The 57,981-nt window shown below is 41.0% G+C and overlaps 1 protein-coding gene across 2 annotated transcripts; it reads right to left on the bottom strand.

Annotated features, from left to right (window-relative positions):
• Positions 1-17,971: 17,971 nt before the first annotated feature.
• On the bottom strand, positions 17,972-53,765 carry LOC122471975 (cytochrome P450 3A12). Of its 2 annotated transcripts, XM_043561242.1 has the most exons (13): positions 53,588-53,762; positions 48,870-48,963; positions 46,776-46,828; positions 44,427-44,526; positions 40,545-40,658; positions 40,199-40,287; positions 38,729-38,877; positions 30,953-31,080; positions 29,826-29,892; positions 26,498-26,658; positions 24,875-25,101; positions 22,498-22,660; positions 17,972-18,502 (listed from the first exon to the last, which is right to left on the bottom strand). In XM_043561242.1, exons 1-13 carry the CDS (start codon positions 53,656-53,658, stop codon positions 18,407-18,409), a joined length of 1,512 nt encoding a protein of 503 aa, XP_043417177.1. In that variant the 5' UTR covers positions 53,659-53,762; the 3' UTR covers positions 17,972-18,406. The 2 variants fall into 2 exon arrangements, with proteins under 2 accessions (XP_043417177.1, XP_043417178.1); XM_043561243.1 differs by lacking the exon at positions 22,498-22,660 and having other exon boundaries at positions 53,588-53,765.
• Between the last annotated feature and the right edge of the window lie 4,216 nt (positions 53,766-57,981).

Below are 57,981 nucleotides of genomic sequence, written 5' to 3'. Positions count from 1 at the left end.
TGGCTGTCAGAACACACTCCGTCCAGCCCCTCTGCTTTTGCAAGCCAGACTCGGGGCCTCTGCCTTGCCAGGTGGGCTGGCTGCCCCTCCACCGCCCTGACTCCCTCCCGCCAGTCCATGTAGCGCACACTGCCTCTCCACCCTTCCTACCCTCTTCCGTGGGCCTCTCGTCTACACTTGGCTCCTCAGAGTCCGTTCTGCTAGTCTTCTGGTGGTCATCTGGGTAAATTAGGCAGATGTGGGTGGAATCTAAGCAATCAGTAGGACGCGGTGAGCCCAGCGCCCTCCTACGCCACCATATTCCTACCTATTATATTTAAATGGCTCTTTTTATCACTTGGTCTGTGAGGAGTCTGAGAACATAAATGTTTAGAGACTTCATTTCCTGGATTCTAATTGGAGCCTGTAGTATCTTTCAGCTGTGTAAATACAGAGCAGGGAACAAGACTACCACACCTCACTTTTCCCTACCCTTGCAGGATGTAAAGCTCCACTAGGATGAGATCCCTCTTGTCTTCTTTCTCCTAGTGGGCATAATTTGTCTCTAAACAGTTCCCTAAGTAGAGTGCATGATAGGTCAATAAAAGCTAAACTCTGGGAGGAGCCAAGACAGTGCAACAGCATGGAAATTTTTTTTGCATCTCTCAGCCCTGAAATGCAGCCAGATCAACACTAAACCATCTTGCACACCTAGAAAACTGACTTGAGGATTAACACAACAATCTGCACAACGTGAACCACAGAACTTGGCAGGTATGTGGTGCAAAGAGGTGAGCTGGGGAAGAGAGAAGCTGTGGAGGGCAGGGAGCTGTTTTTGCTTGCAGAGAGGACAGAGCCAGGGGGGAGAGTACAGGAAAGCATCCACACACACACCACTCCTGAAAGCAAATGGAGAGAAAAGAAAGTATGCAAGGGACTGAACAAAAAAGGGAGAAAGGAGAAAGAAGAGGTTTAAATTCCATTAAGACTATAAACAGGAGAGCACAGAGTCTGAGACTCCACAGCTTGATACCTGGTGGTGCTCTGGTGGAAAGGGTGAATCCTGGGAGCAGAAAGAAGGTTCCAAAGGGTCTTTGGGCCACACGGTGAGAGGTGGTTCCCTGCTGGGAGGACAGCTGGTAGAGTCTGTGTGGCCACTGGCAAAGGTCCCAGTGGACCCTGGAGAACAACCACATTTGCTAGTGCTGGAACAAGGAAGTTAAGGGGGAAGCCTGGTGCCAGATGTGTGTTGTGATTTACCATAATTCCTGAAACAGTCCTGTTACATGATCGCATGCACTTTTTCTGGGGCAGACTGGCACCCAACCATTGCTCAGTGAGACCCCTCCCGCCTAGAGGGTCAGAACAGGTTAAAGCCACAGTCCCTCAGAAGTGAGGAGTTGGGAAACACAGAAACATCTGGGATAAAACTTAGGAGGGAGGTGATGCCTGGCAACCTGATGGCTTGGTCACAGACAGTATAACAGCATGGAGTGGATGGAGGCTGGAGACAAAGGATGGGTGTGTGATTGCTGATTGGGGAGAACAGAGTTCTGATACTAGAGACTGGGTAGCTGGGTGACGCCATTTTCACCCTTCCTGCGCATGCACATACACACCTATGTGTGCCACAACAATCCACCCCAGTAAGCTAAGCAGCTCCATCTGGTGAAGAACAGAGCCGTTACACTAAGCCCCACCCACTGGGCCAACCTCGCTCTTCAGGAAAACTACAAGTCTTTTTGCCTGCTTAGTTTACAGATTATAAAGTGCTTCATAGTTTGACTTCAAGTGGAAAACCATGTAATTTCAATGTATTTCAGTCTGATCGCTGGTCCATCTATTCAATTTTTTTCTTTTCTTTCATTCTTGAATACAGAAAGAGAAAATTTTTTTCACATTTTTATTAAAAATAATTTCCTTTATTTTTTTCTACTATATTTTTTACTTTTTTGTAAATTTTGTAAATTCTATTTTGCTTCCATAATTTCATTTTATTCTATTTTAGTGTATTCATTTTTTCAAATTTTAAAATGTTTTCCTTTTTTTCTTTTCTTAGCTTTCCCCTTTTTCTCTAATCTCTCAACCTCCTGTCAACACCAGACCACCCTCTTCTCTGGGCCTCCAGTCTACGCTTGGCTCCAGAGAGTCTGTTCTTCTAGTCTTCTGGCGGTTTTCTGGGCTATTTAGGCAGATGTGGGTGGAATCTAAGTCATCAGCCGGACGAGGTGAGCTCAGTGTCCTATACTGCCATCTTCCACCTGTCTCTGTGTAAATTTTTTCAAAGTCTATTTTACTCCCATCATTTCATTTTAGTCTACTTCAGTGTATTCATTTTTTCAAATTCTCAAATGATTCCCCCCCCCTTTTTTCTCTAATCTATCAAACACTTTAAACACCCAGACCAAAACACACCTAGGATTTGGCATCATTTATTCAATTTGTGTGTGTGTGTGTGTGTGTGTGTGTGTGTGTGTGTGTGTTTAATTTTTTAATTTTAATTTTTTTTAATTTTTTAATTTTAATTTTTCTGCCTCATTAATTCCTTTTCTCCCTTCAAAATGATGAAATGAAGGAATTCACCCCAAAAGAAAGAGCACGAAGAAATGACAGCCAGGGATTTAACCAACACAGATACAAGCAAAATGTCTGAACCAGAATTTAGAATCATGATAATAGGAATACTAGCTGGAGTTGAAAATAGATTAGAATCCCTTTCTGCAGAGATAAAAGAAGTAAAAACTAGTCAGGATGAAATTAAAAATGCTATAACTGAGCTGCAGTTTTGAATGGATGCCACGGTGGCAAGGATGGATGAGGTAGAACAGAGAATCAGTGATATAGAGGACAAACTTATGGAGAATAATGAAACAGAAAAAAAGAGGGAGATAAAGGCAAAAGAGCATGATTTAAGAATTAGAGAAATCAATGACTCATTAAAAAGTAACAACATCAGAATCATAGGGGTCCCAGAAGAGGAAGAGAGGTAAAAGGGGTAGAAGGGTTATGTGAACAAATCATAGTGGAAAACTTTCCTAACGTGGGGAAAGACACAGACATCAAAATCCAGGAAACACAGAGGACTCCATTAGATTCAACAAAAACTGACCATAAACAAGGCATATCATAGTCAAATTCACACAATACTCAGGCAAGGAGAGAATCATGAAAGCAGGAAGGAAAAAAAAAGTCCTTAACCAGCAAGGGAAGACAGATCAGGTTTGCAGCAGACCTAACCACAGAAACTTGGCAGGCCAGAAAGGAGTGGCAGGATATATTCAATGTGCTAAATTGGAAAAATATGCAGCCAATAATTCTCTCTCCAGCAAGGCTGTCATTCAAAATAGAAGGAGAGATAAAAAGTTTCCCAGACAAACAAAACTTAAAGGACCACTAACCCAGCCCTGCAAAAAATTTTAAGGGGGACTCTCTGAGGGGAGAAGAGATGGAAAAAAAAGACCAAAAGGAAGAAAGACTAGGAAGGACCAGAGCACACCACCAGAAACTCCAATTCTACCGGCAACATAATGGCGATAAACTCATATCTTTTAGTACTCATTATAAATGTCAATGGACTCAATGCTCCAATCAAGGTACCAGGGTACCAGAATGTAAAAGAAAACAATATCCATCTATATGCTATTTACAAGAGACTCACTTTAGACCTAAAAACACCTTCAGAGAGAAAGTAAGGGAATGGGGGGAGGACACTTGTGGGGATGAGCACTGGGTGTTGTATGGAAGCCAATTTGACAATGAATTATATTAGATAAACAAACAAATAAAAGAAAGTAAGGGGATGGAGAACGATCTATTGTGCTAATGCTAGCCAAAAAAAGTTGGAGTAGCCATACTTACATCAGACAATCTAGACTTTAAAATAAAGACTGTAATGAGAGATGAAGAAGGGCATTATATCATAATTAAGGGGTCTATCCACCAAGAACACCTAACAATTGTAAACATGTATGCTCCAAACGTGAAAGCACCCAACTATATAGATCAATTAATCAGAAACACAAAGAAACTAACTGATAATAATACCATAATAGTAGAGGACTTCAACACCCCAGTTACAACAATGGACAGATCATCAAAACAGAAAATCAACAAGGAAACAGTGGCTTTGAATGACACATTGGACCAGATGGACTTAACGGATATATTCAGAACATTTCATCCAAAAGCAGCAGAATACACATTCTTCTCCAGTGCACATGGAACGTTCTCCACAAGAGATCACATACTGGGACACAAATCATCTCTCAACAAGTACAAAAAAATCGAGATCATGCCATGCATATCTTCAGGCCACAATGCTATGAAACTCAAAATCAACCAGAAGAAATTTTGAAAAGGTAAAAATATTTGGAGACTAAAGAACATCCTACTAAAAATGAATGGGCTAACCAAGAAGTTAAAAAGGAAATTAAAAAGTACATGGAAGCCAATGAAAATGATAACACCACAGCCCCAAGCCTCTGGGATGCAGCAAAGGTGGTCATAAGAGGAAAGTATATAGCAATCCAGGCCTTCCTAAAGAAGTAAGAAAGGTCTCAGATACACACCTAACCTTACACCTTAAAGAGCTGGAAAAAGAACAGCAAATAAAACCCAAAACTAGCAGAAGACAGGAAATAATAAAGACTAGAGCAGAAACTAATGTTATCAAAATCCGAACAAACAAGCAAACAAACAAACAAACAGACAAACAAACCAGAACAGATCAATGAAACCAGAAGCTGGTTCTTTGAAAGAATTAACAAAATCGATAAACCACTAGCCAGTTTGATCAAAAAGACAAGGAAAGGACCCAAATAAATAAAATCAAGAATGAAAGAGGGGAGATCACAACCAACACAGCAGAAATAAGACCAATAATAAGAGAATATTATGAGCAATTATATGCCAATAAAATGGGCAATCTGGAAGAAACGGACAAATTCCTAGAAACATATACACTACCAAAACTGAAACAGGAAGAAATAGAAAATTTGAACAGACCCATAACCAGTAAGGAAATCGAATTAGTAGTCAAAATTCTCCCAAAAAACAAGAGTCCAGGGATAGATGGCTCTCCAGGGGAATTCTACCAAACATTTAAGGAAGAGTTAACACCTAGTCTCTTGAAGCTGTTCCAAAAAATAGAAATGGAAGGAAAACTTCCAAACTCTTTCTATGAAGCCAGAATTACCTTGATTCCAAAACCACACAGAGACCCCACTAAAAGGGAGAACTATAGACCAATTTCCTTGATGAATATGGATGCAAAAAAATCCTCAAGATGATACTAGCCAACTGGATCCAACAATACATTAACAGACTTATTCACCATGACAAAGTGGGATTTATACCTGGGATGCAGGGCTGGTTCAAAATCTGCAAAACAATCAATGTGATTCATCACATCAATAGAAAAAAGGACAAGAACCACACGATCCTCTCAAAAGATGCAGAGAAAGCATTTCACAAAATCCAGCATCCTTTCTTGATAAAAACCTGCAAGAAAGTAGGGATAGAAGGATCATACCTGGAGATCATAAAAGCCATAAGTGAAAGATCCACCTCTAATATCATCCTCAATGGGGAAAAACTGAGAGCTCTCCCCCTAAGGTCAGGAACAATACAGGGATGTCCACTCTCGCCACTGTTATTCAACATAGTATTGGACGTCTTAGCCTCAAGCAGTAAGACTACACAAAGAAATAAAGGCACCCAAAGCATCCAGGAGGAAGTCAAACATACACTCTTTGCAGATGACGTGATACTCTAAAACCCAAAAGGCTTCACCAAATCCCTGCTAGAACTGATCCATAAATTCAGCAAAGTTGTACAATATAAGATCAATGCACAGAAATTGGTTGCATTCCTATACACCAACAATGAAGCAACAGAAAATCAAGGAATTGATCTCATTTATAATTGCACCAAAAACCATAAAATACCTAAGAATAAACCTAAGCAAAAAGATGAAAAATCACACACTGAAAACTATAAAAAGCTTATGAAAGAAATTGAAGAAGACACAAAAAAAGTGGAAAAATATTCCATGCTCCTGGATAGGAAGAACAAATATTGTTAAAATGTCAATACTACCCAAAGCAATCTACATATTCAACGCAATCCCTATCAAAATGACACCAGGATTCTTTAAAGAGCTAGAACAAACAATCCTAAAATTTGTATGGAACCAGAAAAGACCCCAAATAGCCAAAGCAATCTTGAAAAAGAAAACCAAAGCAGGAGGCATCACAATCCCAGACTTCAATCTGTAATACAAAGCTATAATCATCAGGACAGTATGGTACTGGCACAAAAACTGACACTCAGATCAATGGAACAGAATAGAAACTCCAGAAATGGACCCATAAACGTATGGCCAACTAATCTTTGACAAAGCAGGAAAGAATATCCAATGGAATAAAGACAGTCTCTTTAGCAAGTGGTGCTGGGAAAACTGGACAGTGACATGCAGAAGAATGAACCTGAACCACTTTCTTACACCATACACAAAAAATAAACTCAAAATGGGTGAAAGACCTCAATGTAAGACAGGAAGCCATCAAAATCCTCCAGGAGAAAGCAAGCAAAAACTTCTTTGACCTTGGCTGCAGCAACTTCTTACTCAACACGTCTCCGGAGGCAAGGGAAACAAAAGCAAAAATGAACTATTGGGACTTCATCAAAATAAAAAGTTTTTATACGGTGAAGGAAACAATCGGCAAAACTAAAAGGCAACCGATGGAACGGGAGTAGATATTTGCAAATGATATATCAGATAAAGGGTTAGTATCCAAAATCTATAAAGAGCTTATCAAAGTCAACACCCAAAAAACAAATAATCCAGTGAAGAAATGGGCAAAAACATGGATAGACACTTCTCCAAAGAAGACATCCAGATGGCCAACCGACACAAGAAAAAATGCTCCACATCACTCATCACCAGGGAAATACAAATCAAGACCACAATGAGATACCACCTCACACCTGTCAGAATGGCTAACATTAACAACTCAGGCAAAAACAGATGTTGATGAGGATGCAGAGCAGAGGATCTCTTTTGCATTGTTGGTGGGAATGCAAGCTGGTGCAGCCACTCTGGATAACAGTATGGAGGTTCCACAAAAAATTATAATAGAACCACCCTACGACCCAGTAATTGCACACTAGGCATTTATCCAAGGGATACAGGTGTGCTGTTTCGAAGGGACACATGCACCCCCATGTTTATAGCAGCACTATCAACAATAGCCAAAGGATGGAAAGAGCCCAAATGTCCATTGATGGATGAATGGATAAAGATGATGTGGTCTATATATACAATGGAGTATTACTCGGCAATAAAAATGAATGAAATCTTGCCATTTGCAACTACGTGGATGGAACCGGAGGGTATTATGCTAAATGAAATTAGTCAGTCAGAGAAAGACAAATGTCATATGACTTCACTCATATGAGAACTTTAAGAGACAAAACAGATGAACATAAGGGCAGGGAAACAAAAATAATATAAAAACAGGGAGGGGGACAAAGCATAAGAGACTCATAAATATGGAGAACAAACATAGGGTTACTGTAGGGTGTGTGTGAGGAGGGATGGGCTAAATGGGTAAGGGGCACTAAGGAATCTACTCCTGAAATCATTGTTGTACTATATGGTAACCAATTTGGATGTAAATTTAAAAATATATAATTTAAAAAAGAAAGAAAAAACAAAAACAAAGAATAGCCAAATTATGGAAAAAGCCCAAGTACCCATCCACTGGTGGATGGATAATCAAGAGGTGGTATATATATACACAATAGAATATTACTTGGTGATCACGAAGAATGAAATCTTGTCATTTGCAAAATGTGGATGTAACTAGAGTGTATTATGCTACGTGAAATAAGTCAGTCAGATAAAGACAAATATATGATTTCACTCATAGGTGGAATTAGGAACCAAAACATGAACATAGAGTAAGGGAAGGAAAAATAAGATAAAAACAGAGAGGGAGGCAAACCAGAAGATACTCTTAAATACAGAGAACAAACTGAGAGTTGCTGGAGGGGAAGTGCAGAGGGGATGGGCTAAAAGGCTGAGTGGCATTAAGGAGGGCATTTGTTGTGATGAGCACCGGGTGTCATAGGTAAGTGATGAATCACTAAATTCTACTCCTGACACCACTACTATACTATATGTTAACTAACTAGAATTTAAATAAATGAAATAAAAACATAAAATCAATATTAATGCAAAGAAATCAATAAAGGATAAAGTAACAATTTAAAATAAAGACATGTTCACTAGGTTAACTTTTTTTAATGTTTATTTATTTTTGAGAGAGAGAGACAGAGTGTGATCAGGGGAGGGGCAGAAAGAGGGAGACACAGAATCCAAAGCAGGTTCCAGGCTCTGAGCTGTCAGAGCCTGATGCAGGACTTGAACCCACAGACTGGGATCATGAACTGAGCTGAAGTTGGACGCTAAACTGACTGAGCCACCCAAGTGCTCCCTCCTTTTTTTTTCACTAGGTTAATTTTGTGTAAGTAACTGACCCCAACAAATGGGAGAGAAAAAAATAAGAAAACCAGAGAATAATGTCAGGAATTCTACCATCTGACCAATAGAGGTTTCAGAACAGAGAATACATACAATGAAATAATTCAAGAAAATTTCCCACAACTGAAGAGCAAAAGTTTCCAGATTGAAAGTCCAATGCACTGCACCACTCACTACAGCCTTTGAACACAATGTAGTGAGTTAGATTTCAGTGCACCCCCATGTGACTGGAGGCAACCATATTGGACAACACGGATACAGAACATTTGCATCATCGCAGAATGGTCTCTTGGACAACTCTGCCTAGAATAATGGATGACAGCAGATCCTCGAAGGCACACCATCATGAAATTTCTGTACACCAAGGACAAAAAGAAAACCCCAAATTCTTGCAGAAAGAATGAGGGGAGCAAGACATAGGTTGCATACAATGAATCAGAAACCAGAAGGGCAGGAATCTTCCCAGCAGCGATAGTACAGACAAGTCTCTATGCCTACAAGTTCATGGAGAAACATCTAGCCCACCTAGAATTCTACGCTCAAATCATCCATCAAGCATGAGGGTAGAGCAGAGATATATTCAGACATGCACATTCTTAAAAAAATTTCCCTCTTCTTCATCATTCTTCTAAAGGCTACAAGGAGATGCTCTCTACAGAAATGAGGGAGAAAACCAAGAAAGATCAGGCTGAGAAAACCAGTTTTGTTAAAACTACCATAGTACTGTTCAACCTTTTAAAGCATGTACATCTATACATTTGAGTTTTGAATAAGATAAATTTTTAGAAGCCTCCATCAAGTATCATCTCTGCCCAACCACCACTGGGGACAAGTGCTCCTTCTCTTAAATTAAAGCACTGAGACTGACCTTCTGCCACATTAAATCCGTCTACTCAAGGGTCTAACTTTTCCCCACCAATAGGGCACATCTTGGACTGATCCAGAGCAGTATCTAGGAAATGTTTGTGTATCTATAGAAAAGCCAGGACCAGTCCTTCCTGCTGACCTTCTAGGCATGTTTGAGGTTCAGACGAACCTCCTGATAGCAGGTGTTGGGAAATCCCCAAATGACAAAAAAAAAAAAAAAAAAAAAAGAGAGGTACTGGTGGAGTCCATGTGCTGTTTCCAATACGTGTTTCCCAAAAAGCCTCAAGATATTTTACTGAAGGCCTACTGTGTGCTCAGCAGTGTGTAGGCCCTGAGAGGAAGGCTTTGGGGCCAACATTATCCTCACAGTCATCTTTGCCTTTTGTGGGCCGGGGGTTTCATCTTATCAGTGGGACTAATGAGCTTGTCTGGATGCAGCACAGCATAAGGAGTGAGGCCACAGGTCATAGGGCTCCACTTTTTCCACCCTCTCATCTTGAGGAAGTCATTAACCTCTCTGTATGTCAGTTTACTCAGAGGGATGTTAAGAAGATTAATGAGAAATCTGTAAAACTAAAGCCTTGGACTCCAACAGTGACAGTCTTTCCATTTCATCTTTGTTAATCAATAGATTGTGTTATGTTTCCAACTGCAGATATGAGAGACACAGTGCTTTTGAAAATACACAATGCTCAAAGAAAATGTAACTTTTTAATTTTTCAGAGATGACAGCATCAACACCATGAGACCCTTCCTGGAGTAAGATTGGGGAGGGAGAATTTCTTGCCACCATAAAACAACTTCTTGGTCACTTGAGTAACAAGTTTTCTGAGTTCAGTCTCTGACCCTGCTCCCCATAGCCCTTTCTCTGCTCCTCCCAGAATGTGCTCAGGATATTTGGGGGTGTGACTTCTGGGCTGGGAAAGTAGGCCTCAAACCCTCTCTCTGCCTGGGACTTACCGGTGACACCTGCTCCCTCCCCTGGTTCTACAGAGGGTCCTTGATGGTCTGCAGCTGTGTCCATGCTTCTATCAGGCCTGGGAGTTGCCCCTGATGACTTGGACCCTTCTCACTGACACCTAGGACCCAGCCCCACCCTCAACCCAGCTTTAATGAGAGTGTACGTTCACTGCTTTCAGCCCCTAGCCCTCCTGTGACAGGCACCTGCAGGCCCACAGGCTCTGTCCACAGATCCTGGTATAGGCTGAATTGTATCCCCTCCAACTCTGTATGTTGAAGTCGTAACTGCCAGCAATTAAAAACATGACCATAGTTGGAAATGTCTTTAAAAAGGAAAAGAATGTTAAATGAGGTCACCAGCATGGGCCTTAATCCAACATGACTGGTGCCCTTATAAGAAGAGGAAATCAGGACACAGACATCCATAGAGGGAAGACAATGTGAAGACACAGGGAGAAGTTGACCATCTGCAATCCATGGAGAGAGGCTGCAGAAGGAACCAAACTTGCTGACCCCTTGATCTTGTATTCCCGGCCTCCTGAATTGTGAAAGAATAAATTTCTGTTGTTGAAGCTCCCCAATCTGTGGTACTTTGGTGCAACAGCCCAGCAAATTAATACTGATCCAATCTCATTGGGCTTGAACAAGGAATCTGGGGCACACTGATTATACAGTAATTATGTTTCTGTCTCTATGTCCAATGCAATTATGAGATCCTCCTAAACGGGAGCCATAACTTCCTTGTTTCTATATTTTTGGAGGCTAAGAGGGCTATAGCTGGAGTGATTTTGAAGCAACACAAGAATGATGGAATAATCTTTTTGAACAAACATCTTCAAATTTCAGTAAGGTGGAGAGTGCAACGTTCATATTACTCTGTAAATAGACCAATTAATTAATCATGAGCATCAGTTGTTGTGGCATAACACAAAGGGTCATGAGGCTTAATGATGTAAACTCCTTGCAAGTCACTGGAAAAGGAAGGGTCAAGCTTTAGCCAATGTGGCCACAGCCATGACAACATTGACACCTGGAGGAGCTGGCTTTTAGTCCAGTGCTTCCTTCTTGCTCTTAATTCAAGATAAGTCAATTTGCCAAAAAGCAAGATATTAGACCTCACATATTCCATCACTCTTATTTCTCTGTCAGAGACAGAGACGTAGTTCCATAAAAATAGAGAGAACACTAGTGTGGGCTTATGGGAAAGCCACCACAGCACGGATGTGCCCGCAGAATCGGGGCAGTGGGGGGAGGGGCAAAGAAAGGACAATGCAGGAGATGGGCAGGTGTCATGGCACAACATAAGTCCTGATATAAATTAATGAAGTGTGTTTATGGGAAAACCCTCTTCTTCATATCATAGGGTTAGGGGTAGAGGAAGAACTGAAACTCAGTATCTTCAGGAATCTAGTGACTGAGTCATTCAGCAAGCTGGCTCTTCAGCAAATAGATTCGTGCTAAACTGGGCGATTTCCATCGCTTCTCCAGCTGACAAGAGCCTGCACACCAAGTATGAATCTCAGTGACCTTGGCCAGCACTGTAGGTGGCTCGCCTCATGTCTGGTATCATGTCAGAGCATCATCTGCATTAACATCTTTGACCATTACAAAAACCCCATGGTAGATGCATCACTGCATCACAGGTAGGGAAACTGAGTCTCCCCAGCATTGAATAACTAGATCCTCCAAACTTTCGGTGGCAGAGATGGCTAATGAATCCAGGAGAGTCTGCGCCTCAATCAGCACAGCCTACTGCCAGCAGTAATCTTCAGCCTCCCAGAGAACAACTGGTGGGACCCTGACTCTTTATATATGTATAGACACACTACACATGTATTCACACAGACACATACACACACAGACACATACCTGTATACATACCTGTACACACACACATACACATATGGACACAGACATACTTCCACCACCAGTACCACCACCACCACCACCACCACCTGCTCCCTGCCCAGCAAACCCAGCTGACAGTCATGCTCCTGGACAGTCTGCAGAGTTTCCTGCTGCAACCATCCAAGATGTTCCAGCTCCTCGATCTCTGTATTAGTTTTGCTCTGTAATAAATTACCCTAAAACACAGTGGCATAAAATGATGATCTCATTATCTTGGAATCTGTGGGTGAGGAATTCAAAAGTGATTTAGCTCAGTGTTTCTGACCTGAGTCTCTCATGAGGCTACAGCCAAGCTGTTGGCTGGGGCTGCCGTCATCTACACATTGGACTGAGCTGGATATCCTACATCAAAGGTAGCTCACTTGTGAGGCTGGGTGATTAGCACTGATTGTGGCAGGTCTCAGGTCCATGCCACATGGCCACTTAACAATCTTCACAACATAGCAGCTGGTGTTCCCTAGAGAGAGGGGCAAGGTGGAAGCATCTTCATCTCTTATGACTCAGCTCCAGAAGCCACACACCCTCAGCCCCACAATATCCTCCTGGTTTCATAGGCCAGCCCTGTTCATGGGGGCAGAGACTACAGACCAGTAGGAGGGAGACACTGGGGAACTCTTCAAAGCTGGCTACCCCCTACAGCTACAATGTTGCCCTACTGAGAGGCATGCTGGAGGAACAAAGCCTTGGTGCCCAGGAGGCCCAGCATGTGACAGGGGCTCAGTAAAGTCAGTATTTTCCTTTCTTCCCTTCCTTCCTTTCCTTCCTTCCCTGGCTCCAAGGGCCAGCCCTGCTTAGACCTCATCACTTCTTTCTCTGAGCTCACCCACAACCCCACAGTTGCCTCCACAATTCATAGGAACTGTAAGATGGTGACGTCCTATAGATTCCCACAATAGTCATCTCTCTTCCACTGTAGTGAAGGAGGGATATTCCAATGATTTAATGTAGTGTGACAGATCATCCCAAAGGATTAAACAATCTATTTTGCCCATGAATCTGGGGTTGACCAGATTCAGGTGGGCAGCTCTTGCTTCGGGGTCTCATGTGGTTGCAGACAGACTGGTGCTGAAGTCATCCTGAAGGCTCTGTTCATATATCTGCATATCTGCACCGGAGAGACTCACACAGCTGAGGGCTGAATACCAGAGGCTCCTCAGACATTTCTTTCTTTATAGATACATTCACAGATGATAGGTAGATAGATAGATAGATAGATAGATATGATTGACAGATGGGATAGATAGATTAGATAGATAGGTAGGTAGGTAGATAGATAGATAGATAGATAGATAGATGGAATAGATAGATACACATGACAGATAAATAGGTACATATGGATAGATGATAAAGAGATATAACAGGTAAATAGATGATAGAATCCTATACACTTACATACAGACTTATAATACTACACTTAACAAAAAATGTATTTGCATCTTCACACAAGATTACTTGGATTGAAAAAATTCTTGGCCTAAAGGAGTGAATATGGAAGTTCACATACTCAACAGGGCTTTCCAGCCCCATGGACACTCACCTACTCTGCAGAAGTCAGTCTGTCACAGGAGAGAAAACAAATCTCTAAATTAGCTAATGTTGACTTGGCATTTCCAGGTCCTGCCTATTTTTGACCCCTGAAGAGATAATCACATCTCATCCTAGCTTTTCATGTATCCTGGACACTGAACAGCCCGGACATGACTAGACAGACTGGTCGGAACTCTGGCACCAGAAAAGCAATCTTAAGGGAGGACTGGAGAAAGCCCACTGAATGCAGTGGGAAGGTTTCCCTCCTGTCACTGCAGTGCAGACCTGCCCTCAAGACCATCCATGCTTAGTTGTGATGACTCTTAGCCTTTAAAATGAAAACTGCCAGTTGTTCGACCACATACAAGTGTGTTATTTGGGAAAAAAAAGAGAATTGCAATCCAGGACAAACAATCTGTAGCAAAACTTAGGCCAAGTTTGAAGAATGAAGATGAGGTATACTTTTTTTTCAGGAGAAAAGGGGAGGCTGGGAAGGGGGTTATAAACTGAAGTGCATGGAGTAACCTGGGAGTTTGAAGTGTGGTGTCTTCTCATTGGCAGAGTTCTTGTTGGGGAGAAGGGTTGCTGGGTTATAGTGACAAGGAAAGCTCTTCTTCCTGCAGCTGGGATAATAAAGTAGTGCAAGGTCAAGTCCATCTCTTCCAGTTGGGTCTGAGTGGTAGGGTGTGACAGTGCCCCCTGCCAAACCTCCCCACTCCATTTCAGTGGGGGTCACATGATTAATTTTCACATGACAAAGACACTTCTAGAATGGGGTCTTTGGAAAATTCCTGAACAGCATCTGCTGATACACCACTAACTTCATAGTTAAAGCTCTCTGAAGGATGTGCGTGATTACTTTCTAAAATGGCAGATTGAAGCTGGAGTTGACAAGGCTGGAGCCCAAATGTCAAAGCCAACATGGCCTCCTAAGGACTGAAGATAATACAGCCATGAAGGTAATAGCTGACATTGATTACATGCTCGCTGCGTGCTCCCTGGTCTGTGTCCTAAGTACCTCACACACACACATCATCTGATTCCATCATCACTTCAGATAGGCACTGGCATTACCCCCCTGTTTTACAGACACTGAGGCACTAACTACCAAGGCAGTAAGGTGTTAAGTAATTAGTTCAAGGTCCCACATATGAGTGTCTTTAGAGGTGGAAGGCCTAAGCCCTGTGGGCCCAGTTATGCAAAGAGGCACCTTTTTCTCATTTACCCAAAGCCATAGATTGGTCAAGACTCAAACTGACTGAGCTGGGATTCAAACCCCAGAGGCTCCAGCTTCAGAGCTTCCCATCTCCCAATTACTGTGTGATGCTGCCTCCTGTACTAAATAAGTGTACAAGTGAGACTAAGGCAAGGGAGGGGGAGAGCTGTGTAGCCCAAGGTGTTTTTGTGACCCTCTGTTCTTAAAAACAAGCACAAGCTTCCAGAAGAGTCTGTTTCAAGAACTATGTTCCTGACCAATCTCAGAGTAAATGCTGACGTGATATTTCATAATCTACTGTAATTCCTACAAAAAATTCTCCATCAAAGTCAGGGCATGGACACTGACACATTACTGCCATGTAACTGTTAGAACCCTTAATTCTCCCACTGTTCCCATAATGTCCTTTATAGCAAAGGACCTAACCCATGCATTGATTTTCCACGTCACCCCTCTTTAGTCTCTGTAGTTCAGTCTGGAACACTTCCTTAGTGTGTCTCTGGCTTTTTTTGAAAGCAAAATTCCAGCTAGTCAAGGTGAAGAACTCATTGGTTTTATTAAGCAATTTGTTAATTGGTAGCATCCACCTGACAGGCAGACAGATGCTCCCAGGAGGTGTACAAGATTCAGGGTTTTAGAGGAAGGAGGGTGGGGCAGGAAGTGCTTGAAAGGAAAATTGTTTCAGGACAGGACCCCTTCTCTGGGGGAAGGACCCACAGGTTTCTGTCCTGCACATGACTCACTAGTGCCTGTCAGGAAATTTCAGCCAGACTGTTAAAAGGTCACCTTCCTAGGATAGTTTGAACTCTTATTAGTCTTGGTTTACTGTGAGTTGGGGTTGGCAGGCAAGTGACTCCAATATGGGCTTGTTTCTCCCTCTCCTCCTCCTTCTCCTCCTCATCTTCCCCCTCCTCCTCCTCCTCCTTCTTCTTCTTTTCTTCTTCTAAATCACTTTCATGACCTTGACTTTGTTGAAGATTGCACACCAGGTACAGATTAGGAGTAGATATTCCTATTTGGGTTTGTCTGACTTTTTTCAGGATTTCTTTCAGGTTTGTCTCTTTGGCAAGAATATCCCAGAGGTGACACTGAGTTCTTCTTAATGCATCTTTTCATGTGACCTGTCATCACTTCTTCCTGTTCCTGATAATGCTCACTCATTCACCAGGTCTCTGCTCTGTGACCTGCTCTTTCCTTCTGGCAACTCATGGGTGTTTGAGCCGTAGTACTTTGAAACCACATCAGTGTCCTCATCAATTGTAATCAATCCTGTATTTATTACACCTGTGGGTACTTGTGTCTTCCTATTTTATTCAATGGGTCTTAATCCCTTCCTATTGTTAGTTTTCCTGATGTCTAAATTGTGCCTGACTGGTTGGTGAAGCCCCTCAGGCTGGCTCCTTATCTTGTGGACATGTCCCAATCACTGGGCAGGACAAGATGCTCCAGGCTCATCATGTGCACCCCCAGCCTGGAATTGGCCATTTCTCTGAAAAGCCCTAGTCTTTTCAGTGGAAAATGATGCTTATAAGCCAAGATCTGGGCACAAATTGTGTTCAATGCTCTAACAGTGTTACTGTTTCTAAGAACTGTCTGTCAGACAGGTAGGGGATATGTGTTTTCATATAGGCACACACATCTATTTATCTTTATATCAATCTACTTATCATCTATCTCTCTAGAAAAGCAGGATTTTTCACTGATACATTCAGTTCCAATCTCTGAATACATAATCTCATTCTGGTTTTCTCCCTTTCCATCAGTGACTCTCTTCTCCAACAGTAAGAAATCTGGCTTCTATTTATCCTTAATATATTTACTCCCTTAATTAATTCCCCTTTATATAACTAATAGCCATTCCATCCCTAACACTCATGGATACCCCCCTCACATTACTTGGGTTTTCCACACCATATTTAGGGTCTGGCTTTGGACTAGGCTATCCCTCTGTGTGGACACCCTTCTCACTGAGCTTGGGCTTCAACACTCATGGCAGGCTGCTTCTTCATGTGGACACCCTCCCTATGCTATTCTGTCTCTGTCTTGGAGTCACTGTGCCTCCATTCTCTGTCCCTGATGCCCAATGTGTGGCTGCCAATCTGGCTGTTCTTCACCTATTGGCTTTAGGACTGAGCTATCCAGGAAGGACAGGCAATGGAAGAGAAGAGAGAGGAGGGAGGGGCTACTGGGTGGCTCAGTCAGTTAAGCATCCAGCTCCTGATTTTGGCTCAGGTCATGATCTCATGGTTTGTGAGATCAATCCCCGTGTCAGGCTCTGAACTGACAGCTTGGAGCCTGATTGGGATATTCTCTCTCTCTCTCTCTCTCTCTCTCTCTCTCTCTCCCTCCCTCCCTCCCTCCCTCCCTCCCTCCCTCCCTCCCTCCCCTGTGCATACGTTCTCTCTATCTCAATATAAATAAATGAACTTTAAAAAAAAAGAGAGTGGAGAAGGGAAAGAAGGGTAGGGTGTGGAGGGAAGGAAAAGAAGAATCCTGTGTAGTTTCTGATACCAACTGAAATGGACAAATACTTTTAGCTTTTCTGTCCAATCAACTAACCAATCAACCATCTCTTGTTCAATGTTCATTGTGTCAGGACATTTGAGAACTGAGGCTGGAACATGAAGAGAAAATATGTTCCCTGTCAACAGAACATCAGGGCAGATGAGATAAAAACATTAAAATAAAACTAATAATAATACTAACTACCTCAATTGAATGCTCTAAAAAACATGTGCTCTAAAAACAGAACTAAATTATGAATATACTTTCAATATACTTTATGAGCAGTGGGTAAAGTCACAGTGGATCGATTGACTCTCACCTATCTTAACATATTATGTTGGAGTTCTAAACAATCCCACCCACTCAGTGATTGTGATGGTGAAAAACATTCAGTCACTGGCTCTCACGCATCAGTTGTACAATTCCCTCTGTATGTGCAAGAAGGTATCAGTTAATACTTTTAATACTTTTGTAAAGAGATGTTTATTGACATGATCAGTGTCATACTTAACATAGAATATTGAAAATGAGACATGTGATATGTCAGTAAACAACTACTACAAAAATTCTTGTTTCATGAACGTTTGTTGATAAAATTGTTGCGAAATTTTTATTCTTGATCAGTGATTAGGGAAGTAGATGGTATAACTGGGGGTAGTCTATGGGAGCCAGATAGGCTGAGTCTACATGTCTGGCACTTAATAGTCACCTCCTTTACTCTCCACAAGATATAATGCTCCACACAGAGACTGAGAAAGCTATGGAATCTATAGTCATCCAACACAGGTACTTCATGAAGCCCATCTTCATTTCTGGGTTGTACTCACAAAGTAAATGGAGGCCTCTGGTATTCTGGGACACAGGTTCTTGAAGAACAAAGGGGAAGTCCTTAGTGAAAGTCAAGCTCCATTCACACTCCCATCTCTCAGCTCAACCTTGAGAACAATGGGTTTTTCTGGTTGAATAATACTTAGAGCGTTTAATTTCAGTGGGATCTGCAAAAGTTAAAAATCATATGAAAACCAACAAATGAAGCCCTACTGACAATAGAAGCAAAGCAGGCAAGATACATGAAGGAGAGTAAGAGTTTAAACATATAAATACTACTTTTATATTAATATATCTCATATTCCTTAAACTTTGTAAGCTGTCAAGACCAGAGTATGGAAGCATTCATCTATCATTCACTCAAAAGAATATCTATTGAGTGTCTACTCTGTACCAGGCTGGACACAAACTCATGTTGTTTTGTGTTCTTTTTTGATTTAAATTTTATTTTATTTTTGGGACAGAGAGAGACAGAGCATGAACGGGGGAGGGGCAGAGAGACAGGGAGACACAGAATCGGAAACAGGCTCCAGGCTCTGAGCCATCAGCCCAGAGCCCGACGCGGGGCTCGAACTCACGGACCGCGAGATCGTGACCTGGCTGAAGTCGGACGCTTAACCGACTGCGCCACCCAGGCGCCCCTGATTTAAATTTTAATTAAAAGGATGAGTATTTAAAACTTAAAACAGGTTCTTAGCCATTATGGCAACCATTTGAAAAGTGATACAGTTAATTTTGTGTATGTTGAGTTTGCAAGATCATCTTGGATGGATATTACACATTTTATTGTATGGCCATCCTCAATGCTAAATATCCTATCGCTTCCCCCAGTAGGAATATCCATTTATTATGGCCCCATTGCCTATAAATGGAGCAAAGCTTGACTGGGGCAGGGCTCATGGAATGTGGTGCCAAGTAGCCAGGATGGTCTGGACCATGGGAGTCCTTCACATCTGGCAGACTTGCTTCCCACCATTGATTCTCAACCTCGCTTGCACATGAGAATCAATGAGGGCACTTTTGAAGCCCACTCTGGGTGAATTATGTTAGAATTTCTGATTTGGCCTGGACATCAGGATTGTGAAAAGAACCTACTGATTGCAATGTACAAGGAGGGGTTGTGAACCACAGTTATGAGAGCATCTGTAAGTTGTGGTAGAAACAGCATCATTCAAAAGTCATGTTGTGTTCATCACTGCACATCATTACTGTGCACTACATGTTCCCTTCCTTTCAGTGGACTTGAAAGAAGTTTAAAACACTGCTCAATTTTTCCTTGAGATCAGGAACACGACAGGGATGTCCACTCTCACTGCTGTTGTTTAACATAATGTTGGAAGTGCTAGCATCAGCAATCAGACAACAAAAGGAAATGAAAGGCATCAAAATTGGCAAAGATGAAGTCAAGCTTTCACTTTTTGTATATGACATGATATTATACATGGAAAATCTGATAGACTCCACCAAAAGTCTGCTAGAACTGATACATGAATTCAGCAAAGTTGCAGGATACAAAATCAATGTACAGAAATCAGTTGCATTCTTACACACTAACAATGAAGCAACAGAAGACAAATAAAGAAACTGACCCCATTCACAATTGCTCCAAGAAGCATAAAATACATAGGAATAAACCTGACCAAAAATGTAAAAGATCTGTATGCTGAAAACTATAAAAAGCTTATGAAGGAAATTGAAGAAGATACAAAGAAATGGAAAAACATTCCATGCTCATGGATTGGAAGAATAAATATTGTTAAAATGTCAACACTACCTAAAGCTATCTACACATTCAATGCAATCCCAATCAAAATTGCACCAGCATTCTTCTCGAAGCCAGAACAACCAATCCTAAAATTCATATGGAACCACAAAAGGCCCTGAATAGCCAAAGTAATTTTGAAGAAGAAGACCAAAGCAGGAGGCATCACAATCCCAGACTTTAGCCTCTACTACAAAGCTGTCATCATCAAGACAGCATGGTATTGGCACAAAAACAGACACATAGACCAATGGAATAGAATAGAAACCCCAGAACTAGACCCACAAACGTATGGCCAACTAATCTTTGACAAAGCAGGAAAGAACATCCAATGGAAAAAAGACAGTCTCTTTAACAAATGGTGCTGGGAGAACTGGACAGCAACATGCAGAAGATTGAAACTAGACCACTTTCTCACACCATTCACAAAAATAAACTCAAAATGGATAAAGGACCTGAATGTGAGACAGGAAACCATCAAAACCTTAGAGGAAAAAGCAGGAAAAGACCTCTCTGACCTCAGTCGTAGCAATTTCTTACTTGACACATCCCCAAAGGCAAGGGAATTAAAAGCAAAAGTGAATTACTGGGACCTTATGAAGATAAAAAGCTTCTGCACAGCAAAGGAAACAACCAACAAAACTAAAAGGCAACCAACGGAATGGGAAAAGATATTCGCAAATGACATATCGGACAAAGGGCTAGTATCCAAAATCTATAAAGAGCTCACCAAACTCCACACCCAAAAAACAAATAACCCAGTGAAGCAATGGGCAGAAAACATGAATAGACACTTCTCTAAAGAAGACATCCGGATGGCCAACAGGCACATGAAAAGATGCTCAACGTCGCTCCTCATCAGGGAAATACAAATCAAAACCACATTCAGATATCACCTCTTGCCAGTCAGAGTGGTAAAATGAACAAATCAGGAGACTATAGATGCTGGCGAGGATGTGGAGAAATGGGAACCCTCTTGCACTGTTGGTGGGAATGCAAACTGGTGCAGCCACTCTGGAAAACAGTGTGGAGGTTCCTCAAAAAATTAAAAATAGACCTACCCTATGACCCAGCAATAGCACTGCTAGGAATTTACCCAAGGGATACAGGAGTACTGATGCATAGGGGCCCTTGTACCCCAATGTTCATAGCAGCACTCTCAACAATAGCCAAATTGTGGAAAGAGCCTAAATGTCCATCAACTGATGAATGGATAAAGAAATTGTGGTTTATATACACAATGGAATACTACGTGGCAATGAGAAAGAATGAAATATGGCCCTTTGTAGCAATGTGGATGGAACTGGAGAGTGTGATGCTAAGTGAAATAAGCCATACAGAGAAAGACAGATACCATATGTTTTCACTCTTATGTGGATCCTGAGAAACTTAACAGAAACCCATGGGGGAGGGGAAGGAAAAAAAAAAGAGGTTAGAGTGGGAGACAGCCAAAGCATAAGAGACTCTTAAAAACTGAGAACAAACTGAGGGTTGATGGGGGGTGGGAGGGAGGGGAGGGTGGGTGATGGGTATTGAGGAGGGCACCTTTTGGGATGAGCACTGGGTGTTGTATGGAAACCAATCTGACAATAAATTTCATATATTGAAAAAAAAAAGAAAAAAACACAAAGATTTATTCACCAAAAAATAAAAATAAAAAAATAAATAAAACATTGCTCAAGTTCTGAGTATTATGCTAAGCAAAATTAGTCACAGAAAGGCAAATATCATATGACTTCATTCATATGTGGAATTTAAGATACAAAACAGATTAACATAAGGGAAGGGAAGCAAAAATAATATAAAAACAGGGAAGGGGACAAAACATGAGAGATTCTTAAATATAGAGAACAAACTGAGAATTCCTGGAGGGGTTGTGGGTGGGGGGATGGGCTAAATGGGTAAGAGGCATTAAGGAAGACACTTGTTGGGATAAGCACTGGGGGGTGGGGGGCGTGTACATAAAGGGTAAATCACTGGATTCTACTCCTGAAATCATTATTGCACTATATGCTAACTAACTTGGATGTAAATTTTAAAATAAATAAATAATAAAAAATAAAATAGCGCAAAAAAACCACATTGCTCAAGTTCAAAGGTCTGTGCATGATCATATCACACTAACTGCACTGACTGTAGATGGCCCTTATGTTTGAGTGTTAATAACCCATAGACGTGGCACTCAGAGCTGAAGGAAACTTAAAAGTCACAGATGAATACAAATAGAGATGACCAACAGAACAAACTAAGGACAAAGGAGCCTACACACACACACACACACACACACACACACACACACACACACGTGTATGCGTGTGCACGCACACACATCCTTTCTGTATCTCTTAGTTTAAAAAAAACCAGTAAAACATTCTTTATGCAGAAAGTTCTCTGTCTGACCTGTGTTTCTTTACAAGGCTTGAAGGAGAAATTCTGCAGGACTCTGACAAGGGCAAGTTTCATGTTCATAATCGCGAACCTCATGCCAATGCAGTTTCGGGGTCCAGTTCCAAAAGGCAGGTATATATAAGGATTTATACTATCCTTGTTCTTCTTGCTGAACCTGGTTCCACAAATCAAGTTGGAAACAAATTAGTGAAACATAAAAACCACAAGAGCGACATGTGTGGGGTTCTCAACCAGGACTACACAGGACACTCTTGGGGGGGCTGATCCCTGAAATCTTTCCATGCTTATTCTGCAGTGATAACTGTAAGTTACAGATCCTCTGCATTACCCTTACCCTGTGGGAGCAGTCAGTCTTGTTGAGGAGATGAGATGAATGTTGTTAAAAGGAAGGGTTATCTTAAACACTAGAATTACAGTCAGGGTGGGGAGATGTTCACACTCTGAAAGGCAAGCAGGAAATGAGCCTGACTGAAGAAAAGGTAGATTCCTACCTCCATTGACTTACTGTGGTCAAATGCTCAAGAAGGAAGCAGAAGAAATGTCTCCCGTGATTTACATTGTGATTTTTCTCTTCTCTTCCCTCCCCTCCCCACTAGGATCCCCCCAGCCACTTCGACAGAACAGCCTGTCAGAAGATTTACATGAGCACACGCTGCTGCTCACTATAATCACACTGACAGATATGTGTAATCACTGAATTCTTCTCTGTCTGTTACATGAGGCTTCCTATTAAGGAAAAATATAGATTTGCAGAAAGTGATAATGACATCATCAGTAGATATCTTTTAAAAGTGTTCAAAGTATGGACAAAATATTTGGGGCTCAGTCAGTTAACCATTCAACTCTTGATTTTGGCTCGAGTTATGATCTCAGGGTTCATGAGTTCGAGCCCCACATCAGGTTTTCTGCTGACCGTGCAGACTTGCTTGGGATTCTCTCTTTCTCTCCCTATGCCCCCTTCCTGCTCTCTTTCTCAAAAATAAACAAGCATTTTTTAAAAAATGGACAACGTTCTGGAATGAGATTGTGTGTCTTACAGAGATATGGGCATAAGATGAGGAATTGTTATGGCCTGTGGATGGGGCACCTGATAGAGGTTAGTGGTGTTGGACAGATGAAGGGCACACATAAATGTATTAAGAGTATTTCATAGACATGCATCTACAAAATATGCTTGTGCGTGTGTCAAAAATTCTCCATAATAGACATTTTAATATGTGGACTTGGTGCTGCCTGGCATAGTCCTTGACACACAGAGGTAAGCACTTCCTCTCATTGCTGAATGAATCACAGAGAAGAACCAGGAGTCTTTGTTTTCTGTTTCAGAAAATACAGCACTGGGAACTTCTGAGCTTGTGGGAAGCACCAGGTCTCTTGGTCCAGAAAACAGACAACTTGGTCGATTCTGACTTCTTTCAGCAAGTAGTATGTGTAGACACAATGTTAGCACTAGAACACCATGCAACAAGACAAGGACCCTGCCATCAGGGAGCTTAGAGTCAGAGCTAAAAGTCTAGATCCCTACAAATGTACTCCAAATTTTTTCTCACCAATACAATAAACAGGAAAGCAGCAGCTCTTTACAGAATTCAAGCTGTGCCCAAAGCCAGACTCTGCTCTGGATTCCCAGAGAGAAAGTTCAAGACCCTTCACGAAGGATGTCTCAGATGGCTATAGAGCAGATGACTTTGTTTTGGACTAACCCCAGGTACCAAGAGAGGTGGGAGCTGGCACAGGACTGCAGCCACAGAAATCACAGGATTTGTGTACGCCCCCATCCTCATGAGGTTGCTCCTCCTGCCAGGGATGAGGACTCTCAGCTCCACAGCCTCTCCTTTCCCACTAGGGCTAGTGGAAATGGTGGCCAAGGTTTATAAACATGGAATGTAAGGATGTGGGGAGTAAATGTAAGGATGTGGGGAGGACAGAAAAACTTAAAGAAAAAATAGTCCCATTTTCTTAAATAAGATATTGGTTAAATAAATTATGATATATGCATATAATCATAAACACAAATCACATAGAATTTACAGATTATAGTTTACTGTTACATTAAGTAGTCAAAAAATATAATGCCATTCTAACTTTAAGTAATCTATATATGCATGGAAAATGTCCACAAAGATGTAACATATCATTATTAATAATCTTGACATATTGTACTGATGATGACATTAAGTTTCTTTTTCTCTCAACTACAATCTGTAAAATTTTGACAATAATCATTTTATAATTAGAAAAATACTTCTAAATATAAAAAGATATAGAAATAAACAACTGAACAATCAGATATTTGTCATCTATACAAAGAAATATCAGAATATCTTCCTACATGAGGGTGGGATCTCTTTTTCAGGGTTCCCCATACCTTTCAGGACAGAATTCCTCAGGCTCTGGCCAGAGATCCAGGTCCCGGTGAAGAATAAAGGTTGGCACCATCACCACTGTCCCTTTGGGAATGAACACACCACTGATTTCCACATCTCTCTTACAGACCCTCTCAAGTCTACCAGCGATTGGATATAATCTGAGAGCTTCATTCAACACCATGTCAAGATACTCCATCTGTACAAGGGCATCATAAGTGGGAGGTGCCTAGAAGGAAAGAAACAGATTTTGATAAATTGAGATTTGGAATCAACATTCAACTCAGTCTATGCAATACTACTGAACTGTTAGGAATCCCTAAGAAACATGTATTTTGGTAAAGACTATTTATGAGCATTTCAATGTCTACCATGTCCTTTGACCTGCTCAATGGCCCCTGATATGTATACAACAGTAATGACTAGGGGAGAACATTGGGACATTCCCCTAAACAGGACTTGTTCCTAAACAGGAAATCCTTCCCATAGCTATGTGTGGTTTTTTTCCTCATGTGAACAAAGGTGACTGATATATTATGACCCTTACTCTTAAGTGAAAAATGTTGAAGTCACTGTTTCTTTCAAAATAAGGCGACACATCTGTACCAAGGAAGGAGAACATGCAACATAAAAAAATACCCTAGCCACATAAACTTTTCTACTGGAAATATCCTGCTTCCTAGTTCTTCAAATATATATACAATATGTGGAGAGAGGCACTATATTATATAAAAACCATAAATAATTTGGGGAGACACCAGTTCCTTTCAACCCAAAATGGCAAGAGGTAGGTAGGATTGGATGCTACCAATTGTTGACAAACAACTTCAGCTGCAGGGGCCATTGTAAAGGGGATAAGAACCCTACTCCCGGCCCCATTCTCTGCCACTATAAGGGTCTTCTAGTTGTCCCTTCAGGATTTCACTATTTACCAAATAAGCCACTCCAGCCCCAGAGGCCAGGTCTCTTCACAAAGAGGGAATTCCAGTTTGGGAAGAGATCTGAGACAGCATGGGCAATATGTACCTATCTCTTGGTGTTATATTTAAGAGCCAACATTGGAGAGATTAAGAGTTCAATCAGGAACCAGGCACCCTGGCTCATAGCCTGGCTTCTTTAACACTAGTGATACTGTAAGAGTTATGTTGTCTCTCCATAGCTAAGTTTCCTGCCTTGTGACATGGAGATAATTTGAGATGACACTTCTTAGGGCGTGTAGTAGAGACACTCACTACTTATCCAATATCCATGTAGACCCCCATATTTCCTAGCCTACGTGAACCTATGGGAAACAACTTGCAAATGGACTGTGAACTGAGGAGATGTATGTCAGTTCAGGGCCAAACATTTGAAAAGCAGGTATACAACTCTAGTTCTTGTTCCACAGCCAACATGAAGTTCCAACTAATACAGGTATTAAAAGTGGAGCCTCGATGCCCTGTATTCCCAAGTACCTATATGGAGCAGAGACTCACTCCCATCCTCTAATAAGACCTATGTTGGATATGGGAATGTGAGTTAGAAGTGAACCTTTGCTATGAAAACCCACTAGATTAGAGGGCTAATCTGTTACTGAGGCATATCCAAGCCCATCCTTATTCCCTTTGCAGGTATGACCCGCTCACCTTATCGGGGAAAGTCGCATCAATCTCCTCCTGCAGTTTCTGCTGGACATCAGGGTGAGTGGCCAATTCATACACAAGGAAGGAAAGAGAAGTGCTTGTGGTCTCATAGCCAGCAAAAATAAATATAATAGATTGGGCCACAAGCTCTAGATCAGACAGAGCTAAAAGGAAAGGAAATGCATTTTAGCTACACCAGGCAAATGTAAAACATCATAGTAGATGATGAGAAATCCATCTGAAACTCTCAAATCCCTCAGGAGTAAAATATAAAAGCAATTTGGAATCAAACTCTGAAGGGTTTCCACTCTAATGTCTATCTTCCAGAGCCAGAAAGAGCCATAAGTTATCGTGATCTGTTTATTCCCAAGGTATATACTATCCTTAGCTTTCTGTTTCTGGTTATGCCACCCTCCCCACCACCACAGGTGGGTAGTTTCATAAGATGACATTTTTGTCTAATGTACACAGTGTTATCAGTTTGTTCACTGGAGAATCATAAAAGTACTTCAGCCATAAGTAACATGAGATAGCAGTGCTCCCCATGAAAATTTAAATTCTTCCAGCTAAAATACAGCGTAAATTTTTTTGGGAGAGTTTGCAATGCTAAGGCTAGTCAGGAAAACTAAATGATCTTTCATCTTAACATACTAGTGAAGACTTAAGAGAACAATGTTGGGCTACAGATAAACTTGCTACTCAAAGTGTGGTCCATGGACCAGCAGCAGTTGCAGCATCTGGGAGCTTATTATAAACATAGAATCTCAAACCTCACCCTAGAACTGTCAAATCAACATTTGAGCTTCACAAGATGTGGGAAGTTTTGCACACAACCTAGTTTGAGAAGCCTGGATTACAACTTTGAGAGGTCTCAGCTAATAGAAGACCTGGGGTACATTCTTCAAGTGGATGATCTCAGATATATACAGAAACTACAACACAGACAAAAAGCTAGAAGGGTAGTGTCTGATGCTAGCCTAATCAACCACATTAAAACAGCAAGAGAAACAATGATCAATAGAAGGACAATGGCTAGCATGAAATATAAACAGAATCCAGTAAGTGGAATTAGCAATGCTTATTCACTCATGGCCTGATTGTAACCTTCCTGAGAAAATGGTCCCACTCTGAATATATGTTGGCCTCCCTTTTCATTTTCTCCTGGCAGAAACTCAGCATGGTCAGGCTTTAATTTCTTTGATCAGCACTGTGTTAAGACCATTAGATACTTAGAGCACTGAAATTAACATGGTACCTGCCACAAATAGATAACTCACAACTAAGAGCAATACAAAACGAGTATAAGAAAGGTCTACAGAGTTCTTATTTCCCAGTCATACTTTCTATGATGCTACTGTGGATAAATTCAACTATCAAATTCTTCCCCTCAATTACCATGAACCTCATGATAATCAAAGTTTAGAGTTGTGCTTTCAAATACAGTAGCTATTTGCCAGATGTGACTATTTATACTTAAATCTTAATTGACTAAATTAAATACAATATAAAATTCAGTTCTTCAGTGACTCTAGCCACATGTCAAGTTCTCAATAACCACATGTGTATAGTAGTTCTGTACTGAACTGGGAATATATAGAATATTTCCTTCATCACAGAAAGCAGTAGGACTAGATAGATAGACATAATAGAATATATATATATATATATATATATATATGTATATATATGTATATACACACACACACACACACACACACACACACACACACATATATATTAGATAGATGATAGATAGATGGTAGATATAGATATAGGATATATTTTTTTGTGGTATGATGGAATAAACCATCCTTTTTCTCCAAAATCTATGGCTAAATATTCAAGAATTTTGTGAGATTTTTGTCAAACCAGAGATAGCTTGAAATTAAACACAATGGGAATATTTCTGTCATAGAAACAACTACAAATCAAGACTCCTTTTTTCTTTCAGATATATAGAACATAATTACATCAATGGTTATGGATAGATATAGACATACTTACATTTAACACTCCTGTATAAATATATTTCATGTTCTTATCTTGGTCTTCTGAGAGAAAATAGAAGCAAAGAAACCCTAGTAGCAATGAACACTCCTAGATCCCAGATTTGTATTTCTAAATACCATTTCTCACTAATAGGAAACAGATTCATGGAGAAATGGCTGATTCCAACACTCATCAGGGGAAACAAAACATAAACCTGGAATGTCTCACACCAGAATGCAAGGAAATTCTCAGAAAATGATATGGGAAAAGGATACAGAATACTGTAAAGGTGAATAGACATCATTATACATTTGTTAAAACCTATAGAATGGACAACACCAAGAGTGAACTGTAATGTAAACCAAGGATTTGGGGTGGCAATAATGTGTCATTGTAGGGACATTGATTGTAATAAATACATACACACAATAAATAATATACACACACACACCACATTGTGAGGGATTTTGATAATGTGGGAGGCTGACTGTAGGTAGAGCACAGGAATATGGGAAATCTCTGAACTGCTATAAAAAATAAACTCTATTGAAAGCCTTAAAAAGAAAAAAGAATAAAAATAATACACAGAAGCCCACTTGAAAGGCCTTCCAGATGACAAATGTGAGAGAATTGAGGATCTAAATAAAAATGATGTAAGAGATTTAGTTATATATGAGATCATACCGACATATATAAATAAATTAATTCATGAGAGATTAATAGCTCCCTAACAATGGAACATTAACTCATAAATATAGAAGAAAGGATGTATTTAGAAATTCACCATCCTGAAACCATCATGGTATTAATGGTTTCAGTCAAATGCCATCCATGGACAAGATAGGTAATAAGTTAAACTTTGAAAAACCCCCACAGTATTTACACAGTTGCAAAGGCTTCCTGCACCAGTTATTTATTAATTATGAAGGGAAAAATAAAACTTTACAAGTATATTATGCCAGTGAACACAACTTTAACCAGGTGTCCCAAGTGAAGGTCACCAACAATGGGGCCATGTGCCTCCTGGTGTGATGAAGCCTTGATGTGAATTTCCAGACAGAGGTTCTGATTCAGTGGGTCTGGAGTAAGCCACAGGATTCACATTGGAAACAAGCTCCCCTGTGGCAGACAACTGACTGCTTAGTCTATCATTGCCAACAGGCTCTGAACAAACCTGAGACTGTGGGCTTCTGAAAACAGTGCTTCTGCTCCATTTCTGTCTAAACATGTGTTGTTCTTCAATTTGCAGAATTCCACTTGCTAAAAACCTGCCTGCACATCTCAGAACCACCGCTGCCTCTGAGTCTCCCATCACTGGTTCTCTGAAACTCTCCTTGCTTACCTTTATGGGTGTCTGTTTCTTTGGAATTCTGGGAGTTAATCATCAGCTGGAGCAAATCCACTCGGTGCTGGAAGCAGAAAGAGAAGTTTCAATGACAAAAAGTCACTTGTGAAGTCAGAATTAAGTCAGGGGTTCAGGACTTAACTTTTTTCTTGAGAATATGGCCCCTTTATGCACAAAGGTCTCACTAGTTTTGTCAGAGTCATCACTAAACAAAAACATCCAGGTACAAACTTGGAGAACAGGATGCTTCCCTGACAGGAATCCAGCGACTGTGTCTCACTGCTTTTTGGTTCTTGCCTTCAGCTTTTCTGGCTTTCGACTACAGCTTCCTGGCCAAAGAATTGCCTGCTCCCTCTCTTGCCATGCCTGCTTGCTCAAGAGAAAGTCCATGATTCCAGTCCTTTTTAACTCTGGCCTTAATTCTTAATGAATGGTCACAAAGATCAATCCCCTGACCCCTGCAGTGTCAATGAGCAGCTGTGTGTCAGCATCTTCCAGTGCCTCACCCTCTCAGAACTCTGCACAATCTTCAGTGACATCCTGGGGTACCCAGCCCTGTCTCCCTGTGAAGCACACATTCTTTTCTGGCCACCAGGCCTCATGAGGCAAAACTGGCTTAGCCATCTTGCAGCCTTAGTGCCCAGAGAAGACTCCTGCCCACTCCAGACAATGGCAAGCTCAAGTTTAACACAGACTATACTCCACCAAGTGCCTAACAGGACATTCCACTAGAGAATGTGTAAAACAAGAGGCTTAGAATTGAAGGCATTCTTTGCCAATGCAAGATCTGGAAAAATTACAATACAGAAAATTATTTTTACGCAGTAATTTTTATGCTTCGACAATTTATTGAAGTGGTAGTTTTTCTCTCACCAAATTTTGTGCAGTGACATACTAGTTGCCATGCTTATTATTAAATTTTAAACATTCTTTATCTGACTCATTTTCTTATCTCCTTCCTTAACTTCCACCTTTTTAATTCTAAAATGTTAGAACTCTCCTGCTCTAAACCCTACAGTGCTCTACCTACCATAAAAACATACATAGAAGTACAAACATGAGATGTACACAACTCAATAAAAGATCAAAAGTGAACATCCACATGTAACCAACACTGGATTTACCTTTTTTTTATCTTTGAGGCGACTTTCCTTCATCCTTTTTACAGATTTTGTGAAAAAATCAGTAACTTTTTTTGGAAACATCCAGATATTTAATAGTTCAAAAATTGGGGTAAGGAATGGGAAGAGTACTGTAAGGAAAAAGAACAATGGAAAGCACAGTGAAAATGCAAAATCTACCTGGAACAATTATAATTTGCTCTTCTAATCAGAGGAGTAAAAGACACCAGGAGTCATTGAAACCAGGAGCCATTCCCTTATGGCCTTTATTGGAAATTTCAAACTAATGGCTGAGCCAGGGCAAGTCACACATGAGGACCACCACTACGGCAGTGAGATAAGTGTCTACTTCCACAGGTTTGGAGTGACCAAAGCAACAGAATTACATCCCTGGATATCTTAGCTTTTATTTTTAGACTAGAACCTCTTTGTATAAACCAGACCATAATATGCTACTTTAATTAATCATGATGTACCTGCCTCCTTAGTGCAGTAGGCAGCGTGTCAGTCTCATAATTAATCATGATGTTTAAGAAACTGTTGTCAGGATGCAAATAATACACAGTATGCCCTTCAACCACAATGAAATAAAATTAGAAATTGAGAACATAAACAACATTGGGAAACTCACAAATATGTGGAAATTAAACATTACACTCTTATATAACCAATGGTTCAAAGAAGAAATCAAAAAGGCAATTAATAATTACTTGGAGGGGGTGCCTGGGTGGCTCAGTAGTTTAAGTGTTGGCTTCAGTTCAGGTCATGATCTCATAGTTAATGAGTTTGAACCAGCATCAGGCTCTGTGCTGACAGCTCAGAGCCTGGAACCTGCTTTGGATTCTGTGTCTCCCTCTCTCTCTGCCCTTCCCCCACTTGCATTCTGTCTCTATGTCTCTCAAAAATAAATAAATAAACATTAATTTTTTTAATTAAAAAAAAAGGATTACTTGGAGACTGATAAAAATAAAGACATGAAATACCAACTCTTGGATGTAGCAAAAGCAGTGACCAGGAAGAAATTTATCACTATAAATGTCTACATTTAAAAAGAACCAAGATCTAGAAGATGGCATAACAGCATGGAAGGTGTTTTTTGCATCTTGTGTCCATAAAATACAGCCAGACAACACTAAACCATCCTGCAAACCTAGAAAACTGATTTGAGGATTAACACAACAATCTGCACAACCTGAACCACAGAACTCAGCAGATATGCAGTGTGGAGAGGTGAACTGGGGGAGAGAGAAGTCACAGAGGACAGGGAGCTGTTTTGAGAGGACAGAGACAGAGGGAGAGTATGGGAAAAACACTCCCCCTCCAAAAGCAGCTGGAGAGAGAGTGGAAAAGTGGAAACAGCCACAGGGACTGAACTAAAAGGGAGAAAGGAGAAGGGAGAGGGTTTAAATTCCATTAAGACTCTATCAACAGGGAGACTGCAGAGTCTGAAACTCCACAGCTTGACACCTGGAAGTGCTCTGGTAGGAAGGGCGAATCCCCAGGAGCAGAGTGAAGACCAGGGGTCCTTGGGACACATTGGGAGAGGCGGTTCACTGCTGGAGGACATTTGGTAGAGGTTGTGTGGCCACCCCACAGGCAAACATCACAGCAGACTGGGAGAACAACCACACTTGCTGGTACTAGAACAAGGAAGTTAAGGGGGAAGCCTGGGGCCAGATATGTATTGTGATTTTCCATAATCCCTGAAATGCTGCTTCTACACAATCATGTGAACTTCTTCTGGAGAGGGCTGGCACCCAGCTGCAGTCTCTGGGCATTGGCAGCAGCATGGGCCCGTGAATGTTCCTGGGTGTGGCCAGACCCAGCCATTGCTCAGTGAGACCTTTGTGCAGAGGGTCAGAACAGGTCAAAGCTGCAGTCCCTCAGAAGTGAGGGGTTGGGAAAAAGAGCTGCATCTGGGATAAAACTCAGGAGGAAGGTGCTGCCTGGCAACCTGAGGGCTTGGTCTCGGACAGTATAACAGCGGGGAGTGGACAGGAGCCAGAGACAAAGGATGGGTGTGGAATTGCTGATCAGGGAGAACAGAGTTCCGATACCAGAGATTGGGTAGCTAGGTGATCCCATTTTCACCCCTCCTGTGCATGCACATACACACCTACATGCGCCACAAATATCCACCCCAATAAGCTAAGCAGCACCATCTAGTGGAGAACAGAGACATTATACTAAGCCCCATCCACTGGGCCAACCTCACTCTTCAGGAACACTACGTCTCTCTGCCTGCTTAGTTTACAGATTATAAAGTGCTTCATAGTTTGACTTCAATGGGAAAACCATGTAATTTCAATCGTATTTCAATCTGTTCGCTGTTCTATCCATTCAATTTTCCTTTTTTTTCCCTTTTTCATTTCTTTTCTTTTCCTTGAATACAAAAAGAGAAAAGTTTATTTTTATTTTCAATTTTTCCTAAAAATACTTTTCTTTAATTTTTTCCACTATTTTTTTTACTTTTTTGTAAATTTTTCAAATTCAATTTTACCTACATCATTTCATTTTATTCTATTTTAGTGTATTCATTTTGTCAAATTTTCAAACCTTTTCCTTTTTTTTCTTTTTCCTTTTATCTCCCATCTATCAAGCTCCTTTCAAACCCAGAACAAAACACACCTAAAATCTAGCATTCTTTATTTGATATTTTTGTGTTGGTTGTTTTAATTTTTTAATTTTAATTTTCTTTACCTTATTAATTCCTTCTCTTCCTTCAAAATGAAAAAATGAAGGAATTCACCCCCAAAACAAGGGCAGGAATAAATGACAGCCAGGGACTTAATAACACGGATACAAGCAAGATGTCTGGACCAGAATTTAGAATCATGATAATAAGAATAAGAGCTGGGGTCGAAAATAGATTAGAATCCCTTTCTGCAGACATAAAAGAAGTAAAAGCTAGTCAGGATGAAATACAAAATGCTATAACTGAGCTGCAATCTCAGATGGATGCCACAGCATCAAGGATGGATGAGGCAGAGCAGTGAATAAGCGATATAGAAGACAAACTTACGGAGAATAATGAAGCAGAAAAAAAGAGGGAAACTAAGGCAAAAGAGCATGTGTTAAGAATTAGAGAAATCGGTGACCCATTAAAAAGGAACAACATCAGAATCATAGAAGTCCCAGAAGATGAAGAGAGAGAAAAAGGGGTAGAAGGGTTATGTGAGCAAATCAGAGCAGAAAACTTTCCTAACCTGGGGAAAGACACAAACATCAAAATCCAGGAAGCACAGAGGACTTCCCTTAGATTCAAGAAAAACCGACCATCAACAAGGCATATCATAGTCAAATTCACAAAATACTCAGTCAAGGAAAGAATCATGAAAGCAGCAGGGGGAAAAAAGTCCTTAACCTACAAGGGAAGACAGATCAGGTTTGCAGCAGACCTAACCACAGAAACTCGGCAGGCCAGAAAGGAGTGGCAGGATATATTCAATGTGATAAATCAGAAAAATATGCAGCCAATATTCTCTCTCCAGCAAGGCTGTCATTCAAAATATAAGGAGAGATTAAAAGGTTCCCAGACAAACAAACTTAAGGGAGTTTGTGACCACTAACCCAGCCCTGCAAGAAATTTTAAGGGGGACTCTCAGAGGGGAGAAAAGATGAAAAAAAAAAATATATATATATAAAGGAAAATTATATATATATATATATATATATATATATATATATATATATATATATATAAATACCAAAAGCAACAAAGATTAGGAACGACCAGAGAACACCACCAGAAACTCCAACTCTACAAGTATCATAATGGCAATAAATTCATATCTTTCAGTACTCACTCTAAACGTCAGTGGACTCAATGCTCCAATCAGAAGACAAAGGGTAACAGAATGTATAATAAAACAAGGCCCATCTATATGCTGTTTACAAGAGACCTACTTTAGACCTAAAGTGACCTTCATATTGAAAGCAAGGGGATGGAGAACCAACTATCATGCTAATGGTTGACAAAGGAAAGCCTGAGTAGCCATACTTACATCAGACAATCTAGACTTTAAAATAAAGACTGTAGCAAGAGATGAAGAAGGGCATTTTATCATAATTAAGGGAACTATCCACCAAGAAGATCTAACAATTGTAAACATGTATGCTCCAAATGTGAAAGCACCCAAATATGTAACTCAATTCATCAGAAACATAAAGAAACTCATTGATAAAAATACCATAATAGTAGGGTACTTTAACACCCCAGTTACAACAATGGACAGATCATCAAAACAGAAAAACAACAAGGAAAAATGACACAGTGTGGCTTTGAATGACACAGTGGAATAGATGGACTCAAAGGATATATTCAGAACATTTCATCCAAAAGCAGAATGCACATTCTTCTCCAGTGCACATGGAACGTTTTCCAGAAGAGACCATACACTGGACACAAATCAGCCCTAAGTAAGTACAAAAAAAAAAAATCGAGATCATGCCATGCATATTTTCAGACCACAATGCTATGAAACTCAAAATCAACCACAAGAAATTTTGAAAAGGTAAAAAATATTTGGAGACTAAAGAACATCCTACTGAAAAATGAATGGGCTAACCAAGAAGTTAAAAAGGAAATTAAAAAGTACATGGAAGCCAATGAAAATGATAACACCACAGCCCCAAACCTCTGAGATGCAGCAAAGGTGGTCATAAGAGGAAAGTATATAGCAATCTAGGCCTTCCTAAAGAAGTAAGAAAGGTCTCAGATACACAGCCTAACCTTACGCCTTAAAGAGCTGGAAAAAGAACAGCAAATAAAACCCCAAACCAGCAGAAGACAGGAAATAATAAAGTATAAAGCAGAAATCAATGCTATCAAAACAAAACAAAACAAAACAGAAGGGATCAATTAAACCAGAAGCTGGTTCTTTGAAAGAATTAACAACATTGATAAACCCCTAGACAGTTTGATCAAAAAGAAAAAGGAAAGGTCCCAAATAAATAAAATCAAGAATGAAAGAGGAGAGATCACAACCAGCACAGCAGAAAAAAAAACAGTAAGACAATATTATCAGCAATTATACTCCAATAAAATGGGCAATCTGGAAGAAATGGACAAATTCCTAGAAACATGTAACTATCAAAACTGAAACAGGAAGAAACAGAAAATTTGAACAGACCCATAACCAGTAAGGAAATCGAATTAGTAGTCAAAATTCTCCCAAAAAACAAGAGTCCAGGGCCAGATGGCTTTCCAGGGGAATTCTACCAAACATTTAAGGAAGAGTTAACACCTATTCTCTTGAAGCTGTTCCAAAAAATAGAAATAGAAGGAAAACTTCCAAACTCTTTCTATGAAGCCAGCATTACCTTGATTCCAAAACCACACAGAGACCCCACTAAAAAGGATAACTAACTATACACCAATTTCCCTGATGAACATGGATGCAAAAAAATCTTCAAGATGATACTAGCCAACTGGATCCAACAATACATTAACAGACTTATTCACCATGACCAAGTGGGATTTATACCTGGGATGCAGGGCTGATTCAAAATCTGCAAAACAATCAATGTGACTCATCACACCAATAAAAGAAAGGACAAGAACCACACGATCCTCTCAAAAGATTCAGAGAAAGCATTTGACAAATTACAGCATCCTTTCTTGATAAAAACCCTCAAGAAAGTAGGGATAGAAGGATCGTACCTGGAGATAATAAAAGCCATATATGATAGACCCACCTCTAATATCATCCTCAATGGGGAAAAACTGAGAGCTCTCACCCTAAGGTCAGGAACAATACAGGGATGTCCACTCTCGCCATTGTTATTCAACATAGTATTGGAAGTCTTAACCTCAGCAGTAAGACTACACAAAGAAATAAAGGCACCCAAAGCATCCAGGAGAAAGTCAAACATACACTCTTTGCAGATGATGTGATACTCTAAAACCCAAAAGGCTTCACCAAATCCCTGCTAGAACTGATCCATAAATTCAGCAAAGTTGTACAATATAAGATCAATGCACAGAAATCGGTTGCATTCCTATACACCAACAATGAAGCAACAGAAAGAGAAATCAAGGAATTGATCTCATTTATAATTGCACCAAAAACCATAAAATACCTAAGAATAAACCTAAGCAAAAAAGATGAAAAATCACACACTGAAAACTATAGAAAGTTTATGAAAGAAATTGAAGAAGTCACAAAAAAGTAGAAAAATATTCCATGCTCCTGGATAGGAAGAACAAATATTGTTAAAATGTCAATACTTCCCAAAGCAATCTACATGTTCAATGCAATCCCTATCAAAATGACACCAGGATTCTTTACAGAGCTAGAACAAACAATCCTAAAATTTTTATGGAACCAGAAAAGACTCCAAATATCCAAAGCAATCTTTAAGAAGAAAACCAAAGCAGGAGGCATCACAATCCCAGACTTCAAGCTGTATTACAAAGGTATAATCATCAAGACAGTATGGTACTGGCACAAAAACAGACACTCAGATCAATGGAACAGAATAGAAACTCCAGAAATGGACCCATAAACGTATGGCCAACTAATCTTTGACAAAGCAGGAAAGAATATCCAATGGAATAAAGACAGTCTCTTTAGCAAGTGGTGCTGGGAAAACTGGACAGTGACATGCAGAAGAATGAACCTGAACCACTTTCTTACACCATACACAAAAAACAAACTCAAAATGGGTGAAAGACCTAAATGTAAGACAGGAAGTCATCAAAATCATTGAGGAAAAATCAGGCAAAAACTTCTTTGACCTTGGCTGCAGCAACTTCTTACTCAACACGTCTCCAGAGGCAAGGGAAACAAAAGCAAAAATGAACTATTGGGACCTTATCAAAATAAAAAGCCTCTGCACAGCAAAGGAAACAATCAGCAAACCTAAAAGGCAACCAACGTAATGGGAGAAGATATTTGCAAATGACATATCAGATAAAGGGTTAGTATCCAAAATCTATAAAAAACTTATCAAAGTCAACACCCAAAAAACAAATATCCCAGTGAAGAAATGGGCAAAAGACATGAATAGACACTTCTCCAAAGAAGACATCCAGATGACGAACCAACACATGAAAAAATGCTCAACATCACTCGTCATCAGGGAAATACACATCAAAACCACAATGAGATATGACCTCACACCTGTCAGAATGGCTAACATGAACAACTCAGGCAACAACAGATGTTGGCGAGAATGCAGAGAGAGGATATCTTTTGCATTGCTGGTGGGGATGCAAACTTGTTCAGTCACTCTGGAGAACAGTATGGAGGTTCCTCAAAAATTTAAAAATAAAACTACCCTATGACCCTACAATTGCCTGACTAGGTATTTATCCAAAGGATACAAAAATGCTTTGAAAAGGCACATGCACCCCAATGTTTATAGCAGCACTATCTCAATAGCCAAATTATGAATTGTACATTTTATTTTTTTTTAATTTTCTTTTCAACGTTTTTTTATTTATTTTTGGGACAGAGAGAGACAGAGCATGAACGGGGGAGGGGCAGAGAGAGGGAGACACAGAATCGGAAACAGGCTCCAGGCTCTGAGCCATCAGCCCAGAGCCTGACGCGGGGCTCGAACTCCCGGACCACGAGATCGTGACCTGGCTGAAGTCGGATGCTTAACCGACTGCGCCACCCAGGCGCCCCAATGAATTGTACATTTTAAAAGAGGACCTATATGTTATGTGAAGTTATAGCTCAATAAAATTGTTGTAGAAAGGTAGGAAGGGAGGAAGTGAGGGAGGAAGAAAAGGAGAAAATGAAGGGAGGAGAAAAATAGTAATCTACATACATATTGAGAAGAAAAGTGGATCAAGGAAGGAAAATTTTAAGAGATTCTTCGTATTTTCCACAAAGGGATCTTGTGGGTTGTTGAGGGAATCAATGTTCACTCCAAAGGAGGTACCAGTAATCACATCCATGCTGTAGGCCCCAAAGATGCTGAGTAGGGAAAGAAAGACATGGATAATTAAAATCAGAAACTCTTTACTATCCCTATCCAACACATGCAGAGTTAGATTCTGATGCCCAGGCCACGTAAGAGCCACACTTTCAGAACCACCTTCTGGATAATCTGAAGAGTCTATATGCCATCACACTCATTCATGAGGTATCCATGAGGAATTCCGCAGAGGCATCATGCTAGTGATACTGTTGGCCTTGTGCTAGGGGTGATGGGGACACTATGACAAGTTAGACACACGTCTGAACTCAAGGAGCTCTGTCCTGAAGGAACAGAGACCCAAAGTCAAATAAATTAGAGTAGTGTGTTTGGAGTATGGGCAATAGAAGGTAGATAAACACTGTGTCTGAGCAAGACAAACAGTGGAATAATTAACCTTTCCTAGAAGAGTCAAGAAAGGTAAAATTGATCCGGACCTTCTCTCACCACAGTATCTATGCTCAGAACTGATTCCTCTTCAGCACATTAGTGAACAGCAACACCATGTTATGTGCTGAAAGGAATGTTATCCCTTCTTCTCTACACTCCTGCTAAGACTCCTGAAAGACCCTTCTTCCTCAATTCCAGTGATCAGAGCTTTCCCTCAGGACACACTCATATCTGGAAAATGTAAGATCTAATAATGTTCCTAGTTAAAAAATATATAGTAAATCACTACAAAATTGATTTGTGGGTTGCCATAGCTAAGTGATATGCCACCAGTTTTTCTAGAACAGTTCCTATGTACATCTGTTCATAGTGTATAATTTTAAAATATCACAGTTTAGATTATATAGTCACCCTCCTTATCCCATGAGTCGGGCTTTCTCTCTGCTAAGGTTGAAAGATGGACAAGTGGTCATAAAGTTAATATTTTTTTTACTAATATCCTTAACAAAATCAGGAAGGGGTTTAAGTTGTTCTAAGTTCCACACGATAACTTCCCTGCCCCACTCAATGCCCACCAATATGTACAAAGTCCCTTCCCCTCCCACCATTCCATACCCTCTACACTCAACGATTTGATAAATTATGTTTCTTCTTTTGAAACGATGTATTTTGCCTTCTAGAATATCCAAGGGGACAATCAAGTAGATAAATTAATCCCGCCTCATGTACACAAAAGAAGACCCTTTCTCCTGACTGCCCTGCCTTTTGAGGGGTGCTACCTCTTCTTGGGTGGCCCACTGGACTTGTAGCACCATATGCCTACTTCTGTTTATTCACTGGACTAACTCAACAGTGGGAGTTTGGTTCTGTGTCTGTAGCTGGAAAGTGTCAGGACAGAGCCAGAAGCCCAGCAGGTGCAGCTCTACTTACTCTTTCAAGGTGACAGGATTGCCTTTCGCTGCCTCCTTCCTCAGGTTCCTCACCAACACATCTCCATACTGGCCAATGATGGGGAACATCTACACACAAATACGACACCACCTGACTTAAATCCAAGAATCAAGTCCTAAAATTACACGGCTTTCATAGGCATGAAGCAGTAGGGACATCTAATAACAAATCTTATCGTGTCTCTTCCAGGACATGAAGCTAAAAGACCATTTTTAGGAAGCCCAAATTCAGCAAACTACCCCTAAGAAATGGACTGTGATCTTATTTCCTACCTGCCCACGGATGTATTCCTTAACTTTCTAATTGAAAACCCTCCCTTTCTTACCTCCTTGAGCTTCCCACTGGTGAAGGTTGGAGACAGCACTGTTCGTATTCTCTTCCATTGTTCATCCTCAGACAGAGAAATGGCACTTTTCATAAGTCCCACTGGACCAAGAGACTAGCGTCAAAGCAAAAGACATTTTGCCTTATATAAGTTTTGAAGGTCTCAGGTTGTGGAAAATTTGTCAAATGGATACAAATTATTCAACAATTATTTAGTGATTATCTACTGAGTAGCAGGCCCTGTGTCAGATGTTCAACAGATATTTACACCAAATGCCTACCCTTCTGAGAAGCTGAAAAACACATCCAGCCACTTGATGTGCTTTCCAGCCTTTATATCTCAATCTCCTTTTTTTTTTTAATTTTTTTTTCAACGTTTATTTATTTTTGGGACAGAGAGAGACAGAGCATGAACGGGGGAGGGGCAGAGAGAGAGGGAGACACAGAATCAGAAACAGGCTCCAGGCTCTGAGCCATCAGCCCAGAGCCTGACGCGGGGCTCGAACTCATGGACCGCGAGATCGTGACCTGGCTGAAGTCGGACGCTTAACCGACTGCGCCACCCAGGCGCCCCCCCAATCTCCTTTTTAATGTAAATGTGTTTGGGGAAATCTGGTAGGGAATACTCCTCCAGGATAATACACAGTATTAACCCCTAGTCCTACCCTATGCAGAGTATAATTGGATTGGTAGATATAGCCAGATAGCCCTGGCAAGCTGCATGTTGCCTCAGACCAGTTCTGTCTTTGCATATGTCTGCAGCAGGAGCAACTCACAAAACAGATGTCTTGTTATGGTGATTAAAAAAAATACCATAGCTAACACTAAAAAGGCTATGAATCTATTTGCTATTCTGAAGAAATGATGCAATTATGTGGATATCTATTCCCCCTGTATTTCCCTAAATGGACAGAAGGAAAAAGAGAGAGATAATTCTTTCTCAGTTTGGGACTGACCTGTCAGCCAACAAACTCGAATCTTTCTTCCATCTTCCAAAACTGTATTTTGTTTTAATACAGATATCTCTACCACCCATTCATATTAAAAACTTACAAACTAGGAATAGATGACATCTTCCTCAACTTCATAAAGAGTATCTAATAACCCTACAGCTAACATCACCTCAATGATGAATGACTGAGGTGCCTGAGGCCAGTCCTGACTCCTGTCACTGGACTACACTACCACAAGGGTCCACAGCTAAATCCTGAAGCTATACACATATACACGGCCAGCATGGACTCTAGTCACAAGCCCTCACTGTCATGCACACACCAGTGGCTAGCCCCTGAAACCACCTGTGTGCTCAAAGTTGGTGATGGACCCCACTGGTGGCCCCAACCCCGTTTTGGGCATGTGCCTGTTTTCAGCACCCCCTCCGATGACTGTGTACATAGCACCAATTCTGGCCACCATTCTGCTTGTCCCCTGGTGCTAGATCTGGTGGTGCTACTGAAGATCCCAACAGACACTTGCCACAAGAACCTTCCACTGCTCTTGCCAAGGATCATGCAGTTGCTGATGTTGTGGCCCCCAACTGCCTGAACCCATCATGCTCTCATGGATTATTTTCAATTATCCAGTCATACTGGGGAAAAAAATGAAAAGGGCTGGAAAAAAATGCCAACAGGACTTATAGGATACCATCAAATGAAACAATATTCATATACAGGAGACCCAGTAGGAGAAAGAAAAAGTGGGAAGAATGCTTACTTAAAGAAACAATGGCTGAAAAGTTCCCAAACCTAGGGAAATATATGGAAATCTTGGGACATGAGCTTAAAAGTCCCCAGTAAGATTGAATCCAAAAAAGACTTCACCAAGACATATTATAATATAATTGTCAAAAATGAAAGACAAAGAAAAATCTTGAAAGGAGTAAGAGAAAAGAAGCTCATCATATACAAGGAGGACACCCCTGAGTCTATCAGGTGATTCCTCAGCAGAAGTCTTGAAAGCCAGAAGAGAGTGGGTGATTTATTCAAGAATACTTTACCCAGAGGGGCGCCTGGGTGGCGCAGTCGGTTAAGCGTCCGACTTCAGCCAGGTCACGATCTCACGGTCCGGGAGTTCGAGCCCCGCATCAGGCTCTGGGCTGATGGCTCAGAGCCTGGAGCCTGCTTCCGATTCTGTGTCTCCCTCTCTCTCTGCCCCTCCCCTGTTCATGCTCTGTCTCTCTCTGTCCCAAAAATAAATAAACGTTGAAAAAAAAAATTTTAAGAATACTTTACCCAGAAAAAAAGACCTTCAGGAACGAGAGATAAAACATTTCCAGACAATAAAAAGTGGAAATAATTCGTAACCACTAAGCTTGCTAAAGGGAGTTCTTTAAGCCAAAAAAAAAAAAAAAAAAAAAAAAAAAGGACACTTACTAGTTCCTAATGCTTCCCCCAGCATCAGGAACAAGACAAGAATACCCACTCTAACCACTCTTATTCAACATTGTACTAGAAAACCTAGCTAGTGCAATAAGCAACACAAAGAAATAAAAGACATTCAGAATAGAAAGATAAAAATAGGAGTGTCCCTATTTCAAGTGACATAATGTCAATGTAGAAAATCTTGAGGAATATAAAAAAGAACAACTCTGCATCTAATAAATGAACTAAGCTAGGTTGTAGGAAATGAGATCAACACAAAAACCAACCACATTTCTGTATACTAACAAGAACATGTCAAAACCTATTAAAAACACAATAATAATTTTAAGCACTCAAAGAAGGTGAGATACTTTAGGTATACATTTTTATAAAACATGTATGTTTTTCCTGTGCTAAGAGCTACACGTTGGTGAAAAAAATCAAAGAAAACCTAAATAAACATATAGTGTGTTCATGAATTGAGAGACATAGTAAAGACACAAATTTCTCCCAGATGTATCTATGGGCTTGAGGCACATCTTACGAAGTCTCTGCTATTATGTACACATAGATAAGTTCTAAATTTGTATGGAAAGACAAAGCAGCTGGAAATCTAACACAATTCTAACAAAAATAAAATGGGAGGAATCACTGGACATATGTTTAGAGGTACTATATGGCTACAGTAATCAAGATAGCCTGGCACCAGTGCAGAAATAGATACAGAGATCAATGAACAGAACAGAGAATGACACACACACACACACACACACACACACGCCCCACTGAATTTTGATATTGGTACAAAAGCAATTCAGTGGAGGAAGTACAGCCTTTTCACACTGGTTCTGGAGTCATTAGACAGTCAAGGGCCAAAAACAAAGATCTTTGACCTAAACTTCACATCTCATGATTAACACTAAAATTAACACAAAACAGATCACAGACTTACATGTAAAATATAAAACTAAATGCTTGGAGAAAATCCTTGGGACTTAGGGCTAGGTGAAGAGTTTTCAAACTTGATGCCAAAGTCATAACCCATAAAAGGAAAAAATGAATAAACTGGTCTTAAGAAAATAAAAAACAATGTTTGCTCTGCTGAACACCCTGATGCAACAAAAAGAAAAGCTACACACCATGCCTACAAAAGAATAGTAAGAAGGAGACTTTTGGTGATGTGGAACAGCTCTGTCACGTGATTGCGGTGATAGATACACTAATCTACAAGTAAGATAAATGTTCAGACAGCAACACACACACACACACACACACACACACACACACACACAAATGGGTAAACATAAAACTGCTGGAACCTGAATAAGCTCTGTGGCTAGAACCAATGACAAATTCTGCTTTGATACTGTCCTATATAGTTAAGCAAGATATTATCTTAGAGAAAACAGCTTGAAGGCCACATGACATGACACCTCCTGGGACAATTTCCAGTAAATCCATTATTATTTTGAAATAAAAGCTTTATAAATAACTATGTAAATTTAAAGTAAATCCATGCCTACCCGCCGGTTTGTGAAGACAGAATAGCATTCTTTCACTAGTACTGTTTTGATCGTGTCTGGATCTGTGATCGCCAACACTGGCTGTCGCCCATCATAAAACCTATATCAGGGAAACAGAGCTGATTAAATTTAACGTGCCAGTTTCTGCAGTGGCAGCCACTCTTGGAAGTCCAGACTTTTAACCTGATGTTACCTAATCCATTCTCTGAGACCATGGTCAGAAATAACAATGGAAAATTTATTAAGTCTATGTGTGTACATGGCTGTTTCTGGGACTATTCTCCATAATTTTTTTGCATGTTAAAAATATTTCAAATATTTTAGAAGTACTTCAAACATTTTAAATATTTTATATATATTATCAAAAAAAGGTTAGTAAATAACTGAAGGCAAGTAAATTATCTAAGAACAAAAAAATAATGAAAGAGACTCCACCCACTCAGTCACTAATAATTATAATTTTGAAGATATATCAAACACATGAAATGCACATAATACAATATTAGATGAAAATTGTAGGCACAGTGATCACAAACATGTAAGATGTGCCTGCAAATAAAGACATGAAATGCTCAAAAAGTGATGGCAAAATTATGAATCATTTCTTTGCCCTATTCTCTAAAATATGATTTCTAGTTATATTTTAAAGGAAGTATTATTTAAATATTAAAGACATATTCTTGGTAGCATTGACTGAGAAAATTTTGAACAAAAAACACAAAGAGAATAAAGTAATACAGAGAAACATTCACTTTAATGTTACAGAGTAATAATAGAGAGTAAAAATCACGTTAGGTATATTTACCTTTATTACTTATATTTCTTCTTATAAGTGGGTCCCAAGTGTGAGTCCCTTGGGCTCCATATAGGTGACAACCCTTAGTAGCAGGGCAAGTCCACTTGTGACACATGTATCACACAAAGCTGACTCCTTATATGTGATCCATCCCAATTAACCCTGACCTCCTGACTGTCCATATGACCAGTTAATGGGAACCAGCCACTGGCATGAGGTTTAGATTATGCTTAATTACAGCATCCTCTGGCATTGTGTTTTCTACTACAAATCATTTGCATTTGTTAGAACAAAATGGAAGATTTTCCATAAGTCCCCTATTCTTCCTCTGATGTTACAAAGGAACTTCAAATGCTTTGTGATCAGATATAGAAATGGAGGAGAACCACTGCACTAAATCCTCCCCATCTGCAAAAAGTATTCTAAAACTCAGAAGGTTTCAGTGTGAGTCGAGTATACTTCGTGTTGAAGCAGTAATAGTTGTTAATGAGGTGGCACTTAGATTGGCTCTCCCATCAATCTGATTATCTTTCTTGGGTGATTTCCCACGTCTTATCCTGTTTGTTAAAAAACACAAGCATGGACAAGGGACAGTGGTTTAAAGTTACCCTCTCTTTTCATGATCTCACAGCCCTAATACGACTTCTACTACCAGTTAAATTTGGATTCTTGCACCTCACCCCACATCCTCCAAATTCTGTGTTAATGGAGGATGGAAACCAAGAATCTGCATTTTTAACAAGCCTTCGTAGGTGGTCTTTATCCATAGCCAAGCATGAGAACCATTTACTAAATACAGAACTGGGGCCCACAATGTAACACTAACTCTAGCCAGAGCTGACCAGTACTGAACATAGGAGGGACACTGGAGATAAACCAGTGGCAATCCAGAGATCTGTGTTCTTTCTATTCTGCCATGTTGCTTATGGGCCACACCAACTCAGCAGAGCCCTATGGATTCTGAGGACTTGACCAGAGAAGATAAAGAGGTACAACACTGGCTGTGAGCAGCCCAGCACCACACTATACCTCTCACACTGCTTCAGCAAACCTCTAGCCAACCTCATTGGGAGCATCCACTGTAAGGCACCGAGGCCATACTACAAAATCCCAAGTCCATCAGCCCACCAGGGAAACACTGTGCTCTGGAAATTTCCTACATCTCTTCCAGTCTATAGAATTGGAAAAAGAAATACTTGACTATAGTTTTATTGGAAAGTCTTGGCTTAGTACTAAAATACAAAACAAAACAAACTACACACTTGCAGACAGAGTAAGAAAAGAGCTGAGCAGAAATGGTTTTCCACTCTGTTTACAACAGCCCTTCTACCAAAAACACATATTAATCCAAACTATAAAGGATACCCTGCAGCTCTCCTGACCAGGTTCATATTTGGACCTGTACACCTGGTGACACATGCATTCCTGGGAAGGGGAGGTTTCAGGAGCTTTAATTATATGGCTTCATCCCAAGGGGCTCTCGACTGAGACTGTCCACACCATGAGGGCCTCATCATAAAAAGCCTATCACTGGAAATTTCCAGAATACTCACCCCCACATTCTTCCATATGTTTTAAAACATTTCTCGTCAAATTCACAAAAGCCCTGCGAGAAGAAAGAAAATGTATTATTAATCTAAATGTACTAGCCTTACCTCTAATGGGCACAAAAAGGACCCAGATCATATGAAATGTGGCTTACTATTTCTCACTGGCAGATAGAGGGAAGCTCTTATTCACACGCATCTTACGGGAAAGGAGAGAAAACAGAGACATGAAACGGAGAATTTCAAGTCCTTGAACTGACTAATACTGCTCATACTGAACATCTTACTTGTCTGTGAAGACTATGTAACCCTTGCCTTTCTGACATGTTTGGCTTGTGCATGAGTTGTCTCTAAATCTCATAACCATCTGGATTATTAACTTCAGGGCATCATGAGAAAACGGAAGCTGAGGGAAAGTCAGCATGGCCTGAACAACCCTCAGTTACCACTCTATTCGTTGATCTCATGAGCCCTACTAGATTTTCAGTAGATTTAGGAAATTAAGACTCCTGTGCCCTCTTTCAGTTTGGCAGACTTACAAAGTGTAAGACATTTTGTTGAGTGAGAAAGTGAGAGATGAGTGGATGAATGACAAAGTGGACTCGCTTCCAGTTGTCCAGTTCTCACATGGAAAAGAGGGGATGATGTCACCCCTCCACAAAGAATGGTGCAAATTAAAACACTTGCTCTGAGCTTTCACTCATGTCACCTCAAAAAAAGAAAACAACAAAATTTCCTGTCTCTATGTTTCAGCTGTGATATTTGATGTTTTCACTTTACAAAGGAAGGTTCCAGAAATGCGCGTCTTGGAATGCATGTACTAAGGAGTTAATCTGGAAAAGTGGAAAGAAGATTACTGCTCTGTTGGAAAGGAAAAAGCCCAGTAAGTTCTTAACAATAACTGGACACTGAGAGCCAGGAGAGGTAGGATCTGAGGAATAAGTCTCAGGTCTGCAGGAAAGGAACTCCAAGGCAGAGAGCAGCCTGTAATATAGACTCTGCCTGCTGGCATTCAAGACATGAGCTCCTACCTTCTGTTCAGGAGCCAGGCCTTGGGTGAGGCATCAGAGCTGGATTAGACACAGTGGCTCTACCAAAATTCAGTCTGTGTGTCTGCTAGTACATTCCATTCAGGTACATTAAGTCTTTAATAGTTTTGTCAAAGCATCTCTTTTCTAGTGATTTTGTATGAGTGGTTCTACCTTTGTGTGAAAAATAACATACACACATACACAACTCATTTAGAATTAAAGTCTGAAAACAATAGATAAGCAATATACTGCCTCAGTTATACTCCCCCCTGCTCAAGTCACCCATAGGATGCCTTCTTTGAAGATACAGAGGTAAAGCCAAGAGCTCTAGTTCAACCTCTCAAATGTCAAAAGATGTCACAGGTGGCAAAGGGTGAGTTAGAGCCATGGAAACAACTGTAGGGGTGGGGTGGGTTTTGGCCAGTTCTTGAGATAATTCAATTATGTGCAAATCACCCAAAAGTGAATCTTGGGTTGCCTAATAAACTGAAGTTCCAGAGACATCCAGGAAAACAAGGAGGCTACAAAGAGCTCATGCTATGAACAGGAAAGTCTGACTTTAGCATACAGAGCTTAATGAGCCAGTACCAGGGACCCACTTGATGCTTTTCTCCTAATACTAAGTACCATTATGCCTTCCTGGGAATCTGCACCTGCCAGAAAGAAAAGCCTCTTTATGATGCTCACAAGCTGGAACAAAAAGTCCTGGGCTGAAGTGGCCAGAGAGCTGGACTGCCAACTGAGGGAAAACCTGAGGCTCCTAACAGCAGACAAGAGAGCCCTGAGCTATACCTGGCCATGTGCTGGGTAGGGCCTGTAATACCATTTCTGGAGAGTTTGAAACCCAAGACTTCCTCCTGAGGAGGATCATGTTTACTATGGAACTAAGCTGGGATTTGCAACCATAGGAAGAAAAAGAGGAGGCTGGGTGGAGACTATGACACCATTTCTGGAAAGTCTGAAACCTAAGAACTTCCTGCTGAGGAGGAGTATTTTTAATATGGAACTAAGCTGGGATTTGCAACCATAAGAAGCAAAAGAGGGAGCTGGGAGCTCAAACAGCACCCACCTGACGGTACCCCAGAGCAGTTCCCACAAAAGGCAGAGGTTTTGGCCCAGGAATTCCGAGCTTCTTAAAAAGTCCATGTGTGTAGGTCCCATATCTGTAAAGTGAAAGAGAAAGCGATGGTGAAATCGGTGTGGAGACTGGCCAGTCACTGATACAACTAGAACAGGTAAGAGAGGAGGTAACATGTAGTCAAGAAATAGTAACAGCAGATGGGTATTGAGGAGGGCACCTTTTGGGATGAGCACTGGGTGTTGTATGGAAACCAATTTGACAATAAATTTCATATATTGAAAAAAAAAAGAAATAGTAACAGCAATCCAAACAGCAATAATTACATTCACTCATCATCTCCTTTCCCATCTCCACTGTGAGACCCACAAAGAATGATGATGATTAGCTAAAAGCAGCTGGAAACTACACCATCCCAAATCCTAGACTGAACATTTGATAAATGCTTCCATACTGAGAGCTCCTACAAGGTTCGTGCTGAATTCTTCCAGAAAATTCACTCATGACTGTTTAGTAAGTGACACTGCCATGACTTTGGAGCTTGTCACTCTCCAAAGAATGAGAAAGAGAAAATTGTTTTCCTGCTCTGATGAATGATGATATTTTACTAAATATATCCACTCAATACCAGACGGTTACTGAGAGTCTACCAATAAAATGTTCTTAGCAGTTTCCTCAGAGAGACCTTTCTGCTTTTCCTTCATTGTAGTCCCTGTTGGTGTTTTGGATCAGGTCCTTCTTTTAAAAAATTTTTTAAACGTTTTATAAACGTTTTTTTTAAACGTTTTATTTTATATTTGAGAGAGAGAGAGAGAGACAGAGCATGAGCAGGGGAGGGGCAGAGAGATGGAGACAGAATCTGAAGCAGGCTCCAGGCTCTGAGCTATCAGCACAGAGCTCGACACAGGGGCTTGAACACACAAGCAGTGAGATCATAACCTGAGCCAAAGTCAGACGCTCAACTAACTTAGCCACCCAGGCGCCCCTGGATCATGCCCTTCTTAAGTCTATTTTCACAGAAGTCTTGAGCAACCACAGTGTTATTATTTCTGTACAATGAAAACTGTGTCAAAGGCTCAACTGGCCTCCCTAAAAAGTGAGATCCCATCAGGTCCACCCAAGTCTCTGTTGTCAGGCATTCTGGTTCTCTTCAGCTACAGAGAAGGGGGATTGACCCATATGTGCCCAAATGAATGCCATATTAAAGGATCAGTAAGTAAACAATCCATCCCCAGGCTATTCTTCCCCCTGTGGAATCTGGTCCTCTGACCTGAGATACTCATCTGTTCAGCACACTGCAAGGCCCGCTCAATTTTTCAAGATGGTCACTAAGTTTACTGACTCTGTGCATCAACTATCTCAAAAGTCCATTACAGATGGTGCTCCCTAATACAGGACTGCCTGCAATTCATCCTTCAGGAGTTGCCTGTGGAATCCCACAACTGGGGGTTCTGGATCCTTGCAAGCCTTACTGTTAGGTGTTGCTGAGAAATAGCAGAGTGGAGGAAGGAGAGGCTGCCAACACCGTTTTAACCATAAACTCGCTAGACCTACAGGGCTAACCCCATAGAGGCAAATTAACAAAGTGGTGGGAAAGGATGCTAACTAGAAATGGTTACATACCCTGCAAGTGCTTTCAGCTAACAGATAGGGAGCCTTCCAAAGTTCACATACCTCCAGTTCATAGCAGAATACGTGTTATGCAACATAAAATGAATAAGGACAAAACGTTCCAGAGATATTCCTCATCTCCTCTTCTAAGCTAGCATTTTAGACAGTACAGGTACCAAGTATTTTGTGCACATCCAGCATTTCTAATATTACGTGATTAAATAAACCCCCCAAATTGCAGGAAAGGACATGTTTGAGGGACCCAGCAGAGAGACCTCACCCCGACCCAGCTGGATATTTAGATCCTTCCTCTAGAACACTTTGACATATGTGCACCAGATGTCAGAAGTACGGGTGGCCATCACCAACACAAAAAAAATCAATTCTGGGAGCACCTGGGTGGCTCAGTTGGTTGAGTGTCTGACTTTGGCTCAGGTCATGATCTCATGGTTGTGGGTTTGAGGCCCGCATCAGGCTCTGTGCTGATAGCTCAGAGCCTGCAGCCTGCTTCAGATCCTGTCTCTGGCTTTCTCTGCCCCTCCCCCACTTGTGGTCTGTCTCTCTTGTCTCCAAAATAAATAAACGTTAAAAAATTTTTAAAAAAATCAATTCTGGCTTCTGGACCATCAATATGATAATTCAACTCCCAAGTGAGGCCAAACAATTGAGTGAATGTGTCAGCAACACTGGTCACAAGGCAAGATCTGGTCTAAACTCACAGGGCTCCAATACAATGCAGAGGTGGAGCTAGATGAATTTTTCTGATTCATTCCAGCTCCTCTCTTTTTGGTAGATTAATGCTGCTGTTGGTACAAATGAAGGGGCTAACAGTAAAGTGACTCATTTTTAGTGCCTTTACATTGCACTGATAGAGGGCCCTGTCTACAGCTACTGACTCTTGACTACACCAGTGTCTTTTAAGTATAACATACTGTTTGCCTGGTGGCAAAGACCAGTGACAGCCCCACTGCCAGATAGACCAGACACAGTATGACTCACATGGTATCCCTGTTCCCTGGCCCTAAGCAGATGAGATGCTAATCCTGTGGTCCTGTGATGACTTCCTGTGGGACCAGAACCAAGGAGTATCTCTGGAAGGTCTGTTATGAGGGAGGAATACTCTCCCACTCCATTCTGAGCCCTGGATGCCTCTCACATCAGCACAGGCTGTCTTACTACTTGCCTGTGATGAGAGGTTAAAATAACCTGCTGGGCACTTGTAAACATATACACAACCTATATCATAGAAGTATGCATGTGTACACTAAATTCATATTCCCAACATGACTCTAGAAGGCTGAAGTTATTTATGCACCATTATAATCACAAAGGCTAAACTAACAGCCTCCTTTTAGACTTCAGAAAGAACAAGCTGGAAATAGTCTTATCTCAGTAAAAACCCTAGTATTAAAAAGAATGAAATTAAACCACATCAATTACATTTAAATGTCATTGGGACAGAACATGTTGTCACACCCAGCATTCCTAACCTTTCTCTCAGAAAATGAAAATCAGGCTTATATGTCCTATGTTCACATCCTCATGCCTTTCTATTCTTAAAGAAAGTGAAATTGAGATAGAGGTCAAATGTGACATAGAGGGGACCATCCCTACCCACAACTGGAAACTAAGTCCTTTACCAACCTGCTTCAGGATACTGGGAAACCCACCACTGAAAGGAATTCCTCTGCTAATGGTTTTGATTTTCCTCCTGTACTGTAACATAGAGGGAAAAAACATATTTAATATCCAAATTTGCTTTCAGGGCTATGTCTTTGCAGCCTACTGGCAGATTTCATATAGAGGGAGGAAGAAATCTCTATACTGATGCTAAACTTCCCAGACACTAGAAGGAAAACCTGAAATGAATAGAATTTCAAGATTTCTGCCAAGTCTCTTCAGCTCTAAAGGTACTCATTTAGGGTAAGGAGTTCTGCATATTATAAGGTCGGGGAGTGGCCAGGAGAGGGGCACAGAAAAGAGGGAAGAGTCCATTCTGAAGAGGAAGGTGAGGCACATCCAGCCCCCCTGGAAGTCTGAGTGTACCAGTGATTTGTGTACATGATGCTTGGTGGTGGGAGGGAGGGGAGCAGGAGCCACCTGAGAGACACAGGCCCAATCCTTTTACACATGCCCTGCAGCAGACAAAGACCAGGAAGGTGAAGATAATGAGACAAGACCCAAGCTACTCCCTCTGCCTCCAGAATCCCCAGATCTTGGGATGGGGTGAGGACTCCACAGCACAGGGGTCTGTTGATCTTAATCTTCCTCAGGTGAATTGTGCTTGATAGGTTTACTGTGGGGGGCCGGGCCCCAGTGCCAGGCTGAGACCGGGTCAAGCAATGTTCCCTGTTGACTTAGCCAACCCGGTGGTTCCCCCTCCCATTCCCCCACTTTCAAGGGCATACGAAAGCCTTGTCAAGGCTGAGAAAGTTCCTGAAGCCTGTGGTCTGCAGGTGTTGGCAGTAATGCTACCTCCCTTTTTCTACCCCGAGTCAGATAGAAACAAACATGGGAATTGTGTTTTGCTAGCAATCTATCAACAAGGTCTTGTGACCCGTTCAGAAAGTTCACAAGGTACACAGAACTAAATGTTTTGGCTGGCAGTGATCATGTGAAGCCTGATTATTCTTAGAATGACCTGATCCATAAGAGTCTTATATTATAAAAGATTGTGTACAGCAACAATAAAGCCATCACTTGGGCCATCAGCCCAGGGGGCCCTCCTGTTCCCAAACTTTCTCTTCTCTTTTTTTCTTACATTCCCCTACCCTCAGGACCCTGACCTCGGTGTTTGTCGCGCCGGTCGCGACAGTTTACGTCCCAACTGGTAGTGAAACAGAAGATCGTCCCAGGAGAAAATAATGTCTCTCAGCCCTCCTAGCTACAGAAATTGGAGTTGGGGTATGGGGGTACTCCTTTTGCAGATCTGGGTGAGGTCAATAATAACCCCTTATGTGTTTCTAGCTTGTTTGAAGCACCCAACACTTCAGGAACTTCCTTTTGTTAACTCTTCATCCACAGAGCAGAAAAGAAAAAGGGGTAGAGGTTGCTGATTAGCAGGGTTCCAGAGGCGATGAGCCTGAACAGTTACTCACAGATAGAGGAGCACCAGGCTGGTAGCCAGAAGAAGCCAGGTTTCTATGGAAAAGCTTGGGATCAGGTCCATGGCCACTTTCCCTCTGCCAATCTCCTCTACTCTCTTTCAGCAGTGTGTGCCAGTCTGTGCTGGCCTGTGCGTGTGGAGCTTTCCTTCCCACCAGCGGTGATTCAGTGAGGCTGGAATATATATAGTGAAGAGGGGGCGGGGCTGGAGCTACAGCCAGTAGAAGGGCCACTGATGCCCCACCTGTAGGTACTCTACACCCATGAGTGTTGGCAAAGCATCATGGACATTCCCAGTTTGACCTCCTTTGAGTCAATATTTTGTGGGAAATCAATAAACAACTCAATCAGTGTTATCAGTAATCCCAAAGGTTACAGAAGTTCACGTAAAACCATTGTCCTTAAATCTCTAAGTTGCCCTTGTCACCATGACTGTCTGTACCCTTAAACACTTGAAACCCTTCACACAAGCTGGGTCTACTCATCTTTACCCATGTAGTTTCCTCTGCCTAAAAATGTCCCTGGGCTGCCTAGAAGGATCCTACTCGTCCTTCAAACCCAGCTCTAACAGAATCTCCTCTGTTAGAGTTTGTCCTCGCCAACCTCCTGCCCTGGGAAATTTCTGTCCCATGAGCCCCAGTTCTCTGTACCCTCCATCCCTATCACTGGTCTCTACACCCATTTACCTTACAGAGAGAGAGCTTCTCAAGGGCACAGTCTGGGTACTTACCAACATTATGTCACAAAAGTATATATGCTCAGGGGGGCATCCAGAAAGGTTGATGGACTTGAGTTGGTAGAAGTGAAATTACTGGGCTTCCTAATATCCCTGTGGGAAGATCACTGATGACCTTGCCACTTACCTGCTGGGAGAGGTATGAGGACATAGCCTCTGGAAATTATATCAGCTCATTTTCATCACTCTGACTCATGTTCTGTGTCTGCATGTCCTGAGAAACCATGGATTGCATGGCATACCTCTGGAATCTCTGGGACAATGGAGCCCTGCTCCATTTAAGAAATAAATGGCTCCAAGCTGGAATACCAACACAGGCCAGACATGGGAAGCTGGAAGATGATCCCCAGGAAAAGTAGAAGAGAAAGTCCCAGGAATTCTGAAATATTTCTGCCCCCTTTTGGTGCCTTCATTGGGCACCATTCCATAGGGCCATGCTATTACCCTGTTTACAGATGTTAGACTGAGATTCAGTGACTGCAATTGTATTTCCAACAGCCATTGATCACAAAAACATATTATAAATAAGTGAACATAAAGGGAGACTGTGCTCAGCAATATTGATATTCAACGTTTGCCCTTCCCTGATAAGGGTCCCTACTTGGGAAATAGACCCAAGTCTGCAACAGTGAACTGGTTAAATTTCTGTCCCTATATCCTTGGCTACCTGCACAGCAGCCCCCTCATAATTCCAGAACAAAGGACTCTGCTTCATCTTAGCAGGGAATACAGATGCTAGCCAAGATGGTACTAAGAGTATTGTTCCCCAGCAGAGAGGTACACAGAATCAAGGAACGATTCCTGTCATTTGATAATTCTTGACAACTTAATGCTCTCAACTAAACACAAAGCCTTTTTTTATTGTACTTGGAAACCAAGCCTCTGTGGGAACTAATAGACTTTTATCCTTCTCCAAACCCCATGCTCAGCTATGATTATTTCATAACTAAGCTTAAAATGAGCATCCGCCTACCCTCTTCACCTCAGAGTCTGCTGCAGCTGGTTGAAATCTATCCCAAAAGTGATAGGCTTGTCATTGCTGGGAACTACAATGCAGCCAGCACTGAACCAATGCAGATGGCTTTGTCTGCAAGGGAGAATAATAGAGGCATGAGCTTTGTGCCCCATTGTTCTCCACAAAGGAACACCTGCCATGACAAGACTCGCATCCTCAGAGTTTGAAGCATCCTCAGAGTTTGTAGGAAAGAAGACACTGTGTGTCAGAAGAACACCCCATAGACTCCATGGCTCTCATCTACTTCCTATACTAATACGCTCATCATGAACTTTCCAAACTCTGTTCCAAATGCATGTGGTAAAAACAGATCTCAGACTCAGATATCTTTCAAGCTGAAGATAGAGAAAACTAAGATAATTATAGTACAGCCAAGTAAGAATAACTATGCATCCTCCTTAACAGTGAAGGATTTATCAGCTTCCTTAGTCTCCTTAGCTACTGGTCAAAATTGAATTGAATAATATTTAGGGAAGACTTAGGCTCAGATATCAGTGTAGGTGAGTAAGTTGTCAGGACTCAGGGATGCAGAGAACCCAGCTGTCTTATATTCTCATCCCTTTGTATTGTTAGTTCACAGGACATCTCCTTGGGGAAGCATGGCCTGACTTCCACAGGCCAAGAGAAGTGCTCACAGTAGGGGAAGCAGTGTTGCCCTGGAATGATCTGTGCATCACATTCAAATTTCACAGATCATAGTCTCAAGTGTGCAAAAATGAAGGAAAGGTTAAGTGTCTGTTCCTAACTGGGAAAACTCCCATTCTTCTCAGTAAGGCCAAACTTGATCTTGCCAATTCCAGGTAGCCAGGTGATATTTAAGTGTGGGTGTCTGGGACCTACAGTTTGTGTGGGAGTGGTGAGAAAGTGACAGGTTGTGAACATCCTGGTATTGGAGGAGGTGGGAACCTCTCCCATTGTCATTAGATGTTGGGTGGGCTCTACACTTGCTGCATTCGGTCCCTGGGCCAAGACTATATAGACTATATGAACCCAACACTCTAACAGGGAGAGAGACTAAACCAATAACCACACAAACATTGAGCTAAAATTAAGATACCTGCAATAAAGTAATAGTATTTGGTATATCTGGTGACTTTGCTAAGCCAGATACCAGACCCTCTGCAGGCCTTTTAGAAATGGTCACTCCACATGAACCCTTAAAATAGTTTAGTCCAAGGGTGAGAGAGGGCAAGAGTTATAAAATAACTCTAAATAATGTAACATATTTTCTTCTAGCAAGAGGAGGACACTTGACTTCAAGTTTTAATTAGAACATACTTAAAAGGTTGGGTGTTTGGTGGATGTGGACTGTTTACTTTTTTCCTTCTTACTGATTATGTTTAAGTGGCTCTTTTTACCTCCTTGCCTGTGAGGAGCTACTGAGAATGTTAATGTTTAGAGACTTCATTTCCTGGACTTCATTGAGCCTACAGTGCCTGTCCAGTTGTGTAAACACAGGGGTTGGAGCAGAACCACCACACCTCGTATTTTCTCACTCTATAGGATCTAAAGCCCAACTGGGATGAGATTCCTCTCATCCCCTTTCTCCTAGTGGGCAGAATTTGTCTCTAAACAGTTCCCTAAGTAGAGTGCCTTGTAGGTCAATAAAAGCTAACCCCCCAAAAGAACCAAACAAAAGGAGTAAGGAGAGCTCATTCTCTCCTTAGCAACACAGTATTTTTATAAAATTCAGTTTGGATTTCCAGGCAGAACTATGACCAGAGCAATTTGAGTGAGGCATTCCACTTGAGCACAAATTGCCCAAAATCTCACTAATCATATAAATTTTAAACTGTATTCAAACATAATATTTTAAAAAATAATATTAATGCAAAGATATCAATAAAGGATAAAATATCATACTTTAAATAAACACATGTTCACTAGGTTAGTTTTATGTAACTAATTCACTCCAAAAAATGGGAGGGAAAATACAGGAAAATTAGAGAATAATACCATGCGTTCTATCATCTGGCCAATAGGGATTTTAGAACACAGACTACATACAATGAAATAATTCAAGAAAATTTCCCAGAACTGAAGAGCAAAAGTCTCCAGATTGAAAGTCCAATGCACTGCACCACCCGCTATAGCCCTTGAACACAATGTGGTTAGATTTCAATATAAATTTATTTAAAAACAGAAAAAATCAGAAATGCAATTCCTCACCACTCCAGCCACATTTCAAGTGCACAATACCCCCATGTGGCTGGAGACAACCATATTGGACAACACAGATACAGAACGTTTGCATCATTGCAGAAAGGTCTCTTGGACAGCTCTGCCTAGAATAACAGATGACAGCAGATTCATGAAGGCACACTGTCATGAACTTTCAGACACTAGGGAGAAAAAGAAAATCCTAAATGCTTGCAGAAAGAGTGAGGGGAGCAAGACCCAGGTCAAGTACAAGGAATCAGAAACCAGAAGGGCAAAATCTTCTCAACAGCAATAGTAGAGACAAGTCCCTATGTCTAAAGTTCATGGAGAAACTTCTAGCTCAAATCATCCATCAAGCAATTCTATGCTCAAATCATCCATCAAGCATGAGGGTAGAGCAGAGATATATTCAGAAATGCACATTCTTTAACAAAAATTAACTCCTCTTCATTATTCTTCTGAAAGCTACAAGGAGA

This window comes from Prionailurus bengalensis, chromosome E3 (assembly GCF_016509475.1).
Source record: "Prionailurus bengalensis isolate Pbe53 chromosome E3, Fcat_Pben_1.1_paternal_pri, whole genome shotgun sequence".
NCBI lineage: Eukaryota > Metazoa > Chordata > Mammalia > Carnivora > Felidae > Prionailurus > Prionailurus bengalensis.
Note: the sequence above shows the minus strand (reverse complement) of the source record. Positions and strands in the feature narration are given on the sequence as shown.

Bases quoted from the DNA above. Each gene is read 5' to 3' on its own strand.
- LOC122471975 (XM_043561242.1), bottom strand. From the start codon at position 53,658: ATGGACCTGATCCCAAGCTTTTCCATAGAAACCTGGCTTCTTCTGGCT. The intron at 44,527-46,775 runs GTGAGTATTCTG...TCCCTGATATAG, and splicing joins ACATATGGAAGAATGTGGGG to GTTTTATGATGGGCGACAGC. The intron at 40,288-40,544 runs GTAAGAAAGGGA...ATTTGTGTGTAG, and splicing joins CCAGTGGGAAGCTCAAGGAG to ATGTTCCCCATCATTGGCCA.